Source organism: Mytilus californianus, unplaced genomic scaffold (genome assembly GCF_021869535.1).
Source record: "Mytilus californianus isolate M0D057914Y unplaced genomic scaffold, xbMytCali1.0.p SCAF_7, whole genome shotgun sequence".
NCBI classification, from domain to species: Eukaryota; Metazoa; Mollusca; class Bivalvia; order Mytilida; family Mytilidae; genus Mytilus; species Mytilus californianus.
The window spans coordinates 63,062,314-63,134,402 of NW_026262723.1; the positions used below are offsets into that span (position 1 = coordinate 63,062,314).

At 31.9% G+C, this 72,089-nt stretch overlaps 1 long non-coding RNA gene across 1 annotated transcript; it reads right to left on the reverse strand.

The window, feature by feature from the left end:
• Positions 1-21,131: 21,131 nt before the first annotated feature.
• On the reverse strand, positions 21,132-42,805 carry LOC127707804 (uncharacterized). Its single transcript, XR_007985018.1, has 3 exons — positions 42,722-42,805; positions 34,656-34,725; positions 21,132-24,912 (listed from the first exon to the last, which is right to left on the reverse strand). It is a non-coding gene; the product is annotated as an uncharacterized LOC127707804 (long non-coding RNA).
• Between the last annotated feature and the right edge of the window lie 29,284 nt (positions 42,806-72,089).

Sequence of the window (72,089 nt, forward strand, 5' to 3'; positions counted from 1 at the left end):
TTAAAAGCCAGGTATCTTTGGTGAGTTTATACGGTATGATTTTTTGCGCCTTGTCAAAGAACGTCTGGTGACCTGTAGTTGCTTAAATACACATCATTTGAACTCGAATGCATTGTATCTCTTAATTTTATATTAAGCCGTATTTCGAAAAATGTTCACACTAAGATTTGTAAAAGCACACATTTATATTAACAAAAACACTGAGATGAAAAAAAAAAAGAAATAAAAAAAAAATTAAAAAAAAAAATACACACTTGATATGTATGCTCTTCTGTATTTTTAAAGTTATGGTGTATTTATTCTTGAGATAACTTCTCTTATGTGTGCCACATCATTTTCTCAGTTTGTATACTAAAATTTAAATATGACGCACACCACCTATTCTTAGTCCTCATTCCTATCCACGTTAAATTTTTCACTTCAAAACATTTTACGGAAGCGGAATCAATATACCTGTATTTATACATCAGACCGTACTGCACTGGTAACCGGAATTTTGGATACACCAAACCAGGCACTTTATATCTGAGAAACAGGCTATATATGTCCTCGATTTTAAAATTCATTCATACATGTTTGTATTATTCAAAATTATCAGTAAATTGTGTGTTCTACAAGGATCACCAGTCCTTCACCTTTCATCTGATACCTTAATTACTAAAATATCTGCTACATAGTTTAAGATTTACCCTTATGCGTAGGAACTATTTTGTTCTAAATATGTACTACTTTCCAGTATGTTCTTTTTTTGGCTGGGACCGATTAGGTGGTTTTACATCTTACAAAGTCTATCAAAATTATTTTTGCAAAAAATTCCGCTCAAGCCGGTGTTAGGGGCCGTCTTAAACTTGCAGTGAGGTGAGAGTTTTTTTGCTCCGTGTTGAAGGCCTCACTGTGACTTTGAGATGAAGAACAGCAATAAAAGCGCTGTTCCTCTGCTTTTTGTGTGTTTTTTTGCTGTGCATGTACTGATTTTGTGTCATGGATGGGTACCCGATATCCTTTGTTTTTCTATAATATTAAAAAACTTATAAACACATAATATGATTGAAATACTTTAAACAAAAAGTGTTCATACGTTGAAGGATTAAGTACACTCATCATTGATACTTTTATATTTTCATGGAAGACTTTCTTTCACTCAAGACAGTAAACGACTTTGAACTATTTCTTTTTTCCTTTATATGTGTTTTATCACAGATAGTTTTTCATTCAGATCTATCGATGTCATAATTGCAGAATACGCGTACCCTATCGAACCGGTTGCGCTCCGTTTAAAGTGCAACTATGCTTTTGATTGGTCTACCATCATTCCAATTGGACAAAAGCCGAGATATAACAGAATGGAAAACGATTAAAAAGAGTACCTCGGTCTGATATATTAATACTACAAATATGAACGAAAAATATATATTGAAGACAGCAACCAACGATAGTTCAAAGCCAATTGTAAATCAATAGAAACATGATTTCTAAGATTAAAATGTCAATCGATACACATCCAACAGATTTCGCAAATGCAACTTTTTATTTAAATTCACAATTTTTTTTTGGCAGAACTTTCTAAATTGCGTAAGTTTTTATGAATAAATAAGACTTTCAAAAGTCCTGTGTTTGATAATATCCGCAAAACACAAATAAAAAAGGTAAAAATGGTCATTCAAGGACAACTCATCCAATAAGAGGTCTACTGTCAATTTCAATCATGTTGACTTATATGTAAAGTTCACTCAGCTTGTTAGTTTCACATGATTTCAAGACAATAACTAAAAACTGCAATAAATGGACTTCTCAGGTATTAAGTTAAAATAACCTATTTCAATTGTGAAAACAATATACATTCAAAGGCAATCAAAGTAAAAAAGACTTCCATCAATGTTATCTTTGGTTGCACGTGCTAGAATTGTTTTAAGGTAAAGAAACATTACATGTTGCAGTGTTGATTGTAAGCTATTTAAAGAGATCATGATCGATCGATCATTACCTACCTACCTACAATGGTAGACTGATGTTGCTGGTGTGCATTTTGAACTGACGTTTTGAATTGTTTCTTATTTCTTTCATATTGGGGCCTTTTACAGCTATTTATGCGGTATGGTTATGCTGATTGTTGGTGGCCGTGTTGTGGTATTTGTAGTTAATATCCTCATCCTTTGGTCTGTATTGGAAAGTTGTCTTATTAGCTCAAATCAACAACATCTCCATATTTTAATTTGTTTACTGAAATGGTGTATTTATAATCTTACCTTTTTCATACATAAAATATCCTAACCAGTAGTCCGAACTGTTATTCCGCTCATTCCTGAATATGCATAAGTTAATAGCATAACTCCATGTTCCGTATGCCCTATGACCTACAATTTGAATGATGTAGGAGTGATAATGTATTTCCCTCTAATATAGTGAATTCCGAATTATTGATAATCAATTACATTTTATGGAAATACTTGGTTAGTATTAAAGTCATATGATATTTCAAATCTAAAGAAAGAAAATTCAATATGTTTTGTACACTTGAACGGTTAAAAGTTCTACTATCAAACAAGTCTGCATGGACTTTCTTGTAAAAGAAAATCCTTTATTTATTTTTAGTTTAGTCATCCAAATCTTCAGAAATGTACTGCTATTGAATTATATTATCTTCCCGTACTCTAAAACGCCGATAGCTTTACCGTATGCAGTGACCTTAATCACGAGACCTCTCGTTAGAACTTCGGCAACCGCACAGCACAAGTGCGCGTGAAAATCCGTTAATTAAAGAATGAAGACAAACGTGGACTGGACGTTTATTTGTTAATTGATTCTTATCGAAAGAACAATTAAATACACCAAATCATCGAACAACTGTTATGGCAAAATGTTGACATTTTGAAAGCATGGAAAATATATATAAAAAAAAAAACGCGCTATCAACTCACTTATTTTTACGTGCTACTTGATTCAGTGTTGATTGTGAATCAAGATCACAGTCCGGTAAACTTCGGCAGTAAAATCGAAAATTAATTAGTTTGCTATCAACAATCACTGAATGAAATATGTTTTGTCAATTACGTCATGGGTTTAGTAAATATAGATATAGGAAGATGTGGTATGAGTGCCAATGAGACAACTCTCCATCCAAGTTACAATTTATAATAGTAAACCATTATGCATGCATTGGTTCAATAATTTTCTTAACGTTATAATTTCAGGAAGCTCGTTTCATATGTCTTTAATCAATTTGAATTAGAAGCAAATACAATTATATAAGGAGACAATTTTAATGATTTCAGGTGTTGTTTTCAAGTATTGAAAGGGTAAAGGCACTACATACGTTCGTTTAACTGTTTATTCAAAATGATAATTGGCAACGCACCTTAATGCATGTGGATAGCTGAGGATATTTGCAAATAGAAACTCGTCCACTGCTCCAGTACTAGTGAGTTTGTCGAGAAAATCAATGCATATTAATTATACTTTACATATATTAAATTTTTAAAACCTATTGTGTCATCACGGATCAACTTAAACTCGTTTTAAATACTTGCCATCTGCACAATATATTATGTTGTTAGAGCTGCAGTTATTGCTTATGAAAGTACCATCTTGTCTTTTTGTCAGGCAATTATACCTATTGCATTCTGTTCTACTCCTTTGAATACTTTTAGTCCAACATTCTAAGGTAAATGAAAGATATTAATATAGAATTACATGTATGTCATTATTCTGTATGAACTTAGAATCGGATGAATCTTTACGATAGTCAATAAGATATTGTGTTTGTATTGTTCCATTAACTATTTTTTTATAACAAGCAGAAAGTAAAACCAATTTACTTGCTATTGATTTCAGATTTCTTCATTTTTAACTGATGTTAAGGTTAGAAAAAAATATAAGTAATAAAATGTAAGTAGAGACAGACACTACTAAGAACAATCAATTATCATAATTCAAAGACGAAAAGACAATATCCTGACAAAAAGAAAAAACTTCGACAAGAAAAACAGCAGTCTCCAAACTTTAAACAAATAACATGAACATTTCATTGATACAAACCCATTTTTATACTGCCTTTCTCTAAAGTTGAAATACAGTAGAGTATATTTAGGGTATTGAATGCATCTTTTTGTAATTTTATTTCTTTGGTGTTAAAGCCACAGTAGTTTACCGATGTTCAAAGCTCGTTAATCAATTAAGAAGAACAAATCTATACAACAAACAAAAATGAGGTATTTGCCTAAACTCATAAAGGAGTGAGACCTGGTGCGTCGACAGGGTAAGTGTTTTCTGCTGTGCATTCATCACCAACTAAGCGAATTCACAATCAGTCAAAATGCTACAATTGGGAATGGGATACTATTGATGAAATTTCCGATCAGATACCTTTACTTATATTTAAAGATATAAAACCGCGAAAATATATCGCTATTAAGTTTAGTCACGCTGATCGACACAAAAGTTCGGTCAGCCAATTCGTTATGGTGACCGTAGAAGGTATGTAGTGTCTATTATAGTAGTTCTTCATCATAACTCTGGAGCAGCACAACCCTGTAAATGAAGTACCAAGTTATACCCAGTTTTTACAACCACTGCCACAGTTGGTGGAAGTTTCCTACCCGAGGGTATCACCAGCCCAGTAATCGTTATTTTTATGTTGACATGAAATAGCATTGATACGTTTATTTTCTGTAAATTAATAGAAACAAAATCCTTTTTCTACCAAGAGGCAAAATATACCGTAGCTGTATTTGGCAAAACTTTTCGAAATTTCGGTATTTTAATATGTTCTAAATTATGATATGGCCTTTTCTACATGTCTTAAATTAATCGCCGCAGATGAGTCTCATATAGTCGAAACGCGCGTCTGGCATACGAAATTAAACGACTGTTATCTTTGATGAGTTATGTATTGCTTCGGACATGTCACACTCTAGTTATAATGAAAAAATGGCGGTTCAAGATAACTTATCATATTTCGTTTGAAAATTAGAAGTGAAGAATGTGATTTCGAATAAACTGCATCAATTATTTGCGCGTTTTTTTACATCTGATGACATACACACTTGACGTTCAACTATAAATGACTTCAATTTGTTTTGAGGAATACACTTACAAACTCGTCTCTGAAGAAAAAACCAAACAGTTATATTAGTTAAACAGTTTTACAAAAAAAAAGACAAATACTTTATCTGATATTTTAAAAGAAATCATTCAAAAGATAAAAAAGGATGCCGCATATTCAGACCAAACATGTCAATAGATAGACAGAGTAGACTGGGAATCACTTTGTAATCGGGTTAATGTAAATTGACATGTAATATTAGTTACGAAATGATCGAAAATGCGTGTTCATAGTGTATTCGTATTATCAAAAATATGAAGTTTTTTGGACAAAGTGTTGTTCTTTATTGCTCATGTATATTTTATTTCGGAGGAGTAAGTTGTTGTTTGTTGATAGGATCGATCGTTTGGAAGTTCTTGTTATCCTTTTAAGTCCCCTTGGTATCTGTCGCTTCTTTTTCAACGTTAAGAAATATGAGGCATATGAAACCATGTGATCATTCGAATGTTATTTGTTTTTAACAAGTGGATTTGTGTGCTTATCATCATACTTTTTGCATAAACAAATTTTCAGGAAATTGTTATAAACGATTTACAAAACTTTGAAATGTGCGAAATGCTAAGAATGTTTTACCCACGGAATACACCTTATCTGTATTAGGATAAAATCTTACGGAATTTTGGATCCTCAATGATCTTCAATTCAGTACTTTTTTTGGTCTTTTAACATTTTTGATTCGAGTGTAACTGATGAGTCTTTTGTAGAAAAAAAAAGCCAGGTATCTTTGAAGATTTTTTTTTATACTGCTTAAATACAAATTTGCGGGAAGTCTTTGTTCTTCAGATAAAAATTTGAAAGGAATCATCCCTATAGTGTCTTATATAAGCGGGAGGTTTAGCTAGCCATGAAACCTGGTTCAACCCACCATTTTTTCTTAAAATGGTCTGTACCAAGTCAGGAATATGGCAGTTGTTATCTACAGTCCGTTTCTATGTATGTTGACGTTTGCTTTTGTTGTAGTTCAGTGTTTTTGTTGTTCCGTTATTTTCCGCTTATAGTTGATGTGTTTCCCTCGGTTTTAGTTTGTTTCCTTGATTTGTTTTTGCTTAATCGAATTGGCTATTGAACAGGGTATACTACTGTTGCCTTTATCTATGTCTCTTTGTTAGCATCTTCTGTCTCATTTTAAACGTATTTCGACAGACAACAGAAAGCCGGTGACCCGTTGTATTTGGATCACTTAACGAAAATTAACAAAACAATAAGATAACATTAAAAAAAAATGGAATATAGAACTCATGACAAGTTTAAGCAATCCTCTTTTGTGACACTTGTTTCGTACATTCTACGCTTTTACAGAAATAATTCATTATTGAATTTATCTCTGAAAAGGGCATTAGCTACGACTTATAGAAAAGATAAAATATGATTTTTTTTGTTCAATCATTAATGAAATGGAAATAGTGAAACAATAATTCGCTTTTAGCAGCCAGTTTAGTTCAGTTTTGTCGAAATAAGCAACGAAACATAGCCAATGAATTATTCACTATTCACTTGCAAGTGAAACATTCGACCTCATTAAATCCGTATGCATGTTAACCTCAATTGAAACCCTTAGTTGGGAATGGTTTACGCATGAACTAGGCGTGAATCAGCTACCAAAAGGAAGAGAATGTCAACATTGGAAGTGAAACAAGGGTAAACAATTTCGTTGACTGATTCGATATACAAAAACTCATTCTTATACAGGCAAAAACGATTATAAACATATTGTTTTGACCTATAAAATGAAATCAAACAGACCTGGAGAAATCTAATTGCACGAGTTCGGCAGTCTTCGGAGGTCACCTCGATTGTAAATTAGATGGCGTCTAGACTAAAATACACACGAAATGCTGATACATAATATCGAGTTCAAGCATCGAAAATTGTTTATTTTCGTTTTATAATTTGGATATACGTTTTAGTATGTTATAAGTCGAATATGAGAATTTAATTCAAATCGATGATTACGAATTTGACAACTAATTCCCCGTTAATGTATAAATGCTATATCTATCATTTCATCGATATTAAAGTGCAGTTCAATGAGTTCTAATTACTCAAAAATTGTATCAATTTCCGAAATAACGCCCAATTACGCATATGTATACTTTGTGTCAATTTAATTTTTTTTTAGGAAAAAATGTTGCATGTAATGTTTGATCAGGTCAAGTTTATTTTATATCAAATTGGTATACGTACAAAGAATGTAAAAAAATCGCCATTTGTTGTACACAAATAAGCACATTTGAATACGCTTTGGATTCAATGGCGTATGTACTGTTTGGAAAATATTGGTTCAACTTTCTTTTTATATAATTTCTTGTAACCCTATTAACTGACATATCCAAGCAACCTAAGAAATAGATTAAATAAACAAGTGTTAGCTAAAAATATAAAGAGCAGATAAATATCATTTTCATGTAGCAGTTAAACATCTTTAAGGTAGCACAATACAAAGATTTTTTCATCCCCAATCAGACAACTTTAAACTGATGTAATTTCTTTCATCCAGCTTTAAATTTTATAAATGAGGTACCAAAAGAAAGAAGAAAGATTAATCTTTCAAATGGTGATTATTTCATTATGACATGATTATTACATAATTAATTATTATGTAATTAGTTGCTATATTGTGCTGTCCACACTTGAATGAAATTAGCTTCTTTGTTATTCATATCATCCCGAAATATTTTATAGATTCTTGTGCAACACAGTTTGACCTCCAAAAGAGTGTCTCAGATTTTTCCTATTGTATTTCATTCTCTCATTAACCTTCAATGAAGTTTGAAACCTCAATTCATAAGAGATCACTAAATTAAATTGGGTATAAAATTTGTTCTATTGATGTTTTTGGAAATCTGAGACACACTTTTGAAGATAACTGGTCAAGGAACAACATGTGTGAAAATCATATAGAGGCACCCATCTAGGAGCTAATTTCATTTAAAACTACATTTTCATGACAAAAATGAATGTGTCACAACTGAATAAATAAGGATTTTCCTACTTGAACCCCTTTAACTTCAATATATTTCACACATGTATCATGGGAATACTTCAGGATTGGCCTTTAATCATAAATCAATTAGGTTTTGACCAGTAAGAAAGCATTCCAATTCAGCAATTCTAAATATATAAAGAAAATGCACACCCTATGCATCAACAATCAGATCTGGCGGGAGATGTTATATCATTATTGACCTTGCTGTAAGTCAGTTGCTACTGATATGGTCAAAACTCCGCCCACCATGATAAACCTTTACTATTAATGATCTCAGAAGTTTAATTACACATTGCATTTACTTTTTTATGTAGGATTTTATTCTTTTAGTACATAAAATGATATATTTTGTTTCCTGCATTGTTACAAAAAGTAAGTTATGCATGTGTACACAAAATGATCAGTTGGTCAGTCTAGAGGATCCTTATGGGGGATTTCTAGAATTATAATTGTATACAATGACAATATGGTGTTTTACACAAAGTAGATTTTTTTTCATTTTTTGCAGTTTGAAAATGAAGTATTTAATTTGTATTTTCTTTTAAAAAGAATTCATATTTAAACATTCTCCTCAAGAAATTCTAGTATAAACAGCAGCAACATTTATTGTTGTACAATTATATTTGTTTAATATCTGTACATTTATATTTTGATTCCCTCTTTAGCTCCAAATAGTTGTTTTGTTTTTTCTCCTGACATCTCCAATACAGAAATGTATTTTTATTTGGAATTCATTATCTTTCATTTTTCCATAAATCCCTAATCCACCTCTTTTTCATAACTGTTATTTTTATTGCTGGTCAGTGGTTGTAAAGCTATCAAATGATTCTATTGATTAACCACATAGTACTGCCCACATGTTCTTATCTTGTATCAGTCAGACACGTGAATTTGTTTATAAAACTAATTATCATCAAAACTCATTAACACTGCAAGATATGTAAATAATTTTTTCTTCTGTTGTTTTTGAATATTAAGAAGTAACAAAAACAGCCGAAAATGAAATTTTGATAAAATTTAGTTGCTTTTGTATTGTGTTACCTTAATAACAAGTTTTGCAAAGAAGTGATGAAAAAACAGGATTATTTTTTTGGCAAAATGTATACCAAAGGGACAATAACAAACATAAGTCGATGAAAAACACACACAGCAAACAAAATCCTTAGTAAAACACAGAAACAATATAAGGAATAGGCAACACAAACCCTATCTGAAGCCGGGTATGATTGCAAGTGCTTCGGAGGGATAAGCAGATCCTGCTCCACTACAAGCACTCATCGTTCAGCTCAAGGAAAGTTATAAATCGATGATGTCATAATCGAAGGAAAGGGACGTGATACAGGTAGTAAAAACCACGAAGTTGTTTATTCGAATTCTGAAATATTTAACGAATTATAACTCCTCAAATGTTAATATGATATTTAGAGATATCTTAACACATTCAGCTAGTCCTTAAGGCAAACCTCTGTGATTTGGAATAGAAACAAAATGATTCCAAGATGCAAGAGACAAACAAAAAAAAAAAGAAAAAAAAAAAAGAGAAAAAACCTAAAACCCCCAAAATCTAGATAAGATGTTCTCCTTCAATATAGATTATAAAGGCAATGAAACACTTCTGATATTTCCTATGCAAAAGTATATTAGATCATTCATTTTACATTCTATGAAAATGAACCAATGCGATATTTTCACATGGTAAAAAGGGAACTAACAATAAAAATGGATAAGTTGTTCCGTTTGTTATAAATGTCCATATGGGAAATCCTACGTGAGATTCTAACATTATGTCAAAGATAGAACATTGGTCACTATTGATGTGGAATGAAAATAACACTACTGAGCTGATGATACCCTCTGGGACTTACAGTCAATCAGTAGCGATATCGACAATTTGATAAAAAAAAAAATGAAAGTAACACTGTAGCGTCCGAACTTTTTTTCTGGATTTACCTTCATTAAAAATGCTCACACCCAAAATTCGTAAGCCAGGAATGTGTACGTACTTGAATACGCGAGAAACTCCATGATCAAAAAGGGACGTAAAAAGAACAGCAAATTTCAATTAGAATCAACACTGCCTGAGTAAACATATTTGGCCGATTTGGGATTCAATTTGCAACAATATAATATAGAATATAATATAAACCGATTTGGAAGACTTCCAACAAATTCCCTTAAATAGATCAGCTTCATATACTTTAAATTAAGATCCGTTTCTTTACCGGACATTTCTCTTTTCAAAGTAAAGTTGATCATTGTCCCTTTTTTAGACCTTGACTCAGGAATTTATCATGGCTATCTTGGTACCAAATCTAGTTAATCCTTTGATTCCAAAGTTTCCTACGACGTCTCCGATTTAGATTAATTGTCTTCACCGGTGCATAGATTGATTTTGATTTTCATAAATAAAAAATAGCTATTTATAGTTTTGGCTATACAGTTATGAACACTTTTTGTACTTCATCCGATCGATATTTATAAAACTTATATTTTGTCAGTGCACACTGCAATGCTTTTTCATACTGCTTAAATGCCAGGATTTGAACTGATTATTATTTTAGTCTGGAAAAATATTGTTAATTATTATACGTTGGACTACATTTTATTAACTGCGATCTGTTACTGCACCTTGTGTTCTATCTTATGGTTGTTGTGTGCTTAGTGCCGATCTGATGAGTAACACCATTTTCCAGTGTGGTTTTGTTTTATGATTTGATAGTTTAATGGAATGGTTTAGCGCTCACAAACATGCTAAACTCCGGCACTGTGTATGTTCGAAGTCAAAATTCTGTATTGGTTGTCGTTAGTTACTGTATGCCTTACTTGTTTTTCGTTTGTTGGTTTTCTGTTTCACATTTTGTCATTCCTGGGCCTTTTAAAAAGCTTACAATATGTGTGGGTATCACTCATTGTCTCATTGAGAATCATACCTCATTTCCGTATTTTCATTTTATATATTGACTAAATATTTCAGCTGATAAGGGTGTAGCTCGGCATAATATCAACATTTATTAAAAAAAGATATACCCAGGGCGATATAATATCTTGATATATTGTTATGGCAAAACTCGCCAATAGATTAACTTCTAGATATCTTTAGGTCTTTGGCGCTTTTGAATTGCTATCTCAAATATCATATAGGAAGTCAGTATGGATATATTGTCTTCCTGAACAACAAACACATGTTGCCTGCGGTATAGGTATATAGTCATCTCTTGATTTCTCCCGTTCCGGCAGTAAAACTTTTGCTAAAGTTGGTTGTCAGTTTTGCTTTGTGGGATTCCTTGTGTAGGACGGTTGTCACGCCTATTGCAACAAATGTCTGAGGGGTTGGTGAGTGGCCTGTTGCAAAGCATAATTTCTGCCCCTATTTAACATATCTTAACTTTCCAGTGGCAGTTTAAATTTCCTTACTTTCATCCCAGTCTCCCCACCATGCAGAACCTACCTATTGTATTACCCGTTAATTTATTCTCGTTTGGAATATATATTGAACAATTGCCACTGGACGCTAAGCAAGCAAATATCAATCCATCAGTCTTCCAGCACAATTTGCACTTCTGACGAAACGATTTGAATTAGATACTAGACAAGTGTACGAGTATCTCAGGCTGCCATATTTTCTCAGCTGTCCTACAAACTTGCAAAGGATTTGTAATGGCTGTTTTTATTGATGGATTTAAGTAAATCATATTTAAAAATGTAAATGCTCGTTTCTTCAACATTGTTACATTGACCAAACGCCTTTCATGCACACACGTATATGCTTTGCATAACATCTGGATATTTTCCAGATTTGATATGGCTCGAAACAGATGTATTACGAAATTAAAACACGACAGGACTAGTATCATGTTAATTATACCATTCAGTTTAAATCTGATGGCATTATACACATTTTTCCTTTCCTGGTATCAAAAACTATTACTATTGTTTTTTACATGTCCGTCGAACCCTATCGTATGAAATTGTGAATTAACAATGTCTTTAAGGTAAATTGTTTGTTTTGTTTTATGATAAAATGTCAAATTACCATAAACAGATGCCCAATCTGATGTACGACTTAATGAAGACGTCCATGCGGAGAACTTATTGGGTAGTTCGGTATAATCTTTCTCCGTGTACATGATGTCATTAAAATATGGAACATTGCAGATATGTTGTGCATCCGTCCATGGTACTGTGCAAAAGAATATATTAAATATCATTTATAACGTACTTTTTGTTAACACACATTTTCGAATGATAATAAAGAAAATGTAAGGTTCATGTCAATCAAAAGGAATCTAAATGCCATAAATATCTAAGGTTTTCAGATGGTAATTGCTAATTAAGTTTAATGAAATCCTATATTTGCGATCCTCTTTTACACGTATGGTTAATGACCACACATGCCATTGCAGATGGCAATCTTCATGGCTATTACAGTACATTTTGGTAAGATATATATACTGTTAAAGTTTATGAAATACGGAATACATAAATTACGCAATATTCTTGCTTGTAAAATGTATAATCTTCTTTACGATTTAGATTATTTAGAACCAAACTTCTAACCTCTTTTAAAAGTGTAGTTCTTAACCGACCTTTATGATCAATATCTAGGTGTTAGTCCAGTTTAGCATGCAGATTTTACTGCATCTGTGGTCTCCTATTTGTAGACTTCTTTGATATAGATTCAGTGAACATAGTAACAAAACTTTAAGTTCTTTAGTGAAAAGACATCACCTTTATATGGCAAAAACGTGAAGTTAAATGTTAATGTGAGCTTCTATACATGATTTTGTAAGAAGTTCTGTATGAAGTCTTCTTTATAAGATGTTAGGAACACGCAGGCCAGAAGAGGGTCAAAGTTGTTTCCCATAGGTATACCGATAGTTTGTTAAAAAAAGTTCTCCCAACGTTACAAATATGTTGACAGCATCTTGATGTCAGTTTTGGTGAAATTTTGTTTGAATCAGAGTGGGTTATTTTAATAACAACTATGATTTGTCCCTTACTAAAACAAGATATTTGTGTTTGTGTAATACAAACAACGTTGGACTCATTCTTTAGATGAATCTTTAAAATTATAATGAGGAATTTTTGTAGAGAGTTAAGTCAATTGTTTATACTGCTGCAAGAGGAGATACACGTAGATTGTGCATCCTCTAAAAAATGTTTAGACAATGATAGTATTCACCCCTGATTTACAACGCCCTAATAGTATGTAGTTCCACAGTATCTCAGCAGCCCAGTTTTGGTTTACGATACAATGAATAATAAAAATTTGGAAAATGGTTTCGTGAAGCATTTGGCAGACCAAGCAATATAAAATGGTTTGTTACGATCTATATATAATTTGGGTATAATTTAATGTAAAGGATGATGGTGATGATGGATTTCTGCACAGCATCATTTGGGTATTCAATGATTGATGTGATATGCGTGTTTATATATCCATTAGGTTTTCCCCCTTATTTGTATCAACGACTTCACAGCCTTAAACCATTCAGAATAAGTATCTTCGTCTATCCTTTCACGTTTTACCCATAGTATGGAATAGTCCTAGACTAAATTCAGTAATATGTTTAAGTTGTTTTTCCAGCTTATGGATTTTGGCTTAAGGTAGATCGGCACTTTAACTAACACATTTCGTAGATAAGTGTTGTTGACAATGTTGAGGTCCCAAGTTATAACGTGACAATACAAAAATAAGAATATGTGGTATGATCCTTAGCCAGGATTTTGGACTTTAACTTAAAGTCATCACCACATGTATTGAGGTTCTGTAACACTATTTTAGATTTCAGTAAATTATGATGAAGAATATTGCTTAAATTGCTGCTATCAAGACATTTGTTTGCAAAAGAAAGTTTCAGAAAGAATCGTTTCCCCGTTTCATCTTGTCTTTGCCAACCGGTCTGAAAAGTTTGTGATTAGCAATTTCCGAGATGATAGATGTTTGATTATGTTGGTTACAATGTACAGTTGTAATAGGGGTGTTGAATTAAATTATCATTTGCATGAAAGTGGTAGTGAACATAGGTTTGCTCGGATGAGATACATACCCAACGCCTTTTGTATAAACGATAGAAGGTCAGGTAGGCTCACATCACGAAGAATATGAGATGCATAATGACCATGATAATGGCTGCGTCAACGCCGCGTAAAAAGTTGAAAATATTCATCTCATTCACTAAACTACACGAGGAACTAGATAATAGACAACCTATACAATCAATTGTGTCATTACAGCCGTAAGGTGCCGAAGTTACCAGTTCCCGAATCCAATAGCTTTTTTTTGTCTACGGTGACGTGTTGCAAGGTGAGAATTGCTAGTCGTGTGGTATATGTTTGAGAATGCAATATGGCATTGAAAGGATTTAATAAACTGTATGATTAAATTTGTGATACATAATGGCATTTACCTAGTTGTTAGTGTGTGATCTATGACATCATATTCGTTTGTTAGCCCGCCTTTCAGCGAGCACCATATGCTAACCCACAAAGTTACAATCAATTCACTTGATTTACAATTCAGATGATCGCAACTGCTGGTGAGCTAATGTTATAACATTTATCAAAATCAGACAAAACTCTTAAGTGTTTATGACTGTTTTAATAGCCTGACAAGTGTTAGTATATACATGTTGTTCTGTAAGGAGTAGCTATAGATTGCCTATTTAATTGTTATTAATTTTGCTTTAGTGATCCATGATTTAAAAAAGATGAACAAAACAAGTACTAGTATGTGGTAAATTGCAAACAGTTACTTCACACTGGATTGCTACATTTAATCAATTTTTGAAGGTCATGTCTTCTAAATACTATATGCATATTTTTAATCAGAAATTTATGTGAGTACTGAATATTTGAGACAGTGTGGCTCTTTATAAATACGATTCCCTGAATCAAAGAAAATAGCACCAAACTGGTTTTCACGATTTCCGATTGATGGGTATGTGTATTTTCTTTGGTCATAGTGCACTAATTCTTTTGTTAATTCACTTTCAATTTTTCTATAAACGGTCGATTTATGTTTTATAATTCTTTCGTTTAGACCTTTAAGTCAAATCATTCTAATTAATCGATTATTTTTTAAAAGAAATAAACTTACTCGCACTAGTAGTAAGGACATAGTAGGCAGCCGCAATATCAGTATTTAGAAATAAAATAATGTATGATATTAAACGCCACATTTCTACAATCTTCACGGAAATAATTATACAATGGGTTATTTTCCTTGATAAAACGGATATAAATGCATGATTAAATATTTCATCTTATGAAATAGAATAATGCAATGATCACTTCATATTCGTCTTATATTGTTATTGATTTCAATTTTGTATTTACAAAATGCTATACCAGATCATAATTAGTAGTCGTCGTCAATTGTCATTATAATGATGATTTGGAAAGATTTTCCAACTACAGAGACATTACAGTTTTAGAATAGAATTTAATTTTTTTCTCAAAAGAATAATTTCGATAGTCTTCATTAAGTTTCTTAAAAGCTTGTCTATGCAATTGGGCATTTAGAGTTTATAATGTGAATATGATGTTTCACAATATCTTTTAATCATCATGTTTTATTAAAATTCAGTAACTGTAAGCACTGTCATGTTTATGTTGCTGAGGACATTTCTTAAGGAACACAAAATATAAATTATGTAATGTAAATTATTACTAATGATTATATTTGTATAAAAAGTTTATATAATGAAGCGTTATATTTTAGTGTAAAAAAGGATACAAAAATTAAAATGAAACAGGTGTAGTGGTCTCTGTCATTTGATGTGGTATTTCGTCGGTATTGTTTTCATCTTGACGTGTTATCAAAGATGTAAAGGCAGCATGTAAATAAATTCATGTATATATTTGTTTAGGGGCCAGCTGAAGGACGCCTCCGGGTGCGGGAATTTCTCGCTGCATTGAAGACCTGTTGGTGACCTTCTGCTGTTGTCTGTTCTATGGTCGGGTTGTTGTCTCTTTGACACATTCCCCATTTCCATTCTCAATTTTATATGGTATATACTAAATTGTGTACGGCAGACGCGCGTTTCGTCTACAAAAGACTGATCGGTGACGCTCAGATCAAAAAGGTTAAAACTCAAATAAAGTATGAATAGCATTGAGGACCCACAATTCTGCAAGGTTGTTTAATGGTTTTCTTTTTTGAATAGAGATACTGAAAAATCTTGTGAAAGGATACGCAACCTGATGTCTTATACATGAACACAGTAGCTGCATAGTCACATTACATAAACATTTCACATTGCTGATCTCTCTCGGGGGAGAGGGGGGACTTTTTTGGAAAGTCAAATATATCGATATGGGGTTATTTCCTGGAGGTGATATAACACTGGATAGAGATTTATATTTCAACGGGTCATAAAAAAGTATCAACACATCAATAAAAATGCCGAACTCAAAGATGAATTCAAAAAGTCCATAAATCTGAACAATCAACCGCCCTACTATCACTACAAACCAGTAAAAGTCTGAAATGGCCTATATCTGTACTCGACTGTACTGATTTTTACTCGACCAGTCTGAATTGGTCTGAATTTTACTTAATATTACTCGACCCAGTCTTAACCATACTCGACTGTACTGATTTGTACTTGACCCTTATCTTTGCTATTGAAAATAGTCTAAACTATTACTCGACCAGTCTGAAACAGTCTTAACCCAGTCTGGACCAGTACTCGACCAGCTCTCGACCTATTTTTTCAGTCTGAACCATACTCGACCAAAGGTCTGAACAATACTCGACCAGTCTGAACCATACTTTACCAAATAACCTCTGCTTTATAATTTTGATTGTTTAAATAACTTTCTCTTTAACTTACATGACAACAGCCACAATTAAAAAAAGATATATATAAAAACATTTTTTACATTCTTTAATAATACATGATTCTCTTAGATTTGGCAAATCGAGATAGTTAAATTATCTAATTTTAAAGTCTGAGTCTTGTTAAATAAAAGACTTGTTTTACCTGAAAACCACACCTATACTGAGGGTAATAAAACCTTATTAAAAATAAGGTGTTTTTTGTTTGGCATGTGTTTTTTTTTTAAACAAAACTTGATTTTCCTAAATTCCTAAATAAAAACGAATGTAGGACAGAAAGTCACAGGACAAAAAGTCACAATTCAGTTTTGAGGTTATTTTTCTTTGAACAATAGAACACTTATTTTTAAAAAAACATTTTTGTATTTTTCTTGAAACAATATCAATAATGATCAAATAATTGTTAAGAAAACAAAATGTTACAATGTCTTGGTACTTAAATGGCTTCATGGTGCCAAGAAATATATCCTTTGCATGATTGAAATTTTATAAATCTTTATTTATCAAATTAAGTCTTATGAACAATTTCCTAAACTGTAAAATAAATATGTGTCATAAAAAGTAAACATTTCAAGATCTTTCTCATAAATATTCAATCAATTGTATACAAATTATTTGTGACTTTTTGTCCTATCAAATTTGTGACTTTCTGTCCTGTGACTTTCTGTACTTAGGTTTCATGGTTATATACAATAGTTATATAACTATCTTTTTAATGAGGTAACAACAGCCAACAAAATCACTGACATTGTTTAACCTTATATCAGAAATATATCTATTCCTATTCATAATTTGGGATATATATATATTTTAAAAGGGATAAAAAATTCAAGAAATAAATAAAATTTTTCTTCTGATTAGGGGTAAACTATAAAGTAATACATCCTGCTTGACGCACACTGATTAAAAAGATCACACCTGGTCAGAGAGTAATAAAATTTAAATAACATCCATTGAAAATTACAACATCCTGTAAAACTTAAATAACAAGGCCTTTGAATTCACTAGATAAGTAATACACGAGTTTAAGAAAAATATGGTTTTCTTTTTACCTGTAAAACACCTGTACTGAGGTAATTAAACCATTAAACCTTATTAAACTGCTTCTTGTATGCCATGTCTTTAATTTTGACAAAACGTATTTAAATTTTATTAAAATAAATTTCTACTGCTACTTTGGAATACATTTCCTTTTTTAAAAGGTTATCAAGGATAAAAAGATGAAAGTTTTATTGTTATTATTAAATTAAATTTTTGATTTTACAAAACAAAGGTGTCAATTCTAACATTTATTAAGTTGCTTTATATACTATTTTATATATATTTTGATAAAAAAAAAATTGAATAACATTTAAGATATTTGAATAATGGTTGAAAGTTATAGTATTTTTGATGCATAAATCAATGTGAACATGATATCATGTATATGAAAATTCATTTAACGAACTTAATTTATTACATGATATTTTTTTAATCCAACCAGAAATTTGATCACCTTGTTTTATTTTAATTTTAAATGTGATATACATTTTATATATATATATATATATGAATAACAGTTCCTAAATTAATGAAAAAATAATATAGATAGATACAAAAAATAGGTCTAGGTTGGTTAAGACTTGGTCGAGTATGGTTCAGACTAGGTCGAGTATGGTTCAGACTAGGTCGAGCATGGTTCAGACTTGGTCGAGAATGGTTAAGACTATGTCGAGTATGGTTCAGACTCGTATAAAATGGTTAAGTACTGGTCGAGTAAAGGTCGAGTACAAGTTCAGACTGTTTAGTATGGTTCAGACTACAGTCAAGTAATATCAAGTAAATTTCAGACCAATTCAGACTGGTCGAGTAAAAATCAGTTCAGTCGAGTACAAATATAGGCCATTTCAGACTTTTACTGGTTTGTAGTGTATATCACGCAACGAAAGGACTTGGTACATACATTTCCCGATGAAATTTGTAGGTTAAACATGGTTTTATAGCTAGCTACACCTCCCTCTTGTATGACAGTTCTGTATAGTTTCGTTATATTATGAAAATTTAATGAGCAATCCAAACAGACAATATTGGTTACGCATGACTGTTTACTGCTCTTTTGATCTAATTAATATGTATGATCCCATATCATTCACAACTTATTAAGATGTCCCAAATTGTTTTGCTGATAGGTGTTCATGGGCAATATATAAATGGGCTATGATTTTCGTATGAAATATATTTATGGGTAGGGATTTTTCGCAAAAATCAATACATCAATGGGTGGTTATTTTTAAATCATTCTTGGATCTTTATATACCAGAAAGAATCTTCTGATTTGTACATTTATCAAATGTGTGTCCTATTACCGAATGTGTAATTTTGACTTATTGTAGGTTTGCATTGCATAGAAGAGCCTCCTACCCTGTTGATGTATCCGGTCTCGCTCCATTTTGTTCCAGGCGTTGATGCAATTACCTTAACAAGTTAATTCTAAATAGTTTGCGAAATATGAATCGATAATCTTTGAAGGAAAGGTGAAAGATAATAAAGGCATATTCAAACTCATAAGTTAAAAACATACTGACAACGCCATGGCCAAAGAAGAAAATCGACCAAAAGACAAAAAACAATACACAAAAAACAAAATGGAAAAATAAAGACTGAGCAACACGAACCCCATCAAAATCGGGAGGTGATACCATTTGCTCCGGAAGGGTAAGCAAAGCCTGATCCACATGTGGCACCCGTCGTAATGCTCATGTAAGTACAAAATCAGTGATAAGTCTGATTTAGTAGGTCTCATTCGAGGTATAGAGGACGGGATTGTGGTTTCGACAATTTGAACAAATTTTACGTCATCTCTGAAACAGACATTCTATAGCGGTCCACCAACTTCTGATATAGATCGTAAAATTGTCGAAGGGATAATTTGAAATTCACCACTTGGAAGTATTGGTTCAATTATATCCTTGTAAGCAACATCCCCCTTACAAGGAAATCATGATGGGAATGCAAGCTCTGGAATATCGTATCGACTGGGAGATATATATTCCGTATGCAGGCGCTGGTGGAATTTTACTACATATAAATGAAAAGTTCACAGTTGAGAAGATGAAATCTTCTCTTTTGTCGTAAAGTTTTGTTTTCAATTGACTCTCATTGTCAATTTCTATCTGTGAGTCAAGAAATGAGGCAGATTTAACTGTATCGGTTTTATACTTTATTTCAAGTTCAATGGCATAGAAACATTCAACATAATCACCAAAACTGAATTATTTAGTGAGAGGACATCTTTAACTGTTGCCTCAAATTTAACATATTGGTTAAACACTTGTCTATTGTGGAGACCATATGTTGACCTGTAGATGTCTATAAGGTTTCTTATTTTATAGGGTTACTGTATCATTGGGATATACCTCACATCTCTTTTGAATTGTTCAGTTGTATAATAGTTGCTTAAATCCTCGTCACTTGGACTTTGTTGGATAGTTGTATAATTTACAATCATACCACATCTCCTTATTGCACAGTACGCAGTCTATGTAAGACTAACTATACTGGTGCTTCGGAGTTTCAATTTACTTCAACTGATATTTTCTGTGTACCAATTTATGAACATCTATCGATACATTATAACAAAGTAATAAAATGACAAATAATGTACAGGAACAATTATCTATACAGAATGACAAATAAGGAACATTTGTCTATATAAAATGATAATTAATGAACAATTATCTGTACATAATAAAAAATAATGGACGTTTATTTATACAGCAACAATTATGTATACAGAATGACAAGCAATGAACAAATGTATATACAGATGGACTACCAATGAACAAGCACTTATACAGAATAACGTGTATATACAGAATTACAAATAATGAACAATTATCTATATAGAATGACTAGAAATAAGTATATATACTGATGAATCAACAATAAGATGTATTTATACAGAATGACAAATAATGAACATTGAAATTTATGCGACTATGATACAAGTTAGAGGTTTAGCTAGCTATAAAACCAGGTTTTACCCACCATTTTCTACAGAAGAAAATGCCTGTACCAAGTCAGGAATATGACAGTTGTTTTCCATTCTTTTGATGGGTTTGAGCTTTTGATTTTGCCATTTTATAAGGGACTTTCTAATTTGAATTTTCCTTGGAGTTCGGTAATTTTATTATTTTACTTTTTATTTGTACAGATTTATACAGATGGACCACCAGATGAACATGTATTTATATATAAAGACATATAATTATGAACAATTACCTATACAACATGTCAAGTAAGGAACATCAATCTATACAACATGAGAAGTAATGAACATCAATCTATACAACATGTCAAGTAAGGAACATCAATCTATACAACATGACAAGTAATGAACAGTTATGTAAACTACTACTAAAATACGTTCATGCATTTGTTTATCACTCATCTTTATTCATAAGGGCTACATAGACTGGTCAAAACAAGAAAAAAATAATTTGGTTGATTTGAAATATCTTCTGTCTCGTACTTGTCTGATTACCTTATGCAGGAAATTGTTTGTAATAATACACAAAATAGTTTTGGTACTTAACAAGTAATTTTCAAAATCATTGAAATAAAGTCTTAGTTGAACACGTGCAACGTTTTGAAAGGGAAGTTATGCACAGTCTTTTGATTTTAGTTCTATGACCATTTGTTCATATTATAAAATAAACTAATTGTATACTTTTATTAGATTATGAACTTAATTTAAAAAGAGTTATAATGCGGATATACATTGCATTTTGCTCGATAACTGCAACACGTGTACTTACATGTACTTAATCATGTCTGAAAAAAGGTTAAAACGATTAGAAACAAGGCTCGTGTACACGGCGTCAGTGATTTTTATGAATTATACGAAGAGTTATATATACTAATACAGACAACAAACGATACAAATACCATCGATGTAATAAATATTCTAACAGAGTATGCATTGCTGTTTATATATGTTCTTCCTTTAATATTTACTGATTTAATCACTTCACTCAAGAGAAAAACAGAAAATGGCATATTAAATTTACTTAAGTTTGATGGTTACAAACTGCCAACGGACTGAATTATATGTATATTACCCATCAACGCACAGTTAATTTGTATAATTGATCAAGATTTTAGCTATTTGTGTTCATTGTCTGGGATATATATTAAAAAGACAGCAATTTCGGTTCATAGCGCTCTTGTCATTTTGTTTATACAACTTTCTCTGTTAATTTTCGCTCCTTGCATTCTTATCTTGAATTTTCTTAAAGACAGTGAAGAAGATTTGAAAATTTCTCGTGGATCATTTCAGTTTTATCAAGAGATAACCCACATTTGACTCATGAGTTTATCATTGACCTATTTGTTATGCTGAATCATTTTTCTAGGAAGTCAAAATTATTTTCAAAAACGATAAAACTAGCTAAAGTTAATACAATCTACAAAATGTGTAACACATGTTTAGAAATTACTCTCAACGGACCAGTAAATAGAAACCAGGATTGAAATTTTGTATTTGCGCCAGACGCGCGTTTCGTCTACAAAAGACTCATCAGTGACACTCGAATCAAAAAAAGTTAAAAAGGCCAAATAAAGTACATTTACTCGACCAAAAGACTTTTCTCCTACGTCACTTCATTTAAACGTACCTCAAACCGAATTACGTCATTGTACACTGACACATTAAGTAGGAATTAACGTGCTAGCTAATTTAATAAGGCGAAATTCCACATAAAGACATGTCACAGTATTCTAACTCCGAGCCGACTTGTCTTTGATCTAACTCGTAAATACTGAGAAAGTAGCAACGCAGCAGCAACTTTCAACTTTTCTTAACGCATCCGAGTATTAAACAACTATCCACCACACTCTATGCGAGCACGCTATTAGGAAGATTATCCAGCGGCACAAGTTAATTAACTAAACCTGAAGTGTAGCATAACATATCAATTTATTATTTTGTCATTTTTACTAGATATATTATTATAAGCTACTGAAACAGTTTAATATAGTGATATGAGGGTATGCCCTAATAAAAAAAACTCACAACAACATAATAACACTACAAGAATACATTTGGAGGTAAAAATACATACAGAATGAAAGAAAGTGTACATGTACCTACAATATAGCAATAGAATATATATTTTGGAAATAAGTATCATGTACTTTATTTTATTATTGGAAAGTTTGCACCACTTTCAAAATTAAGTAATTCGTATATGATATGTCATGTAATTCTTTGAAACAATGTGTAATCGGCAAAATTAATTCAGCATGATGGCATGTTAAGAAAATCAAATTTCAGAAATAAAAGAAATTAGAACTAAGATTTAAAAAGTTCTACTAAACGAGACAGGAAAGTCCGATGAAACCCTTCTACTCTTCACAGTAGTAATTACATAAGTGCAAAATAAAATAACATACTTCAACACACTGCTTTAATATTAAACCCAAAAAATGAAAAGATTATGTGTCCCTGTGACACCCTGTCCCTCTAGCAATTACACATTTCAATGTTCAATTAACCGTGAAATCTGAGTAAAAACCATAATTTGCAATATATTCGTCGAAATGCACATCATAATTCACATGTGTTTTAAGTTTCAAATTGATGTGATCACAACTTCATGATAAACTACCCTAACCCAAAACCGTAACATGTAAAACTGAAATTGGACAGACGTATGGACGAACGGACGCAAAGACCGAAAATCAAATATAACGTAGACATGGCAAACAACTTTCTTGACACGGCTTTGCAAGACCATGAACATGTTTTCTTGATCTATCACATTTTGCTGCTTGAATAACTTACATTTTTAAAAATAAACATGAATGGTAAGGTACCGTAAAGTTCATGTTAATGACGAATTCAAAATGAAGCTGTTGACGTTACCAAAACTATTGCCAATGCCGTTCGTGACGTCAATCAGAATAGTTCTCTTTTATTAAAAAGTAAAATAACAAAAAAACCGAACTCCAAGGAAAATTCAAATCGGAAAGTCCCTTATCAAATGGCAAAATAAAAAGCTCAAACACATCAAACGAATGGAAACAACCGTCATATTCCTGACTGGGTAAAGACATTTCCTTGTGTAGAAAATGGTGGATTAAACCTGGTTTTATAGCTAGCTAAACCTCTCACTTGTATGACAGTCGCAAAAAATTCCATTATATTGACAACAATGTGTGAAGAAAAGAAACAGACATAATAGGTAAAAATGTCAAAAATAGAGGTACAGCAGTCAACATTGTGTTATAATCTTAATCACTATATGAACAAACAAATATGTCAACAAAGAAAAACAAAATGGCAAATTGACAAAGTACATAAGCAAAAATGAAAGACAAGAATACAAAAAATGACCACAGCACAACAACACATTGGCGGGATGCATAAGTAATGAGCCACGCCAAAAGGATATTAAAAAAAATTGACCAAACAAAAAGGTTAATAATTTACAAAGAAAAATAAAAGAACACTAAAACACATAATTAAGATGATAAACAACGTCAGTACATGGAATCTATACTTCAAGACCATCATGTATTATTTGTGAAGTTGATACGGAATATTTATCAACAAGGTCTGAAGATTTTTTTGTAGTAAAAGGACGAGACGTTCTTTGACAAAACCCTTGTTCATCAACTTTTTGCTGAAACACTGATGACGTTTTATAAAGTCTGGGTAGCAGCTGCAATTTACTAATTATGTAAGTCCAAAAGGTTCAAGTTTCCGTTTCCTCTGTTTGAACATCTATGATATCCTGCTGGTAAAGTTCATCCATATGAACAATATTATGACGTAGTTCCCAAGGCTCAGTATAGCTGGCACGCACTAAATTGTTTTCATTTTGAGGCACTGTATTGTTCCCTGTGTTATTTCCGTCTGTTAGTTCAAATGGATTTCTCGTTATTGTATTCCGTCGAGATTTCTGGTTTGCTCTTGGACATAATTGTAGATTAAATCGCTTTCTGAAAGTGAAGTAGAAATTTCACATAATCAAAATAGGTGAAAAACGGCAATGATATCATGATTTGTATATTTATGATGCATACATATGGAACGCCAAAACTGTCTTTTATGTCCATTTTCATTATATGTTGTGCATTTACCTTTATATATATGATGTGCACTTGTCATTATATGATGTGCAAACACCTATATAATAAGCACATATCCTTATATGATGTGCAAATATTCTTATATGATGTGCAAACATCCTTATATGATGTGCAAATATACTTATATGATATGCAAATATACTTATATGATATGCAAATATATTTATATGTTCTGCATAAATCCTTATATGATGTACAAATATACTTATATGATCATCGATGTTATGGTCAATGAACATTGACCACGATTACGATTAAAACGATTACTGTCTTCGTCAGAACTGATTCCGATCTGCTTCTCCAGAATTACTATAAACCCGGCTCAAATCTGTAGCTATTGTTTGGAAAATGGTTGAGATTTTAAAAGAGATAAACCTTGGATCGTTGGTATCTTGTTTTAAAGATGAAAAAATCACATCTTATATAATTGTTGGAAAATTAACAAAATATGAATTGCAAAGTTCAGGTTTGATCGATTGTTCTATATACAATAATGAACATACGATTAAAGTTATCAATTTATGGATCCTCGACTGTTTATTGAGTACCTAGAGTTCAATTGATCTAGTAGAGGATATTTTGCATTTGTTTTTAATGCCAGTTTACTGGTTCTGATCTATTAGCTCTAGCCTCGAAAGTGCAATTTAAAGAAAAATTGAGACAATGCAACTTCACAAAAAAATAAACGTTTCAAACATTTCGGAGGAAGATTTAGATCAATTAAAACAAGATCTATTTGAAAAATTTCCTTCTTGCGGCGATTATATGATAAAACAACTTTTATTGCAAAAGACAGCTTTACGGGTATATGTATTCCCCTTTTGTTAATTGCCGCTTTATCTTAATTCATTTCCTATACCAATTAAATCACAGTCATTTTTAAAAGTATTTTATAACAATAGCTGTAAAATTTTCTACTCATGTATAAGTATACCGGCATTGATGATTGATTGATTAATTGGTGTTTAATGCCACTTTCAGCATTATCGTGCTATTTCGAGGCGGTCAGTTTATATTGGTGGAGGAAGCCTTATTGCCCGGAGAGAACAACCGACCTTCGTTAGGAAAACTGACAATTCTAGTCAATTAAGATTGGAAACTGCCTTCTTGTGCCGGATTCGAACTCACAACCTGAGTGTTGACAGGCTAGTGATACATTAGTTCGACTACTTAGACTACTCGGCCCCGGTGTGGATGAAAGGAGATATGGGATGAACTTCAACTCGGTGCATTACATTTGCGCACAGCTTTTTATTACATTTTCGTGCATTTATTCTACGGCTTTAACTAGACAGTGTCCCGCAAAATAAAAGGTTTAGTTTGAAGCCGCTCATATATACACCTCCAGACTCAAGAACTGTAAGCAGGGTTAAGGTACCGACCATTCATCTTTTTTTGGGGAGGCATGTTTTTTAAATGTTTGATTCCAAATTTCTTGAAAAAGACATAATTTGTTTCAGAAGGGAAGCAAACAAAATAGTTTGTCTCCATTGAAAATGTCTTTCCTATTTAGAGGCATTTGCTTCTTTAAGAAGTTGATACATAAAGTTCAAGTATGTTCATTTTTTGTAAAGTTTGCCTGATCATTTTAACTGTTCAAGATTCTCTTTATATATTACTTTTCTCAAGATATTAGTAAAAAAAAAGACACAAAAATGGGCAAAAATCGGACACTTAAAGGGTACTGACTCCTGTAAGGGACCGGTCATTTGTAACCCAAAAAAGAGGGGATACATTGTAGGAGGAAATTAAGGGGGCCTTGAAATTTTTCTGGGATAGAAAGGTGGTATTCTATTTTTTATATTTATAAATTTGCGGCGTATAATGGTATGGCGATGTCGTCGTCGTCCGAAGACACTTTGTTTCCAGAAAATAGCATATTAAGTGTATGGATCACTATCAAGGTACCATACTACAAAAGGAAGTTCGGGATTGATTTTGGGTTATCGTCTTAACTCTTTAGGAATAAGGGACCAAAAACAAGCATTTTACTTGTTTCAGGACAATCACTTGTGTATAAGTGTATGGATCTCTAGGAAATTGTACCACAAGATTCCATACCAAAAAAGGAAGTTTGGGATTAATTTTGGGTTATGGCCTTAACCGTTAAGGAACTAGGGGGCAAAAACAATACTTTTCTGATACAGTATAAATTGCTTTTTTCTTGACAAATTTCAATGGTGTTTAATTCAAAGTCTTGAATTCTTGGAGTTCTTAAATTTGTTAAATCTAACCGTGTAATTTTATTTTTGATTTTGGGCCCTGTTTTTAATTAGTCCGAAATTGAGGTCCAAAGGGTCCAAAATTATTCTTTGTTTTATTTCATCATAAATTCAATTATTTGGGTTCTTCGATATGCCGAATCTAATCGTGTATTAAGATTTTTTATTTTGAGACCCGTTTTTAAATTGGTCCACATTAAGGTCCAAAGGGTCTAAATTAAACTTTGTTTGATTTCAACAAAAATGGAATTATTGTTGTTTTCTTTAATATGCTGAATCTAACCACATATTTAGATTTTGGATATTGGACCATATAATAGGTAAATGTCCAATTTCAACTGTTTAAGATCTTGGACCACATTCATTCTGTGTCAGAAACCTATGCTGAGTCAAATATTTAATCATAATCAAAATTCAGAGCTGTATCAAGCTTGAACGATGTGTCCATACTTGCCCCAACTGTCCAGGGTTCGACCCACACCCTACACTTCCCCCTACAGTAAAAAAAATAGTTTTGACTCGAAAAGCATCATTTTTTACGCCTCGCTCCGCTAGCCTCAATTGTTAAGACCTATATCATAAGTTTCAACATGTTCTTCCAGCAGAGTATTTTTTATCTGTAGCTAAAATTGAATGAGTCAAAAAAAAAAAAAAAACCTTGTGAACTGTAATGAAGGCTGTAAGTAAGACATTTTTTTTTTTTTTTTTTTTTTTTTTTTTTTTTTTGCTGTTGCCAAAATTCCAAATTCCTGTGATTTTTATTTATTTATTTTTATCTCTTATTTTTCAAATATACGGATCATTTTATATTGATATATACGTATTATTTGGACATGTTGGATATATTAAATTATTATCATTAAGAAATAAAATTGAGAATGGAAATGGGGAATGTGTCAAAGAGACAACAACCCGACCATAGAACAGACAACAGCAGAAGATCACTAACAGGTCTTCAATGCAGCGAGAAATTCCCGCACCCGGAGGCGTCCTTAAATGTATATATTTTAGAAATAAGTTAACTAATAAGTACTACCCAAATTGTTATTTACTTCTTATGGTAAACGAAGGCCGGGATAAGGTACCGGTATTTTTTGTATCCAACTAACAAATGTCAAAATTTTCAATAAAGTAAAAAAAAATAAATAATGAAGGTGTGGTAAATATCAATGAGACCATAACCGGCATATCCAAATTAAGTTCCCTGAAGTCGCAAACAACTTCCATACTCTTCCATACGTGAAGTTCTAGATCAACTTCTGACGCAATATTTCATACTTATAATAGCAATAGAATTTTAATGCATTTTTTTTTTTGTTATTACGAACAAAAGTATTGAGAAATGTGTGTATGTGTGGGGGGGGGGGGGGGGGATATTTATGTCTTTGGTAGGGGATCTTGAATTTATTTTCCTTCTTCAAGTTGCGGACTTGAAAAAAATAAGAGTTATTCCCTTGTTTCCTCCCACGTCCCCCTCCCAATGAAAGAAAATGACCCTTAGTAGTTGATCTATAATTTCAGTCATGTTTAATTATTTATTTGTAAATCTGTTCTTGTCTATAGCATTTTGCAAGGAAAGGTTTCTTTATAAATAAGTTATCAAGATAATAAGCAATAAAACCACAAAACCCATGAGAGCCCAAATTGCCCAAATGGGACCTTTACTTTAGAGCATATTCAGACTTTTTTCATTGCACCATTCTTTTTTTTTTGTAAATCTATTGTAGTTTTCAAGATGAACGCAAAATATTAAAAGCCGCCACCTTAAGCTGAATCTCCCCGAACTGAACCTTTATCGAAAAAAAAATATTCAAGGGTTCTCAATTTTTAGAATGGTTGGAGGGACAAATATTTACAAAACATTATTTTTTACTTGAAAAAATGTGTTAAAATTTAGAATAAGATACTCGAGTCTTTATACAAAATCAATATGAAAGGTAGGGCTAACTATTTGGACATTTAAGGAATGACTGTAATATTTTTTCTGTCTATGAAGAAATAACATCAAAAATGTGGTGCACACTGAATAACCCGCGTAGCGGGTTATTTTAAAGTGTGCACCACATTTTTTATGTTATTTCGAATAGACAGAAAAAATATTACAGTCATTTCTTATAATTTAATTCTAAATTCCATTTTAAACCGTAGTAAACCATGAAAAAACGTTGATGACGTCACGGTCACATGACAAGATTATGTATATGAGCTGATAAACAAAACAACGTCAGCCAATCAGAAGACGCGTTACATCCAAAATTAAATTATTGCTCTAGATCGTGTATTGCTCGCCATTTCAGTTGTTTACAGTTTCTACCCAAAAATTATTTTTAAAGCCAATAACTCCTACAAGTATTCATCGCCGGAATAAATTTGGTGAAAATAGAAAGTACATGTAGGTATAGATCTTGACATTCTCCGCAATTTTTTATACTATTTCCCGTTGTTTTTCAATGGAAACTATGTGCCAACTGTGACCAGTATCGGCAAACTATCAATAGTTCATTTAGACACCAATCTGATTACAATACAGATCTTGTGTGTCCAAGCTTTGTTTACAGGGATCCACTGAAAACGCTCCATTCTATTTTCTGTTTTAATAAGTACCATTTGGGTTTTTTTGGTTTTGTCAGATTGATACACACCTTTAAAAATTTGAAGACTGAAATTTCATTGGCTTATGTAATAATTACCAGTACAGAAAATAAAATGGAGTGGTGTCAGATCCTTGTAACCAAAGCTTAGACAGGTTTTGTATCTTAATCAGATTGGTTAGGCACCGACTATTCATCTTTTGTGGGGCGGGAGCATGTGTATTTTCTTGTGCTCAGGAAAAACATGTTTTTCGACTTCAATAGAAAATAATTTTTTTTTCAATAACAAGGTAAATTTTTTTAATTTTATTATTGTCATATTTTTCCCTCATTTTCAATGGAAACAAACTATTTTTGCGCTTCCCTTCTGAAATAAATCAAGTCTTTTTTAAGAAATTTGGAATCAAACATTTAAAAAAAAAAAGATGAATGGTCGGTACCTTAGCCCTGTTTACAGTTCGATTCCTTGTGTCTGGAGGTGTATATATGAGCGGCTTCCCACGCGGGTAACTGTCTAGTTGAGGCCCCGTCTCGGTGAATTCGTGGTAGCGTGTTTGCTTCGAGTGCGGGGGAGGGGGTCGTGGGTTCGAACCCAAGCCGGGTCAAACCAAAGACTTTAAAATTGGCATTTGATGCTTCCCAACTAAGCACGCGGCATTTAGGAATAGTAGCAAAGACTGGTCGCCTGGGAATCAAATAATGTGTCCGGGTAAGGTGACATGTCTTCCTGTGGAATTTTCCGCTGGACGTTAAGCATCCACCCATCATTATCTAGTTGAAGCTGTAAAATAAATGCACGAAAAAATTATAAAAAGCTGGGTGGCCGAGTGGTCTAAGTAGTCGAACTACTGTATCACTAGCCTGTCAACACTTGGGTTGTGAATTCGAATCCTGCACGTGGCATGTAAGCTCGACTCAAATCTTAATTGACTAGAACTGTCAGTTTTTATACCGAAGGTCGGTGGTTGTCTCCCGGCACTACAGCTTCCTCCACCAATATAAACTGACGCCTCGAAATAACACGATAGTGTTGAAAGTGGCGTTAAACACCATTTAATCAACCAATTAACCAATCAATCAATCAATCAATCAATCATCCATACCAGTATAAATATGCATGAGTAGATAATTTTATAGCTATTGTTATGAAATACATTTAAAAATGGCTGTGCTTGTATTGGTGTCCTTTGCTTAAAAAGTTGTTTTATCATATTTTCGCCGCAGCCGTGAAATTCTTCAACTAGCTCCTGTATAAGTTGATCTAAATCTTGCTTCAAAATTTTTGAAACGTTGATTTTTGTTAAATTGCACGGTCTTACTTTTTTCCATAAAATGCACTTTCGGAAGCTGATACGAGGCTGGAGCTACTAGGTCAGAAACAGTAAACTGGCATTCAAAAACAAAATGGAGAATATCCTCACGTTGATCAAATATTTGAAATCCAGGTGCTCAATTTAAAAATTTTCAACGTATGTTCATTATTGAAAACCCTTCGATTAAACCTAAACTTTGCAATTCATATTTTGTCAATTTTCCAACAATTATATAAGATGTGATTTTTTTCATCTTTAAAACGAGGTACCAACCTGCCACTGTTTATCTCTTTTGAAATCTCTACCATTTTCCAAACAATAGCTACAGATTTGAGCCGGGTTTATAGTAATTCCGGAGAAGCAGATCGGAATCAGTTCTGACGTAGACAGTAATCGTAAACCGAACCACATCATATAATGTTACAAGCCCATAATATAATGACACAACTACATCATATAAAGATGTTTGCAAACAATATAAGGGAAACTGCACATAATATAAGAATATTTACACATCATATAAGTATATTTATAATAAGGGAAACTGCACATAATACAAGAATATTTGCACATCATATAAGGATGTTTGCACATCATATAAGGATGTTTGCACATCATATAAGAATATTTGCACATTATATAAGGATATTTTGCATATCATACAAAGGTGTTTGCACATCATATAATGACAAGTGCACATCATATAAGAATGTTTGCTTATCATATAATGATGTTTGCACATTATATAAGGATATTTACATATCATATAACGGTGTTTTCACATCATATAATGACAAGTGCACATCATACAAGTATATTTGCACATCATATAATGAAAATGGGCATAACAAGACAGTTTTGGCGTTCCATACATGACCAGATGAATTGCGTGTTTTATTCTCGTGATTGGTGTACTGTAATGCAATATATATTCATCAAATGCTAAGAAAGACGGTACCGTTCTGTACAGAATAAAAAATAAAAGGTGATGTGGTGAAGACGTCAATGAGGCAGGAATTTTCAAAGCAACTACAAAAATAATTTTTAGGAGCAATTAATATTAGCACTTGTTGCTGGTTTCTTTAACCTATTTGCCACAATATGAATTTAGATTGTATTAGATTTATTAAATTTATAATAAAAAGTAAAAAAGCAAAAATACCGAACTTCAAAAAATTTCAAAACGGAAAGTCCTTTATCAAATGGCAAAAATCAAAAGCTCAAACACATCAAACGTCATATTCCTGCATTTCCTTATGTAGAAAATTATTGTTTACACTCAACCTGACATGGAAAATATGTTGCGGGGTCAACAAATTAAGATTTCTCAGTCCTCCTGTTTTTATTTAGATTAGTGCGCTAATATAATCATTAACCGTCTGGTTACAGCTTAACCGAGACAAAAAAAACGCCTATAAGACATTGAAGAGCAACAAAACAAAATTAGCCTACAATGAAAGCCAAAATATTAAAGGTCATCTATTTATCTAAGGTGAGCTGTAAACGCAGTTTTACTACAATAACAGTTTATAATCTGAAAATTGCAATATGAATATTTCGTTCACCTCATCGTAGTATCAAAGTACGGCAAATGGGCAACAAGATATCTAAACATTGACAAACTTGCTACAGAATACGAAGTTCTAGGTTTTGTTATTTAGGTTCTTTTTTTTAGACTATTTAAATATATTATGGAGCAATAAGTAAACCGATTGGTACTAGCTAACTAATCTCTTATTGCATATTCATCCATAATATGTTGACAACCTTTTATCTTATCTAATTTGTAAAGATTTACAGGATATGTCTTTCATCATCTGAAGTTGATATAATTATTATAAAGATAAGGAGATGTGGTAAGATTTTCAATTTGACAACTATTCACCAGAGTTCAACTGAAGTGGATGTGAGCAATTATAGAGAACCATACGGCCTTCAACAATTATGCATAGATATGTTTTACATTGCAATTGGAACACAATTACTGTTATACTGGTGCACATAGGAATTTCTTTAATTTTCTATGAATGTATGACCCGTGTGCTTCAATGTTGGGATCGTATTAGACGATTTATAAAAGGGTCCAAAGTATATAGATTCTTCCTTTTAAGAATATACCATTGAAAGTAAATAATACTTTTTTCCTTTTCGTGTATAAACATGCACATATACGCTCTATAAAAAGTTCATATTCATATTTATCTTAGGCGGATGTAATTTTCCCTGCAACTAAATTTGTATAACTCCCAACAATAGAGAACGCTTTTGTCTATCTTTCATTACAATATGTTCGGTTTGTATAACTTTCACGATCTCTACATACTGAAAATTGGTGTTAATGCAAGACATGTTTGTCTTTAAGCTTGATGAAAGTTTGAATAGCATGCAATTGTCCATTTTGGAAAGCAGCGTTTGGATATGAAAATGAAATTAAAATGTTGTTGCGATATGATTTTCTCAATGCTGTTGATCCTACATCTCCTTCTAGAATTATGATATCTATTGATCACAGATATCCACACTTGCAGATAAAAATCACAAGGACTCGGTTAGCAGATTAAACTTTTGTTAATCTTTTTTTTTTCATTTTTTTTGTCGTATTTCCTGTCTATTTGTATTACATTATTAACGAATTTAACGTTAGTATCAATATTTCTTTGTTTTCTAGCAATGTGCACTTTACTATCCATATCCGTATATTGAAAAATCCTAAATCCAAAAGGAATCGAAGTCGACATTTTGAATAGCCTACCCTTTTTTTAATAAAAATAACTAAAAATATTTCTATGTGACTATATACCTTACAAAGGCACTCATGTCCTTTCTAAATGATTTTTATATTAAAAGCATGTATTGATTTTCCGATCAACGACACTCTAACTCAGATATCGCTTCGAATTCATTCAGGTAAAAACAATCAAATTTCCAGGCGAAAGCAACGTTACTGGCAAACGTCGTTTTTCACCAACACAGACGAAATTAGAGATAAATCTGTCAAATTCCCTGGAAAATTGACTTTGTTGACCCGAACGAAAGAATAGCTGAGTAAGGGTGTCGTTGGTTAGAAAATCAGTACATAAGTTTCATTAGAATAATTGTTTTTATTTTTTTACAAAATTAGTGATCACTCCAAGTAGCTCATCATACCTTCTCCTTGACAAAAAGGTCTATAATGAAGATTTGTAAAAGGACTAGATCAAATGGACTGAGTCTTTGATTAATCGAATGACACCATTGTTCTTTTTTACTGTATCATAGTTGCCATATAAACATGCAGACGTTATAATTGTTTGATTTGATTGTATTTTTTCAGTTATAAATCGACACTTTATCTACAACTGAATTTTTAGAACTAGTATATTATGCATTTGTTTTTTTTTAGAAAACCCTGTTTATTTCATTTTTCATGTATAGATCTGCTTAATTTACTTCGTTTTGATGTTACCTATATGTTTATATTATATTACCTGAAGATGATCATAAGTATAAATAAAATGCACACTCCAAAAAGAACAATATTCACCACGACTATTTCTTCTACAAAACAAATGTGTTAAACAGATTTTTAATACAGTTTGATCTTAAAGTTAATTTCTTATCTAAACTAATATGTTGATTTCAAACATTTTAGAACAGTTGTACTCATTTTGAAAATGTTGTTATATTAATGCAGTACTGAAACTTTTCATTTCTCCGAGTTATAAGCCACTTGTCAATTATCAAAAGGAACAATAAAACAGCAGCTATATAAGGGGGCTGATGGTTTTTTTTCCTCCTTCGTGATCGTGGAATTTTGCTTTCCGTGATTCGTTTTTTCATGGATTCATTGTCCATGACTAGTGATTAGTGCATTTTTCGTGACTCGTTTTCAGTTCAATTTTATATACGTTCTCCGTGATGAAGGTATGAAATCGTCGTTTTTCGTGAACAGTTTTGTGGTAATAAAATAAAAAAACCCTATTGTATCTTAAGAGTTGTCGTTCTTAAAGGACTGGTACTATCGGAAGCAATGTACGGAAACCAGTCGCTAAAATTTTTAAGTAGCGCGAAACTGGCTCCTGGCATTTTAATCAGACAGGTTTCAGAGTATGATTCTGACTCCGATGTTGCAGATGAACATGGACCTGTTTTTGACACCCTAGCATGTTTCGATTTTATGCAAGGGGCCGTATAAGCAGAAATTGGACTCACTGCCGCATTCGCGTCGCTTATGTTGCGGCAACCGAGGCAAAAAAATAATAAAAAACTCTTCATTATATTCTTTTATACAATTTTCACAAAATACAACAGACTCGCTACTTAACGCTTATATACCGACTTACATCGTATTGTTGCCGATATTGATTCATACCCTGTTGCGAGTTCAAAACTAACTAATGGAAACATTTCCCTCCCCTTATTGAAAATCCCCGGCGACCCCTTTGCGGTAGCTTTTAGTAATCTAAATATGTCGGAGTCAAAGAAATCGACACAATTAAAGCTGAAAAATTTATCTTATCCCACCCAAGCAAAATCAAAAGAATAGATGATGATCCAACTCACGGGCCTTCTCCGATCGAAACACTTGACCATTCAGGGAAGTTATTAATTTTGTGTGAGAAACATTTCTAGTATATGAAGGTCTGGGTGAGCTTTACAGCATACAGAAAAAATACCCTGAAATCAATTTAAATTTAAAAGAATAGAGATTTAAAATGGTGCTTCAATATAAAAGAAATGAAAATCAAGTTATGGACAAAAAGAATTAATAATAAATATTTGAAGACCCCATTCAAACCCTCATATATAACCGGTAACTTCTAAAATTGAAACATCGATGTGTTGACATTTTCCCCTACGTGAAGTCGGCTATTGGTACTTTACGGAAAGGAATGGAACAGAACGGAACGGAACGGAATTTCATTTAAGGTATCCATAGGGGGCATCTATCAAAATTTCAAAAAATCTTCAAAAACAAAACAAACTTTAAATTTCGCTGTTTACGGTTTTCAATATATAGATAACACAATTGTATACTAAATCTCATCTTCACATGTAAAATGTGTAATAATGTATAACATCGGAAAATATCCTGTAGATGTACATTCATGTCCTGATAAATTATCATGAATTTGACGCACTGGCAGGTCAGAGAAAAAACTCTTACTCCTTTCATTCATTACAATATATAAGAAGACAGACCTCCCGTCGTCCTTTCCGGCGATGATTAGAAACATTGATTTTGATTTTAACTTATAAAATTTAATATTCCGTTCCGTTCCGTTCGTTCTGTTCCGTTTCGCAAAGTACCAATTGCTCTGAGGAATTGGTATTTAACGGAATCAACGGAAACAGACATCTATGTAAAAGAAGGTATGCTTCATTTTTTTTTGTCTTACCCATCTTTTTTTAAATGAGTGGAAAGTGTTTCAGATATGAATTCAATAACCGGATCAATAATTTATATGAAATAGGCAAGTCAGACAAAAAGTGTTACTCCTTTCAATCGTAATTATATCTAAGTAGACAAGACCTTCCGTTGTCCTTTCCGACGATGATTAGAAACATTGATTCTGATTTTAACTTTTTAAATTTGTTATTCCGTTCCGTTCCGTTCCGCAAAGTACCAATTGCTCAGAGGAATTGGTATTTAACGGAATCAACGGAAACAGACATCTATGTTAAAGACGGTATGATTCCTTTTTTTTTTTACTTACACCTCTTCTTTTAAATGAGTTGTAAGTGTTTTAGATGTGCATTCAATAACTGGATATTATAATTTATATGAAATAGGCAAGTCAGACAAAAAGTATTACTCTTTTCATTCGTAATTACATCTAAGAAGACGATTAGAAACATTGATTCTGATTTTAACTTTTAAATTTGTTATTCTGTTCCGTTCCGTTCCGCAAAGTACCAATTGTTCTGAGGAATTGGTATTTAACGGAATCAACGGAAACAGACATCTATGTAAAAGACGGTATGCCCTTTATAGTTTGCTGTTCGGTGTGAGCCAATGCTCCGTGTTGAAGGCCGTACCTTGACCTATAATGGTTTACTTTTATAAATTGTAACTTGGATGGAGAGTTGTCTCATTGACACTCATACCAAATCATCCTATACCTATGATTCCATTTTTTTTGTCGTACACCTCTTTTTTTAAATGAGTGGTAAGTGTTTTAGATATGGATTCAATAACCTAATCAATAATTTATATGAAATAGGCAAGTCAAACAAAAAGTATTACTCCTTTCATTCGTAATTATATATAAGAAGACAAGACCTCCCGTCGTCCTTTCCGACGATGATTAGACACATTGATTCTGATTTTAACTTTTTGAATTTGTTATTTCGTTCCGTTCCGTTCCGCAAAGTACCAATTGCTCTGAGGAATTGGTATTTAACGGAATCAACGGAAACAGACATCTATGTTAAAGACGGTATGATTCCTTTTTTTTTTTTACTTACACCTCTTCTTTTAAATGAGTGGTAAGTGTTTTAGATATGTATTCAATAACTGAATAAATAATTTATATGAAATAGGCAAGTCAGACAAAAAGTATTATTCTTTTCATTTGTAATTATATATAAGAAGACGATTAGAAACATTGATTCTGATTTTAACTTTTTAAATTTGTTATTCCGTTCCGTTCCGTTCCGCAAAGTACCAATTGCTCTGAGGAATTGGTATTTAACGGAATCGAACGGAAACAGACATCTGTTATGTAAAAGAAAGTAATATTATTTGTTTTTGTCTTACACCTTTTTTAAATGAAAAGGAAAAAAGAAAAGGGGGCAAGATCTTTTCTCTTAATGTGTTTTAAACTGTTGTTAACTGTTATATTGTACTTAAAACATATATATGCTGTTAACTGTTATTTGCTAGTTATAGCTGTTATCTGTTTCTTAAAATTTTCATTATTGTTAACTGTTAACTGAAAAAAAATACCCATGTTAGCTGTTTTAATGGTCAGTTCACTGTTAACTGTTTGCTTACCCATTTTAATATAGCAAAAAATAAATTTGCTTTGCTTCGATCGGCTATGACAAAATTAATAACACTTTCATATAGAATAGGTAATGAGACTAAAAATTGTGCTCAATTGGAGTAAGTTGATACATGTAAATGAGATCACATGCATTAGCTAAGCATATCAGAAAAAATTTCATTAAATCACAACCTCCACTCCACCTTCATTATCTTCTACTGATACAATGCATGTTTTATTGAAAATGATAATATTATTTAACATTAAACAATGTATTAAGAAATGTAAAGGAGTTGAAATTGTTATGTCTTTCAAATTTTTATTTTTGCCTCTCATCTTCTCTTATAGAAAAAAAAATGACCGGTCCCTATAAAATGGACTATATCAAACTGTATTAAAACCTCCTATTGCACGGAAGACTAGGGAGGGTGTTTAAACTTCTTAAAAGCTGCTAGAGGCCTCGGTGGCTCGGTGGCCGAGTGATCTAAGTAGTTCTACTACTGTAATCACTAGTCAGTCAACACTGAGGTTGTGAGTTCGAACCCTGCTCGTGTGGGTACACTCGACTCCAATCTCGAAGGTCGGTGGTTTTCTCCAGGCACTCCGGCTTCCTCCACCAAAAAAAAAAAACTGCCCGCCACGAAATAGCCCACAAGTGGTGCTTAAAAGTGGCGTTAAAATATCAAACAATTAAAAATCAAATTAAACATTGCTATATATGAGGATGTGCAAAACATTTTGGTATATTTTTCGGGAAAAATTAAAAGATAATAAACAAGAAGGTATTCAGTAAATTTTGCAATTAAAATCATTAGATCATATTTATATTGGAGTAAACAATTATGTGTTTCTTATTGGTCTGTCTTGTTTGATCTTTTAGTTTTTGTAAGTTATTGTGCCATTTTGCCGTGCCTTTAGATTTGATTGCTTTTATTGTGTTGGGGCCATCCAGAGCTGACTGCCTGTTCGTTGGTAGTTCCCGCTCTGTTGAAGGTTATGTGTTAAGCGCTGGATGTCTTATTTAATACATTGGGTGATTCGGTGATGTCTTCGTGCCATTGCCCCATATCGATCATTTTTCATATATCCAGTAAACATGTTTATATCCTCATTAATATGACTTTATATATAGACGATCATAGACAGCTAGATTGTCAACTGATATATCAAAGACAACAGACAAATGATGGCCAAAGCTCTCCTGGCCTTTAGAATATTCAGATATGAACTGACTTGGCTTAGTACAAAATGTATATACAAGTACATGAATCAAATAAAGTTAACAAATAGAAATTTTAATACGTCATGGAACTTCCTTTACAATGTCACAAACTGCAGTATTGTGTAAAAAAATGTTTTTAATATTTGCTGAAAAAAATAATTTGTTTGTGATTTCCTATCAAATATAATGATCAGTGTTTCTAATCATCGTCGGAACGGGTGGCGGAAGGCCTCTCTTTTTAGAAATATTTACGAATGGAAGGCTCTTTTTAGAAATATTTACGAATGGAAGGAGTAGGACTTTTTGTCTAACCTGCATTTGTGTTAAATTCATAATTATTGATCCGGTCGAAAATGCTATCTAAAACACTTACCACTCATGCAAAAAAAAGAGGTGTCAGGCAATTGTTTTTATCATACTGCTTTTGTTACGTAACAGATGTCTGTTTCCGTTCGATTCCGTTAAATACCAATTCCTCAGAACAAACGGTACTTTGCGGAACGGAACGGAACAGAATAACAAATTTAAAAAGTTAAAATCAGAATCAATGTTTCTAATCGTCTTCTTATATATAATTACAAATGAAAAGAATAATACTTTTTGTCTGACTTGCCTATTTCATATAAATTATTTATTCAGTTATTGAATACATATCTAAAACACTTACCACTCATTTAAAAGAAGAGGTGTAAGTAAAAAAAAAAAAGGAATCATACCGTCTTTAACATAGATGTCTGTTTCCGTTGATTCCGTTAAATACCAATTCCTCAGAACAATTGGTACTTTGCGGAACGGAACGGAACGAAATAACAAATTCAAAAAGTTAAAATCAGAATCAATGTGTCTAATCATCGTCGGAAAGGACGACGGGAGGTCTTGTCTTCTTATATATAATTACGAATGAAAGGAGTAATACTTTATGTTTGACTTGTCTATTTCATATAAATTATTGATCCGGTCATTGAATGCATATCTAAAACACTTATCACTCATTTAAAAAAGAGGTGTAAGACAACAACAAAAAATGAATCATACCTTCTTTTACATAGATGTCTGTTTCCGTTGATTCCGTTAAATACCAATTCCTCAGAGCAATTGGTACTTTGCGGAACGGAACGGAACGGAACGGAACAGAATAACTAATTTAAAAGTTAAAATCAGAATCAATGTTTCTAATCATCGCCGGAAAGGACGACGGGAGGTCTGTCCTCTTAGATATCATAATGAATGAAAGGAGTAAGACTTTTTTTCTCTGACCTGCCAATGCGTCAAATTTATGTTATTTTGTCAGGACATGAATGTACATCTACAGGATATTTTCCGATGTTATACATTATTACACATTTTACATGTGAAGATGAGATTTAGTATACAATTGTGTTATCTGTATATAGAAAACCGCAAACAGAAAAATTTAAAGTTTGTTTTGTTTTAATGATTTTTCGAAATTTTGATAGATGCCCCTTATGGATACCTTAAATGAAATTCCGTTCCGCTCCGTTCCGTAAAGTACCAATAGCCCGTGTAGTCCTTCAATTAATACACAGAGTTTCATTGGCTTTTATACCAAATAAAATAAAATATACATTAATTAATTTGCACAGAAAAAATTCAAATGCTGTTTTCATTTATTATGAAGAGTTCATAAAAACGTAAATGTTTCCGTTAGTACTTCGCCAGTTGTCACTTTCACAATAGGAAAAAGTTTAAAATCATGTAAGAATTTGAAGACCTTTTAAGAAATATCAGGGCGAAAACAGCCAATAAAAGTGCCGTGACACTTTCAATAAAGGTTCGTCACAGTCAAATTAACTTTAGTATAGTGATATCCAAACTGATTTAACCGCCTCAGTGGTCTCGTGTTCAGCGCGAGTGTGGGGGTTTGAACCTGACCGGGTCAATTCAAAGACTTTAAAATTGGTATTTGCTGCTTCTCCTTTAAGCACTCAGCTTTAAGGAGTAAGAGCAAAGACTGGTCGGCTCGGAGTCAGAATAATGTGTCCGGGTGAGGTAACATGTCTTTCTGCAGACTGTTACCTTGTGAACTAGCACGTTAAAATTCCGACTCTAGAACAAAGCAAGGCTTATACTCATATAACATTGACATGTTCTCGTCCTGAATATGCATACTAATTTGCCGCTGGACGTTTAGCAGCCATCCATCATCATCATCCAAACTGATTATATATATAGTATACTTGCTAAAACTTTCCAGGAAATGCCAGTGAAAAATGTACTTAATGATTATCAAGTTAGTTATGAAATGTGAAACCCCCCCCCCCCCCCCCAACCACCACCACCACCACCTCTTATATATACTAGTCAACAAAAGTAACGAGATACACAAGTTTGAACTCCAATTTATCATAAAATATAATAAATAGGAAAAACTGTTGAATTATTCAATCAAAAACATTCATTTGTAAAGCAAATGAATATGATTAGTAGAATCTGACCAAATTGGAAAGTGAGAAAATACCGTGTTATTGAACACAGGGGTCAAATTTATTTTTGCGAAAAATGGTGACAAAAGTCGGCACTTAATTTCGAAGATGAGAATTAAGTATTCAAAAATCTGCAAAGGCATTCAAAATCTTAAGCAGACCATGTTTAAGTTTTAAGTTCTAATATCGATTTTTGAATTTTTGGGTGAAAATACGATTTTTGAAACAACAAAAACTGCAAAAAAAGATCGCGTATTTGCCTTAAGTCAATGGTTTTGATAAGAAAATAACACTCTGTAAATATTAGACCAATTGAGCAATTATTTACCTTTTTACAGTGCATCCAATTTATTTATATATGGAAAATACATTGCCTTGTATCGTTTCTTTTGTTGACTAGTATATATTCAAAGGTTCTCAATTTACAAATTTGCATTATATTTATACTTGGTTTTCCCGTTTGAATGGTTTTACACTAGTAATTTTTGGGGCCCTTTATAGCTTGCTGTTCGGTGCGAGCCAAGGATCCGTGTTGAAGACCGTACTTTGACCTATAATGATTTACTTTTATAAATTTTGACCTTGATGGAGAGTTGTCTCATTGGCACTCATACCACATCTTCTTATATCTAGACAACTATGTTATAAATGATCGTTTAAGACTAAATCATTTTCTTGTGAGTGTGTTGTGACCTCGTTTGTCTTTTTGTAGTCATTCATTTTTTGCAATGTCGTTGTCATTTTCTCTAGACTTTTGAGTTTTGAATGTCACCTTGGTATCATCTATCTCTTTTTTATAAAAATAATCAAATGTAGATTTTTTAAAAACGAATGTTTGTGGAAGTTATTTTGAAGTTTGATGTGGTGTACACTGTTTTTCTAAGTTTTACATATCATACCGAATGTTTTATTGTTCATCAACATCTCACCAGACCTTTGTACATCAGAAACGTTTGCAGAAGTAGGCTTAAAGGAACTTTCAAATGTTGATTCTGTCGAGTCTGCAAGAAATACGGTACTATATTTCACATGTACTTGCGTGTTTAAATAACCTGCAAAATGAACACAAAGACAACTAACTACATTATTATAACGGTATTTAACGTTTTGTACAAGGTAAATGTGCGACAATGGTGCCTTTGAAAAAAACATTTATTAGAAAACAATTCAACATTAAAAAGAAGGACTCCTGATATATAAAACTTAATAAAGTTTATTTCAAATAAAAAAAATAAATGTTAGTTAGATGTTTCTTTTTGCATCTTCAACATATTTACAATTGTACATAGTCTTATGGCGAACAAGTATGTTTATTATTTTTTTTTGTCCTTCAAATACATATTTTGTGGGTAAATCAGTAAACAAGAAATGAATACCATCTTGACTTTTCAATTTAAATTTTGACTAGAACGAAACAAAAAGCTTCACTCAATGTCACTTACACGTACAATTGAAGAATATTGATTGCATCTTTCCCATTGATCTTGGTAATAAATGATACTACAGATACAGTTAAATATGCTCCATATCCTGATTTACATCTAGAAATGTACAATGAGGGCAGGGTAAGAACTTTACGACAAAAGAGATAATTTCGATTTTCCCATTGTGAACTTTCAATTTATTTGTAGCAACATGCCGGATGCCACAATTTGATCATTATCTCGTCCGGAGTACTTGTATAAGAGATAAGTTAAACCCCTGGTTTTGGTTAAGCTACATTTTAAATATCCAAACCAATTCAGTCCTTGATACGTATACAGAAGGGGAAGCAGAAGTTTCAAAAGGTATGGACGAACTTATGGATGTATGAATGGACGGACATACAAGGGCACTGCAGTATTATTATCCAATCCATGGGAATATAAGATAGAACAAGAACAAATGTGATATAATCATGATCAGTTTAGATATCGTAATACCATGCAGTGGATTCGTATATTGTATTACTTTCTGTGTATTGTGGGTAACTAGTGTTGGATTGCTGTTTCATGAATATTTTCTTTCAATCATACATACACACGTATATCCATAGTATTTATGACATGTGTAACAGAACAATCATAAATGCATTGGTTAAATTAAAAAAGGATAATAACAATTCGCAAAATTTGGCTTTATTTCAAACAAACTAATTTTGTATAGATACTTCTTTTGTCAAAATTATTTTATTAAAAGATATATAAAATAAAAATCTCCCTCCAAAATAAATTCTTTTCAAAGAAACATCCAGTAGACATGAAATAAAAATTAAACTGAAACTTCGGTGGTGAAATATGGCAAACTAGCATTATATATCAAATCAGTCATCATATTCGTATTAAGAAAAAAATTCACACAACTAATTAAATGGGCATTTAAACAGTCAGAATGCGAATATATATGTTCAAACTCTTTTAGGTCATTTTTTAGTAACAACAAACAAAAGAACTATGTCAATTGAACCTGCTTTGATACTATAACTGCCCTTGAAGTTTTACTTAATAACATATTTGATCGCTTTGGAGATTCCGTATATCGTCAAGTTATCTGAATTCCAATGGGGACTAACTGTGCACCACTTATTGCGGACCTGTTTCTGTATTGTTATGAGTTACAATTTATGACTAAAATCAGCAAAGACCCATCAAAACAACATCTGATACAAACATTTAATACTTTTATATATTTGGATGATATATTGGCTCTCAATAATGATGACTTCAGTATGTACACTAAAGAGATTTATCCTGCTGAATTGACTTTAAATAAAGCTAATATTAACAATGAACACTGTCCTTTCCTGGATCTTGATATCTATATCTTTAACGGGTAGCTTTATACCAAAATTTATGATAAAATAGATGATTTTTCATTTCCTATTGTTAATTATCCATTTTTAGATGGTGATGTTCCCTTGTCATCATATTATGGTGTTTATATATCTCAACTTGTTCGATTCGCTCGTGTATGTAACAACATATTTGATTTTAACGAAATAAATCTATGTATTACCGAAAAATTATTACACCAGGGTTTTCGATATCACAAACTAGTCAAAACATTTACTAAATTTTATCATCGGTACAAGGACATCATTCGTAAATATAAATCAACATGCAGACATCTTATACGTTCAGGTATTTCACATCCAATCTTTTATGGTAATATTCTTTACAAAGCACAAAAATGTCGGCATTCACCTCAAAAGCTTACCAAAACTTTAAACAGACTTATTAAGAAGGGATATAGTTACGATACTGTTGTCAGGTCATTAAAGATGGCATATTTTGGTTTTAATATTGATTCACTCATAGGGTCTTTGCATCGGAAATAAACACATTTATTCTAAAACCAGTTGTTGGCCTGATACGGGTTATGTTCTTCTCATATATTTCATGATGGTATGATACTAAACCCCTAACGGGAGGGATTGTGCTTGATTTTCATATGATGAAGACATAATCTTTCAATCAGTTTAATTGAAGTCTGGAGCTGGCATGTCAGAAATTGCTAGTAGTCCTTTGTTAATTAGTGTATCATTGTCATTTTGCTTAGTTTCTTTTGTTACCTGTTTTGACATCGGACTCGGACTTGTTTTAAACTGAGTTTTACTCTGCGTATTGCTGTGTGTTTGTTTTTTTCTACATTGGCTAGAGGTATAGGGGAGGGTTGAGATCTCACACAACATGTTTAACCACGCCACATTTTTGAGCCTGTCCCAAGTTAGGAGCCTCTGGACTTTGTTAGTCTTGTATGATTTTTAATTTTAGTTCATTTATATGTTTTGGAGTTTGGTATGACGTCCATTATCACTGAACTAGTACACATTTTTGTCTAGGGGTCAGCTGAAGCACGCCTCCGGGTGCGGGATTTTCTCGCTGTGTTGAAGACCCATTGGTGGCCTTCGGCTGTATTCTGCTCCTTGGTCGGGTTGTTGTCTCTTTGACACATTCCCCATTTCAATTCTCAGTTCTATCAGTAACCATTATTTGCACAAACTAAACAAAAATAAATATCAAAACAACCGAATACAATTATAATATTATCGTAGCCAACAACAAATTTGTTATATTATAATTATTTTTTTTAAGATTTGATAATAATCAACAATTAAGACTTACTTGAATTGTTTTCTTCCTTGCATAAAATAGACAAATGATCTGAACAGTTTCTGTACTGGTACGTCAGTGATTGATTGACATCCTTCCTGGAGACCGCAATACATCGTTGATTTGATTCGACTAAACGTAATAATAGTACATGTTTTCTAAGCAAACAGTGCCTTAGCAAGTAAGCTACAATATCAGTTTTTAATTTACACCCCACATGCCCCAAGTACCTTAGTTTTATTGATTTAGAGCATATAGCGTATTCTGTAATTTCGACCTTTTTTCTTACGTATTAAACCATAGGAAATCTAGAGACAAAAATATCTCTCTCGCTTGCAAATACTACCAAATGAATTTTGCAAGGACGCTGTTGTTTATAAGTTTGCAGGAAAACGTTCTAATAAATAGGGATGATTGTTTGACCTTCGCCAGGAAAGCTCAAAACGAAACATTTAAAGCCGGTGATTCCTAGTTTCTTAATGATTTAAAAATTTATCAAGGGAACAATTATGAAATCATGACAGTGGCGAAACGCTGACTACTGGACTGATGATAGTATTACCATCGTTAATTAACAATCCACTACACGCGGTTTCAACCCAGTACTAAAAATGAAATAACACTTTGTAAATTTAATGCTTCCGAAAAAAAAACTCATCATAGATCACCGAAGTGCTTTCTAAAATTCAGCTTCACAAGGAACGTTCTAAACTAACTGAAAGTTGTGTGCAAACTTGATATAAAATATTGCAACAGCTGCGAATACAAGTAAATTCCTCACGTACAAATATGATTTTTACTGACTGTATATGTCTAAGAAATACAACCATTTTCCGCATATTTATGACGCTATTGATTGAGTACAAAAAAAAACTGATTAAAAATACATAATTGAAAGTAACGAGCCAAATACAAACGGACATATCCCGATACATTATTTTATGCAAATTCATCAAAACAACAGCATATATATGTTCATGAATTAAGACGACCTAATCTAAAAATTGTTAAAATACTAATAACAATGTGGCAATTAATAATAATTTTTAAACTAGCTCACTTACCTTACTTAACTGAATACTTTAATACCAGATGAGCTACACGATTAAAAGGGACATTTAAATTACAAAGTACTTAAACAGGACAATGTGTACGGATCTTGTTGTTGTTAGGACGCTCGGAAACTTGTCATAATCGGAAATAAAAGTAACTTTCGATGAAATATTGAGTTGGTGGGAAAAAGTGTCTTTTTCCTTGGTTGTATAGCCATACAAATATTCATTTTGTTTGCCTAAAAGACCCCTTAACAATCGTTCTAATAACGTCAATATCACAGTCTAATTGTATCATTACACCAAAGTTGATTTTGACATTACTATAAAGCCTATACTCTGGGGGCGTAACAAATTATCATGAAAGAGGACGAGGTCCGTAAAGGTAGCACTTTGGATTGAATTTTCAGAATGAATACATATAGCTTATTGGCGCTTTGACTGCACAGAAACATATTAAATAATTGTTAAGCATTTGTTATTCGCATAAAGATTCGCACTTGAATAGATTTATTTAATATTTACGACGTATTACATTTCATAATCCTACCTTCTTCGTACATGAAATATTTAAGCCAATTTTCTAGAGAGATACTTCGATTGTTTGAAAGTGTTTCATTTCTGAGTAAGCATCTGTTGATAGCGTTACTCCAGCTCCTTTTTTCGTTTTCGTTTAATCCTACAATATGTTGTTCAAAGAAAATATATGTCATTAGCCACAAGATAGTGAACTATATAGTGAACGAGATAACATGAAATTTATATATATCTAAAATATTGTTGAAATTATTGACCTTAAAAGCTTTGACAATTAGCACAGCAGTGGGATGTTCCGAATATGTGATAACTTATATTGATTGTAATTGATATATAACCTAAATACCTATTCTGGAACGTCATGTTCGTATGAAATATAGAAGAGAAGATGAACGATTATTATTTGTAGAAAAAAAAGGTTCCACAATCTTACCGTTTGTGAATTAGTTTTAATTTCAATTATATTTTCTGAAACATTGTAAAAGGATATATTTATTTTGACATTCGAACAAATACAATTCTAAAAGGAAATACTAAATAATGTATTCAAGATCATATGATTTAGAATAGATTTCAAATTTTGGAATGGTTATCACTACATGTACACACGTGAATCTTATGACATTAGCATGTAACAACGTTATGAACTAGAAATCAGACGACAAAGAGGGACGACAGCCATCACGTAGTATTATATTAATTTATTAGTTATACTGTATGAATGAATTAAATGCACGAAAAACAAAAAGTTCATTTAAGGATGAATTCTTCTGATGTTTTATTCTCGTTGAAATCTCGTTCGGAAATTATTTCCAGAACATGTGACACAGGTGGATAATATCAATGAATTTAAAAAATATTATAATCAAACTAAATTCTGTGAAAAAATTGTGTACTTACAATAAGTAGTTTTTAAGTAATGAAATTTTCAAATTTTATAAAAAAAATCCGGTCAGTGTCATCAGCCAAAATGTTGCGGAAATAGGTGAGGGGTACAAAAAATGATTTTACCAAAAATATGTACATCCCATTTCAATTTTTTGTTTTCAAAATTCTTAGATATGTATTTATTCAATCATTTATAACAAAGTAGTTGAAATAATACGCTTTTTGTACTAAAAAAAAGAGAAAAATCCCAAATTTACAAAATAGACAGCATGGTCAATTTGACACCAAAAAGCCTCAAAATTTTATAAAAATTTCTAATATTAAGACCAACCTATAGTTTTTTAAAGTTAAATTTATTCATATTAAGCATTTTTAGTAAAAGTATGAAAAAAAGTTGAATTGTGAAACTGTGATTTTTTTCATGATAATAGCCCAAAAATTGGTAAAAATTGTTGAAAAATGTGAAAATAATAAGAAAGTGGGTACTTTCAAATGGCCGTAGCAAAAAAAGAAGTGCACCACCGTATGAGTCTTTCTTCATCAATTACTTTCTTAAAGTCATATAAACCATAAAATTAGGTTAAGTTTAGTTGTAGAAAAGTTTGGCCCTCAGAGGTGTACATCCTTAATTCTATATTGCAATACTTGCCATTTCCTGCACAGAAATATTTCAAATTAGCGTTACAGTCATAGGTTGTGAAATTACCATATCTTGACGCTAGGCAACAATATCTATAATCTTTCCCATTATACCTTTGTATCATCTTGTCTCGAAAGTCTGCAGTACATACAATGTGTATCATGTAATATTTCTGTACAAACTAAGCATTGCGATAGGAAAATTAGTATATATAATTAGATACAATGGTGATTTGTATTCTTAGTATTAGAATACCAATAAAATATGACAAAAGTAGAAATCACACAGACAGACACACACACGTAAGTTTAATAATAATTTCTGATTTTTTGGTTTGACAGCTATTATAATTTTAAGATGTATGCACATAGAGTAAACATAACTATTAGGAGACGCAGAAGAATACAAATATATAAAAGTGAGCAATTGCACACAAAACCTTGCTTAAAAATTAAAATTGAGCAAATGAAAATTGATAAAACAAGAGGGAAAGGTCAGCAAGTCCTGTTCCATTGAGGACATTGTCTGTGCTACAATTGACTTAAAAATCCTGCGAGGATCGATTCGTCATTGTTGACCGAAACATGTACATAAATTTCATGTCACCTGAGAGATGATATTTTCGTTTCCGTTGAAAGACTTGTATCTGAGTTTGAGTCTGTCAAAGATTTCTTGGGATTTCTGAAGTAAGAAACTGGTATACCTTTTTTAAATTTGAAAATTGGAAGAGCAGAATGCGACATCGAATATACATCAATAATATTTGGTGTTAAATCTTGGAACAAACATACTGGATTCTCCTCTAAACCTGACTTTATTTCATTTCCATAAAAACACTTGCAAATATATTTCTAAAATAAGATAAAAGAATACGTTATTCAAAACATCTACAAGATAAGATATCAGATGAAGATCAGATCTGCGTTTCAACTGATCTAATTCGTTTAAGGTCTATAGATATGATGCAAATGAAATAATAGTAGTTTCTAAATTTCATATGTGTCAGCTTATTTCATATCCGAGTTCTTCCTTATGACACATAGTAATTTCAAAACATTAACTATGAAGAGGAAGTTTTATATTTATGTTCACAGCAGTAAGTATATTGTCATTAAGATTTAACCAAACAAATGTGTGTTCTGTGTTTTCCCTGTCAGAAAAATAGAAGATAGCTATTTTGTCTTCATTTTGCTAATATTTTTAACCTATAGTATGTAGGGACACTCTGAAATTTTGTCACGATACACTACCAAAAGTGACAATGGCAATAAAACATAAGTTCATATACTAGTCCTTTTGGTCACTTTCGGATTGTTGTATCACTGGCAATCATACCACATTCTTTTAGTAGGTGTGTTAGGCATAGCAATAGGATAGGAAGGGAAATCCTTAACGCATATGTTTGGATATCAATGTCATTCATATAAAAAAAGAATGATAAACTTTTGACTAAGATAAACTCTATTGAAATTTAAAATACATATGTTGGTATTGTTAACAGAATCTCAACATTTTATTGTCGCAGTCAGCCCATTTCTTCTTTACCTTTTATTTTGTCACAAATATTTATTATGAGACCTAATGATCCACTTTTTAAAAACAGAATTTTTGTAATTTATTGTCTTATATCGTTAACCATATTTGCAATGAAATAACAGAGATAAGTATTAAAAAAATGGTTTATAAATATTTTATTAAAATTCTTAACAGACTATAGTTTAAGGTGAAAGTAAATTAATCCAATTTAAAGTATTGAGATTGTAGACGTTTACAGTTAGTCATATAGTAACTATATCAAATGAGTTAACTAGTATTGCATTGTCCTTTTTATCATCGTTTTATTTCAACATTATAATTTTAAATTTAATTGTTAAAACTTGGATTAAAACCAAAGATTCACCGAATAAATAAATGAATTATTCTTAATTTCATTTGTGGCAGCGTTTTTTATTCGTATTTTTCTTATTGTTAAACAAACTCTGACATCTGTTTCAAGATTTTATCTTGTCAGCAATTCAAACAAATTGCCAATTAGGTTGCTATGCAGAATGAGTTATATATATATTGTGCTCGCAAGAGTGTCAATATTCTCTAAGACTTAACCAAATAATGTGTTCAGGGTTTCCCTTTTTAGGAAAAAAGGAAAGATAAGTAATGTCCTCAATTTTGCTAATCGTTTTTACCTCGAGTATATGGGGATAATCTGCAATTTTGACACTAAACAATACCAAAAGTGTTCTAAAACTTATGTTTTTATTCTCGTCATTTTGTCTCTTGTGGATATTTGTCTCTTTTGCAAATTTACCACATTGCCATATTTTTTTATTTAAAGTAGGCATTTAGAGGCACATACATAGGATAGGAAGGAATACCCTCAATACAATTATTTGCCCAACAGTGCCATTCATAAAAAAAAAAAAAAAACAAAAAGAAACAAATGCAAAGCTCTTGAATAAGGCAAACTCCTTTGATCTTTAAAATACAATGTTTAATATTGTGAATAGAAATATTTGACCTTTTATTGTCAGTCAGTTCATTTCTCCATTACATCTTATATATTTTTGTTACAAATATTTAGTTTAAGACTTAATGATCCAATTTTAATGACATGTGCAAACATTCTGTTATCTATTGTTATGTTTTGTAAACCATATCGACTGTGAAATAAGTATTTAAGTATTAAAAAAATTGGTTTTATAAAATGTATTTTAATTTTACTTACGTACTATAATTTAAGGTCAATATTGCTTTAAATCAAATTTTAAGATTGTAGACGTATACACTTAGTCCTTTGTGTAACTATAGCAAATTACCATTTATATTCAACTTTAATATATTAAATTTAATTTTTAGAACTTAACCTGATTCATACAAACACATCACTGGGTGTATTTCTTATAATTAAATCTAGGCCTTTTCAAGTTTTAAATGAAACAAAAAGGCCATAAGGTATATGCAGTCTGCATAACTTCCTAAGAAAACAATTAAAAATGACAACATCGTATCATACATTGTTAATATGTAGTTCATATCTGGCTTTTCTAAAACATATAATAAAAACATAGATCAAGGAGCTAGTTTTCAAGTCACAAGTTGAGGAAAAGTGACACATTTTGGAAGGGGGTGCAGAGGAAAAGCATTATCATGTAAATAAAAAGAAAACTAAATGACAGAACTATATATAAATATCATATGGCTTTTTCAATATTACATCCGTATCAACTCGAGACACCAATATAATCCCAAGAGCTCTGCTCGAGGGATTATGTTGGTTGAGGATTGATACGGTGTGTGATATTGAAAAAGCCATATCATATACACTTTATTATATACGTCAAGTAGATGTTTCTCATGTGACATGACGTTACACAGATTAGGAGTTTGATAAAGCCTTTGAAAAAGTGACTGATATCGATGACGTGACGTCATACAGATTAGGGGTGTGATAAAGGCTTTGCAACCGTGACTGATGTCGATATTATCACGGATAGCTGATAGAAGTATGTAATAAACTAAAATATGAGAAAATGCCTTGTATACAAAGCTGCCAGAACATAATAAAATAAGGGATCACCGGTTCACCATACTGTATTGCTTGCTATATAACAAAAAAATAAATAAAATACAATGGAGGTATTGCTAGCAATGCTCACTAAATATTATCCCCGCCCACCCTTTGGTAATGAAAACCCCAAAAATAATTTAGATCAATTAAAGGCAACAGTAGTATACCGCTGTTCGAAATTCATAAATCGATTGAGAAAAAAACAAATCAGATAGAAAGTGCAAAATAGCATTATATGGTTACGTTTGCGAAAATGTTTCAATAAATTGTAATAAACAGTTTAGGAATAGTTGATAATATAAAATGGTTGTACCCAAATAAAGCAATGTCAAATTCAATGTTATGGTACGAGTAACCCCAAAATGATTTGAATCAAAAACAAAAAACAAAAATAGAAGGTGCACAATAGCATTTTACGGTTGCGATTGCTAGAATGTATTTAGAGATTTTGAAGGAGTTAAAAGAATGTAATGGCAAAGTCCATGTTTTGGGAAGGGAAAACTCAAAAATGATTCGGATAAATTAACAAAATAGGAGGTGCAAAATTACATAATATTATAATGATCGTTAGAATGTTCAAATAAATTGTAATAAGGGGTTTTACAGGAGTTGCGGATACAAAATGGATACCCCAAATAAACCGATGGCAAAGTCCATGCTTTTGTAAGGGAAATCGAAAAATGATTCTAATCAAAAAGTAATATAACAATTGCATAATGTCATGAAAATCCGTCATAATTATGTAATAATCATATATAAACTGGCCGCCACGAAATAGCCCAAAAGCGGTGCTTAAAGGTGGCGTTAAAAAACAAAAAATAAAAAAATCAAATATATAAACTGAAAAGGCAAAGACAGTGTTTGTATGGACAAACCACAGAACTCATTTTGATCAAAATGTAAAATTGGGCGTGCACATTTACATTTTGTCATGAAGAATCTGTGAAAGTTTGATTTAGATCCATGTACTGGTTTTGGAGAGTGCGGGAAAGGGATGTTCACCTTCTAATAGCACGAAATAGCAAAGTCAATGTTTCGGTTTGGGCAACTGAAATTATTATGATCAAAAAGTAAAATAGGAAGTAAACAATGGCATTATGTCATAAAAATCCGTGAAAGTTTGGTTTAAATCCATTACTAGTGGCTGGTTTAGGAGGAGCTGCGGGTTGACGATTTAACTTGTCGACAACGGTCTTTTCGTAGGAGGTGCTTTTTCTACAGTACATATTTGTAAACGCCTTTTTAGAATTTAATGAAACCTATTCAGAATCTTCCCAGTGCAATGCCACTGTGCACCTCCTGTTTTTATATTTCCGAATTTTATTTAGGGTTATCTAACATGTCTAAGCAAATCATTGAATTTGGCATTGTTTTATCTTGTTCCTATTTGGTATTAGCAGCAACTCAAAAACAGTTTATAAGAACTTCTTTCTTTAAATCTTAATCATTTACTGCCATTGTGCTCTTCTAGTTTTTTAAAGAATTATTTTCGGGGTTTACATGAATAAATTATAGACTTTACCATTGCTTTATGAAAGGGCGAGGGTATCAATTTGTGAGCATTACAAGCAGTGCCTCTTTTTCCTTATTGTGTAGGAATTTCAGGATCCACATCAAGGAAAAGTATAACAAGGTTATGAATGCTAACAATGGTTAAATTATTTAAAGAAATTGTATTTTTACCTTCATCTAAGTCGAAATATTCAAGCTCATTTAACAAAAACCGCTCTCATCATTGATATGTGTTTATTTGCCATACAAAACTCGTCAAAATTACCAGCCGAGGGTTTTTATTCAGTACGCCAGATGTGCGTTTTATCGAAGTAGGATTCACCAGTGCCGATCAAATCAAAGCAGTGGGATTGCCAAATCAATTACGAAGTTGAAAAGCTTGGTAAACTCCCTAAAAAATGTGCTAATTCTGGCTAAGGTCATTTATGCGTAGAACAACCTTATTGCTTAGAAAGATATTTACATCTTAAGAACAGGAAATTAACCAAAAGACCGTATGAAGGATATTCCATGGTCAGCACATATATATTCACTACTGGGTTTGTGATACCCTGGGACTTGAAAAGTTCACCGGCAGTTGCATCCACCCCAAAGCTCCTAATAAAAACTCGTCTGATAAAAAAATCACCAGTTTCACTTTATTCAAAGCAGTTGGAAAGCCAAATCAAGTTGAAGAGAAATGAAAACCACAAAAAAATAATAAAACATAGCCCCAGATCCGGATAAGACCACAAGACTGGTGTAGAACAATTTTCCAAATAAATTGTTTACATTTGATGAACAGTAAGTTGTGAAAATTAACCGTATATGATATTTAATGTCAGCAGAGAAATTTCAATCCCTGATATCTGTAACCTAACAATTGCTGACAGTTTGATTGTTCCATGCCATTCCATTTTTCAATGTTCCATAACTTAGATATGTATCCAAGAAAACATATTTCGTTGAAATCATAAAGTATAGGCAAGACTAATGGGCAAATATAGCTTCTTGTGTAAACCTGAACGTAAATTATATAAATTAATTGATTATTACCTCAAAAGATGGATTGTTATTTCATTGATATACTTTTGGACAGATATGGTTATTCTTGTACGCCCCTTTTAATCATATATCTTTCCAAGGGTTTTTGGCACTTATACACCCCTGGCGCTTCTGACTTTCATGCTAAAAGTGTTTAACTTATTTTTTTTTTAACAATTTCCAATATCTGTTAGGTTTGGTCTCTTTATAACGTAATTACTTTTATAGTTTCTTGACATGCACCCAATGACATTTTTCAGGTGAAATTCTATTATGAACTAATGTATCGTTTTACTACTCAATATTGGTATTTACAATAACTTTTTTTCAGATGGAACATTTTTAAAGTGACCACAATATATGATTGTTATATTTTACATTTTATTTAACAGTTCTATCATAATTATTCAATGTCGGTACTATATACTTACAACAAATGTAAAATAATCTGCTCTTTTTGTACATAAATATGCACATTCGAATACACTGTTGACCTTAATTGCTTCAATACTGTTTCGAAAATATTGGTTAAGAGTGATTTTAGTGTTAATTTTCTTTTGGTTAACATCCAGACAACCTGAAACAAAATACATATAAACTTTAAATTAAACATACTGATAAACAAATATGAGATAGGAAAAGGCAATTAAAACCAAGAATTGTCAAATTGAATATACTTCTATTTATAGTTATATGATAAGCCGACATTTTAACTAAGACTTCAGAATTGCTAGCTTTACATATCTTACTCTAAGATTTTTATTGTTTATATTTAATTTCCATGGTACTAAACGTCACTGAAACTTTAATCACCATGAAAATATGTCCAATCTGATTCATGATTCACTGAAGCTGAAGATGTCCATGCAGAGAAAGTTGTTGATAGTCCACTGTACTTTTTCTCTGTGTTCACGATATCGTCAACAGATGGAACACTGCATATTATCTGTGCTTCCTTCCATGTTACTATTTCAACAAAAATGATATTGAACATGACATATATGGTAGTTTCGTTAAGACTAATTAGGCAAACATGACATGTTAACAGAATGGAGTTTTGATAAGTACCATCATTTGATATTTGAACTACAAAAACGTTTTTAACTTATTTGTTACCAAGGCTCTTGCATGTTATATTCCCTGAACTTATACATATAAAAAGTATAAGATTCTTCGATTCAAAGAAAATTTGCACAATATCAATGTCCATTTAGAATTGTTTGGCAAATGTTTAAGGAAAAGGTTTATATTGAACTCCCTGGTTTAAATATACAGATACTGCATTGAATTGAGTTTTGTTTTGTACTTACTGTCTTTTTGTGTATATACTGTATTTATGTAGTTTAAATGAAATTCAATATCGAAATAATTAAAGACAATGAATCAGACACAAGTGATTAACTAAATGTCATGCACAAATGTTTTGTTTGTGTTCAAGAAGTTTGATACTCGAGCCTTAAAGTGATGAAATGATATAAACGGTACCGATTTTACTGCTCCAGAAGCGCATTTAGAAATCAATGTCGCTTCAGTGATGCGCGAAAAAGCTCATATACATACACACAGACTTATACTGTACTCGGGTGAACGTCTGCTAGTTAGGAGCATTAATCTGTTAGGAATATAAGTGACCGGGTTTTGTAAGGTACATGTTATCTAGCGGAACGCTAACCACGTTCTCCTTTACGTCGCAAAGAATCGAATAGTTTCGGGTTGCCGTAAGATATTAGAACGAACTGATGTGACGAGCTGCTCTATGGTACGCTAACACAATGTTATAGTATGTTACTTGTTGATATGAGTACGCAAACCAACAGGAGCGCGTTGTTCTAGCAAACGTAACAAAATTGCAATATGACATACACCCCAAATGATAATCTTTATTATCAATTCCTCAATATTTGGACGATTTTGGAATAAAGCTGTATACAGTAACTATACTATAAATTTTGCGTCTGTGTATTGGAGGTAGAATAACACATTATTCGTTCTCTCTTTTTTTAAATATTCCATTGATGAAGCAAGCTTCTTTTACAACAACAACAAACATTCAACAATAAAATTTGCACAATTAGTTTATCAGTATTGCAAATCAGTTTTGATAAGTACATGTACTGTTCATTGAAATGTATAAAAACACAAACGATCAGAAGTTGAATATTCGAGTCCGTCTTTGTGGGTATGGTTTTATACGATTCGATTTTCCGTTAGATCTTTTTTCATTGTGATATAATTTCATTGTTGTATTCATTAAAGAAATTCACTAAAATCACATGCTCGGGGATAGTTGGACTAGAGTATTTGTATGTCATTAAAACGTATAATGGCTTGGTAACTTTCCTTTTTAATACACAAAAGGACAGAGCCGAAATGTCAAAATAACTTATATTATTTTGCTTTTGTAATGTTCAGTGCGACTCCTTATCCAGAGGTGCTAAGAATTCCATTTATAGAAAGCATAATCAGTGTAAATATAAAACAGACATGTTATTTCAGTCATTTCCTGTAATAACTGCCATTGTAAGGAATATGACAAGACGGAAACAATTGTGAACCTGTCTTTGAAAGAGTAAGTTGATACTTACAGACTTAGACAAATGAAACAGTAATCATAACTACTGGTAAATGGACAATATACTCTCATCTTAATATTAATAAGGTGCTGTTTATCTATAGGACAATTGTAAAACGTGATCATCACATGCATGTGTTTATTCCAAACCGCCATCTTGGAATCAATTTCAGATCAAAGAATTATAAACTTATGTATCCATTATATGAAAGGTATATGCAAATAGAAATAAAAAAATGTTAGGCCCTTTTAGAAAGAACTATAAGGCATTCATACTGGCAAATAATCGAAACGAAAAAAAATTCCAAAAAAACGTTTTGATTTTGCTTCCTGAGTGTATCGAGGATTGTATTCTTAGACACACTGTCCTGGTATATGCCACATATTTATGATGAGTTTATATATCATACGAAAAAATATTGACTTTGGACATTAGTACAATGACACAAACATTACGATGGTTGTTTATTACACGTATATATAAATATAAGAAGATATGATATTGCCAATGAGACAACTCTCCACCAGAGACCAAATGACATAGAAGTTGCATACATGTTTGCCATTGGTAGTTAAGCAATAAATAATCAAGCAATCGTCCTATAAAATCGTTTGTTTAGAAGAAAAAAAATACTAACCTTCAGTTCGATTTAAAAAGTATTTGGCCATCACAATATCAGAATTTAAAATTAAAATAATTTTTGATATTAAACGCCACATTTCCATGATAGTCAGGGAAGTGAATATAAATCGAATACTTCCTGGGGGGAAAACGGATATAGATGCATTGTACTTTCATATTTCATCATTGAGGATTTATTATTTCAATGATACATGTAATTTTTCACATTGAAATTTCGTTATCAATTGTTATTGGTATTAATATTGTTTTTGCGAAATGCCTATCCCTGATGCAGGACATGACAGTGCCAATAAATAGTTGTTTCACTAATGCTTATTCGAAGAGATTTCCCCATCTCAATATCAAATATACACAAACAATAATTTCAGAAATAAACTCTCGATTGAGACTGTATGCTAGATCATCTGTAGATTTCATAAGTCACTTTTAGATCGAAAACTGAAAATCGATTAATAGTACAGCCACCAATTGAAGAGAGTGATTTCTATTTGACCTGTGAAAGTACCTTAGGTTTGCTATTAGGAATTGCGAACATGTGCGAAAGTATTTCCATCCATAATTACTCTCTGTGAAGAGATACCCTTGCTGGAAATTATAGATTCATTGTCAAATAAGTAATTTTCCATAAAAAGACATGAATAAAACAAGAATGTGTCCATAGTACACGGATGCCCTACTCGCACTATCATTTTCTATGTTCAGTGGACCGTGAAATTGGGGTCAAAACTCTTATATGGCATTACCATTAGAAAGATCTTATCATAGGAAACATTTGTACTAAGTCAAGTTGATTGGACTTCAACTTCATTAAAAACTATCTTGACCAAAACCTTTAACCAAAAACTTTAACTTGAGGGGACAGACGGACGGACGAACGGACGGACGCAAAGACAAAAAAACATAATGCCCCTAGGTGGGGCATAAAAAACCCTTATTGTTAGAATTAAATACAATTTAAAATCCCGATACTAGTTGCATTTTATTGAGAGTTTTACCTGCAAGATCATGAGAGAGAGAGAGAGAGAGAGAGAGAGAGAGAGAGAGAGAGAGAGAGAAGATCAAGCGATCGCTTCATATTATGGAAATGAATTTTTCTTTCAGCCGCTCCAACTTCCTAAAACTGATACATGTTAATAATTCGCTCCTTAAACACAATAACATGCAGCATTTTCAAAAGAAATCAAACCAAAAAAGGCAGAAAACGAAAGGGAATATTTAAAACTTGATTAAATCATATACTAGTATACATTATATATATAAGTGTATATAAACATACAGATTCTGAAGAAACGTGTTCACTGAAGACACATGACTTTTTTTTGGTGCATTTTCTTGATGATAATCCATGTGTTTGTATTTAATTGATGTTTGATCTAAATAGCTATCTATAGATATGTATTTATGCACCCCAAAAAATAAATTCTGATATTCCTTTTTTAGCAGAGAAAAAACTTTGCATTTACTTTTGAATAAGCGTTCCGTAAAAGTGTATCATAGATGTATGTACTTTATGCATTTGATACTGGAAAAACATTTAAAAAGAATACTTATAAATTTACTTTCTAAATTCATAAGTGTTCATCACCTACAATTTTCCATCATTCTATTATATTTCATATAAAATCACATTTGTTCGAAATATTATTCCGAAGGCATTTGTGTTTTTACAAACCAGGTGTCCAGGGATGCAGAAATGTCTGAATTGTATTTGTTTATTTGATGAATGATATTGCAGACTTGCATAATTTGACTAAATGACTTATTCTCCACTTAGAAATGTGAGTGATCTCACTGAAGGACACAATCAGCTAGTATTATATTTAGAACTGTTTCCCCATTAACGGAATATATAGGGATGATAAAAACTTTTATTGCAACTGGTATCTTTCCATTTAAGTAACGTTATGGACCCTACCTATTCCCTATTCCCATACGAACGATATATATAATTTATTCTAGGACTCCACAACTCCCATATACCTCAGCAAGTCATTACACAACTAAAAAATTATATGTTGGTATCTGCAAGTCAAAATGAGGCATTGTTCAGAGTTTAATGATTAAGTGTAAAAATTCAATCCATAATACGTACCTTATGAAAATTTTATCTATAAAATTGGAACCAAAATACTTAATAATATGAACCGAATTATTTATTGTCTAAGCTTTGAAAGGTATGGTTACGGGTTTGTGTATCGGCAGTAGACTTTTTGTAATAATATAGACCAACATGAAAATAGCAGTATTACTTTTAGAATGGCTTTACCCCCATCTACGAGCTGTAATATGTATTCAAGATACATTGTTATTTATTGAAGTTTACCATGACCCAGGAAAACTTCCAAGAAATTTAAAACAACCATTGATGATAATTCATAATTTTATTAAATGTACTTATAACAACTTAGATTAACAATACACAATAATTAGTTAAGATTATTCGACTCTATCAGCCTATTTTGAGATATGATATAACAAAATGCATCGCCATGTATAATTCTCCATGTGCTTAACAGAGTTCGTGGACCCACGTGTTGTTTCATTTGAGCTTGCCGGTCCTGCATTTAATCCATTGTACCGCCTTTAAAAGGAATTTCCTTTATTGACTTGTTTAAAAAAACTGTCTGGTTTTTGTTTGACGACAAAACCAAACCCAAATTGAAAACGGATGTTTGAAGTTATTGTAACATTGCATTGTGTTTGTTTTTTCAATGATTCAATACCAAACCATACCTAATATAGCTAGTATCTATATCCGTCTATTCACAGACAATAACTCGTTTTACAATTATTTCCTTTACCATTATAGAATGTAGCAATGTGGCGTTCAGCATTTAAAATTATTTTACTTCTAAACACTGATATTGTGTCTGCTAACTATTTTATCAATAATTCATCCTCAGGTCAGTCTATTTCATCTTGAAATGTCTATGTACGGTATCAATAATCTATAATTGTTGGTTCAACTTCTAAAAGCAATAGTTCACGAAGATTATAGTACAATGTATGTGTAAATGTAAACGAACACAAGTCGTTGGCATTGTGTATACCATTGACGTATACCCCACATCTACTTGTATTTAACTGAAACAATTTGACATGTATTCAAATTATTATAAACAATAACAGTTCCTAGATAAGAATAAGATTCAATAAATTCAACTTTTTTTTTACTGCTTTTCAACTTTCATTGACCAAACTTCTTTTAAAAAACTCTACATTTCTCAATTGTCAATCTATAGTTTCAAAAAGAAAAGCTGTATCATAAACATAAAGTATAATTAACCATTTTGCTGTACATTAATAAAGACTTTTGACATAATTAATACATTCAACATAAATTACTACGAAAATTAACAAGCTATTGATAACATTTACATCATGTTTAACTCATTTTTCAGAAACATGGACGGATGCACAAAAAATCTGCAACGTTCCATCTGTAGGCGATATCTTGTTCACGGAGAGAGCTTATACTGAACTGCCTAAAACCTTTACCACATGGACGTCATCACTGAGTAGTACATCAGATTGGACATTTTTTCATGGTAATTTGATTTTACGTAACATTTAAGAATAATGAAATATCAATTGACTGTAAATACTGCTAACTTGTTAAAGTACACTAATTATAAAAGTGAGAAACATTGTAAATCCAGAATTTCAAATTTTGCATTTACTGTTGTTGTCGGTAGTGAAACATATGCGTCTCTCAAATGCATATATACCATTTTTCCAAAACTGCAAATACCTGTAGTACTTGAATGGAACCTTAGCTATTCGCACCAACAGCTTCCTGTATTTTCACACAAAGGTTCCTGCATTTTAATATAAATACAACAAGGTGTGGGAGATACGTCTGTGACAGGGTAATCAAAGGCAAAACCGACAAAAGATCTAGAGGTCTACATATATGAAACATATATACTATAACGGTCAACGAACTCGTGATGGTGTCAAAAAAAATTCAAAAGAGTGACTTCAACTTCACCATTTTGAACCCTTGCTTAAGTAACTTGCATGTAAGCAGCAACCATCTATCAAGGAAATTATGGTAGGAAATGCAAGCTCTGTGATATCGTACAATCTTCGAGATACATATTGAATATGCATGTGCTGTTGAAATGTTGCATAAAGAGAGGCGAAAGAAACCAAAAGGACATTCAAACGCATTAGTCGAAAAAATAAAACTGGCAACGCTATGGCAAAAAAATAAGAAAATACCAAAAGAAAAACAACAGTTTACAAACACATGATAAAAAAACTAAAGACTGAGCAACACGAACTCCATCAAAAACCTACGCTACAAAGAAATGGAAAGTCTCCAATTGGGTAGCTGAAATCATTTCTTTTGTTTTAAGGTTTTGTTATCAACCGAACTTTTGGGAGAATATAGTGACACATTCTTTGTTGTCTCTGCATAACAGATCATCTTCCAGTTTCTATTCAATATTCAATATTTAAGTTCGGGCATCTCAGTTTGAAACTTTCTGTAATTCGTGTTAAATTTTGACAAGTAGGACCCGACTGGAATTCTCATTTGAATATCATAGAATAAAATTTATCATTGAAAGAATTGTTCAATTTTAATTTTTCAATATACATGTATTCAAAATTAAAATGTCAGTCGATGTTTTGTTATGTTTGTAATTAATTTATGTCCATACAAATTTAATTTAAATCATACCACAATCATTAAATATATTTGTGCACACGAAATCCACTAGAATTGCACTACATGTAATTTTAACAACATTCTGTTTAATGAAGATGACACTTTGTTCTTAATGGTTACTAAACTATGCCAAAACAAAAATGTTTCTTTTTATTTTACAATAGTTATTGTTGTTTCCTTAGAAAATATTCCGAGTTTGCGATATACCATAAAACTTTGTGTACTGAGTTTTGTTTTTTACAAATTGAAGATAGATATAAAAATAAGAAGATGTAATGTGATTGCCAATGAGACAACTCTCCACAAGAGACCAAATTACACAGAAATTAACAACTATTATAGGTCACTGTACGGCCTTCACCAAAGAGAAAAAACATACCGCATAGTCAGCTATAAAAAGATAGAGTTTTCTTTTCAATTCTCATTTTCAAAACCCCAGACTTATGATGCACACAAAAAAAAAACAACAGATGCAATAAGACTATTAAATAATTGCAGTAACTGTTGCAGATCAATTGAAACGTTTTTATCTTTTTTTCTGTAGAAGGCATACATAGATTCATGAGCATCTTTTAGTTACATTTTTCTCAAATTGCAAAACCTTCCATCATAATAAAAAAAAAAAGAAATAGTTCCTAGATAAGAATAAGATTCAATAAATTCAACTTTTTTTTACTGCTTTTCAACTTTCATTGACCAAACTTTTTAAAAACTCTACTTTTCTCAATAGTCAATCCATAGTTTCAAAAAGAAAAGCTGTATCATAAACATAAAGTATAATTAACCATTTTCTGTACATTAATAAAGACTTTTGACATAATTTTACGACCTTTGTGTGCTGTCTGTTATTTTATTAGGAAACAAAACTCTTCTTAACACCCTCCTTTCTTTGACAAATGATGTAGATAATTTGTTTTTCTACCCCCTAGAAAAAGATGCCAAAGCCGTATTTGGCACAACTTCTTGGAATTTTCGGTTTTAACTGCTCTTCAACTTTGTATTTGATTTGGCCTTCAAACTATTTTGTTTCGAGCGTCACTGTTGAGTCTTATGTAGAAACGCGGTTGGCGTACAAAATTATAAACTTGGAATATTTGAGTAGTGTTAACAAACACTGGGTCGGTGCCACTGCCGGTGGACATTTCATCTCTTAGGGTTTCACCAGCCCAGTAAACTGCACTTTTATGTTAGCATGAAATAGCAATGATATATTAGTATTTGATAAATATGATGTTCATAAAATATTGAATAATTCAAAACACTAAAGCTTTTTTTTTACCCTCAGGAATTGATTGCCTCAGCCTTATTTTGCACAACGTTTTGGAATTTTCTGTTTTGAATGTTCTTCCTATTCGTTTTTGATATGGCCTTCTAACTGATGAGCCTTAATATGTGGACGAAACGCGCGTCTGGCGATCCAAATTATAAGCCTGTTAGCTTGAGTGAGTTGCAACAACTTGTAAATTAAATATACCCGCCTTTTACTTTTGTAAGTCACAACTTTTATATTTTTGCGCAAACGCATTTATTTTTAGGTTGCCTGGACGTATCAGTGAACATGGTTACAATTGATGATACAAAAAGAACTCTAAACCAGTATTTCCCACTCAGTACAATCGCCATTGAATCCGAAAGCGTATTCAAATGTGCATATTTCTGTACCACAAAAGGCGATGTTTTTACATTTTTTGTAAGTACAAGGAAGTGATTTCTAATATAATAAAGAAATTAATTTATTTATTTATTTATTTACAAGTTTGATCGTTTATATAAATATACATTGTTAATTTCCATTGTGTAATGCAATATAGGCGGACATATAATAATACTTTTGCAGCTGATATAATAGTTTTAGGTAAATAAATTGAAGAAAAACTACGGTTTCTTATTGGTGCATTCTGAATAAAATTCGGATCTATCATAACTTTCATTCGTATACACCTCTATGTCTTGCATTGTTCTGGACATAATATTCAATTTCATGTATGATAATGTGGTATCAACATATGCTAATCTTACTTCAAGCATACGGATTCATTTCATCTCTATGGGTAGCAGATTCTGCTGAACAAATTTTATTGGTTTTAAAAAATATGGGATGCCTATAAAATTCTTCCATTACCTTTTGTAGTTGAGAGGTTGTTTTATACAATTAACAACTATTATTTTTGTATGCAGGATATTTTAAAAATGTGTTGGCGGATTATACAAAATAAATGGAGAATGTGTCCCCATGGACACAGATGATGCCCCTGCTTGCATACAACATTATAAAGGGACATAACTCGAGAACAATAAAAGTGACGCTACCCAAATTTGTACTTGATCTTAGTTTTGTGGTAATAAGTATTGTGTATAGGTTTCATGTTTGGTTGGGGCAAACTTAAGTTACAGATCGGAAACTAAAAATTTTGCAATTTTTTCGATTTATAAAGGGGCATCACTCAATAATGGTTAAAGTGACACTACCCAAATTCAACTTGATCTGTGTTTTATCAGTGGAAGGCAAAATTAAACATTGCATTGTATAAAGCATTGATTGTAGTTGATTCAACTATAATCATGGACAAACATGACAAAGGAAGATAACTCCAATTTTAAAAATTACTTGAGCAATGGCATCATTGATATTTTTTGAAAAAAATTAAAAATTGCTGTTGTAAAGGGGCATAACTCTAGAACAATAAAAGTGACGCCACCATAATTCAAACTTGATCTGTGTATTGTGGTGATAAGCATTGTGTATAAGTTTCATAACATTTGGTTGAGGCAAACTTAAGTCAGAGAACGGAAATGAAAAATTTAGCAATTTTTCCATTTATAAAGGGGCATAACTCTAGAAAGGTTAAAGTGACGCCACCAAAATACAAACTTGATCTGTGTTTTGTGGTAATAAGCATTGTATATAAGTTTGGTTGAGGCAAACTTAAGTTAGAGAACGGAAACCAATTTGGGACGTACGGACGTACGTACGTACAGACGGACAAGGGTAAAACTAAATGCCACCTCCGCTTTGGCGGGGGCATAAAAATATGGAAATAGCATCTTCATCTTTGTAGGATGCTGATATGGCTTTATAAAGTTCCATATTGAACACACCATCATTTGGATGCTGGCATCTAATATATATATATATATATATAGACTTTGATATACCTTTTGTTTGGATGCTGGCATCCCAATTACATGTATATGCATGCAGATTCAACTTTCTCTTTGGATGCTGCCATCCCATGAAAAATATTGGATGTTTATCCTTAATCTCAGGGATGCTGGAATCCCAGTTGTAAGTAAAAGTTGTCTCAACACATTATAAATTGAATGCTGACAGTCATTTCCTTTGGATGCTGGCATCTGTTTCTGTGAAAGCCGGTGGCCGTTTTGTTTAAAGGCTGACATCTTAGCATTATATGTTTCTTTATATATTTGACCAGGTGACTTAAGTTTAATCGCTCAATTGAAAAGTCTTTTATCTTTTAAAAAAAAATTCACATATTTGGTGTTTGTTTATTATTTACGGTATATAATAAATATATAGGAAAAGCGCATAAATCTAAAACTGGTGACTTTTATTGTGATGAATTACAAAAATACAAATAAATCGAAACAGTAATATACAATATTATATTGTATTAAAGAGTGTTTGGGGTTACTGAAAGTGAGCTTTACCTCATAGCCTGCTGAAATGATATCATAGACATACACTCTACTATTCAGATTGGTGACTGCACTTTATTAAGGTGCTTCATATGAAGTCTGTAAGCTTGCGTTATAATTTTGTGTCTATGACAAACCCCCATTTTATTATTAAAGTATATATTGGCATTAAATATATAAGATATCATAAGGAGATCTGTCTTCCCTAGTTGCTTGAATACAATCATACAGTACTGGTTTAATAACAATGCAAAATCTTTTAAATTTTTTTTTTAATTATCAGTACTGGTCTCTTTCATCTGTACATGTACGTACTGGATATTGTCAATATCACTGGACTTGCTATATGCACATCATGTCATGATCTGTTTTCATTTCACAAGGAGATCTGTTTTCCCCAGTTGCCTACATACAATAATACATGTCATGCATGTACCACTTTGATAACAATGCAAAATCTTTTAAATATTTATTTTAATTATACGTACTTGATATTGCCAATATCACTGGACTTGCTGTATGCAACTTCCCATGCGTAGGCACACCATGTCATGATCTACTTTTATTTCAATCACAAAACTTACATTTTCTGTATTACGATCATTGTTAAGCTTTTTTCTGTATTCAATATTTATCAATCATCTAATAAAATCGGTTACATGAACTAGAACTTTCTAACTTTCTTTTATCATTTATTACTTATCTGAAATCAATTTTGACTCTGAGACTAACTCTTGCAACAAAAGACGATTCTGGTTAGCGCGATGTATAATTTAATAAGTTCAGCATGGAATACAATTTTACAGAGTTGGAACTGCTCAGTGTAATACTAAATCCAATCTGCCACATCGAAATAATAAAACAGTTTATATAACAAACCAAAAATTACTTGAATAGACTTGACAAATATTTATCTAAATCAGTGACAAATTCAATTAACGAATTAAAGACAAAAAAATAGCACATAGCTAATAATTAATAATAGAACATACAGACTTATTTATGGAATTAAACATATACGAATAATAGATCAATTGAAGTAAAATGTCGCTAATTGAAAAACAATATATATATTGACATATTTGTCTGTCATTTCTGGACATCACAAAGGTTCCCGTAAAATTTTGACGTCACAATAAAAAATGACTGACGTCACAATAAAAAATGACTGACGCCACAAAGGAAAAGTGATTGTTGTATGAAGTCAATAGTTCAAGTGTAGCAGATTATCAGGTCAAGTGTTCTGATATCCAATTAGCGATATGGTCTATTGTCTCCTGGTACGAGGAAAATTCTCCCTTACAAACCTGAAAATCAGTAATTCATGGAATTTCTTTTGGTTTATATGGCTTTTGAGGCATTTTTTTCAGGACAATTTCAGTCTTCGAAAAGCTTCTTGACTTTCTAGACCGAAAATCTATCTTAAATCAAATTTCTTATACTTTACATTGCTTGTATTAAAATTGTAAGGCATCTTACCAGTGATGAAATTTAGGTGTCATGTGCATCAGATTTTTTTTCAAATCTATTTATTTCTCTGCGGAACAGCTTAATCAGGATACATATTTTCAAAATATATGAAAAGAGTACTAGATGTCTCAGATGCACACTGCTACTACAAAAGGATCGAAGTCCTATATGCACATATCGTTGGTCAAATGAACGACATGTCCTAATCAGTGTTTTTAAAACGTCTGGAAAATATTGATTGAATTGAGGGATGAGTAGTGAAAAATAAATGAAAACGGGACGACTCTGATTCTAAGAACGGATTTTAGATATACTGTATATTTGGGTTGATATAGATATATACGAAGTTATATTTGTGACCAGTTTCCCATGTTAAATAATCAAAATGAGAAGGTATTTACCTTACAGCTTCATTTTCCGGCGATGCTGGAATGTATAAATGATATAAAACAAGGTGAGCGTCTTTGACCTACTTTATCTCTTCATTCGGATATTTTCTCACAGTTCAACGGAAAAAAAGCCCGGATAGAACCAAGAAGTTTTCAATATAATACTTCCATGCTATAACCAAACAACCCAGATGTTGAACCAGTTACCATGGTTTCGAACCAAAGAACCCGGATAGAACCAAGGTTCAGAACCAAAATACCCGGATGGAACCAAGGTTTTGAACCAGAGTGCCCGGATAGAACCTAATTGCATTCGGAAATCTCATGACTTTTTATACCTTTGACGTATTTTCAAAATCATTTATTTATTTAGTATATTTATATATAATATATAATTATATATAATATAATTTTTGTATTTATTCATTTATTTGTTTGTTTATTATTTTTTAGACAAAAGTGGTGGTGTTTAACTAATGCTGTCATAATTGATTTAGAATATTTTGTCCAAATAGTTTGTATAATGAGGTTTATGAATCTGAATTAGCATTTTCTAACTGTAAATTACACAATTTTAATTACACTATTGTCTATTCTTAATCATCATCATTTAATGTTATTATTGTATGTTATTATTATAATTTTTTCGCAGATATCTATAACTTTTGCAAAAAAATACCTTGACAAAAAAACGCCTATACAGACTGTTAATTAAGTCTACCTGTAACTTTTTGTGACTTTATTTCGTCTTCAATTGCTCATCAAACAACAACTATTTGTAAAAACGTCTCGAACATAAAATATTTCTCTTTTCATTATTAAAACGCCCCGCAGTCAACGGAAGGTGCATACTATTTCCATTATTCGATATTAATTTGTTTGACAAGTGCTACTACAGCATCAATAGAAAGATTTATAAATTAAAATTTAAAATCGAAGATTATATGATATTATGGATTTTGAAAATAGCTTTGCACAGTCAAAATAATGAAAAAATATTGATAACAGTATTCTGAAATAATAATAAAAAAACAATTTAAAAGGGTGATAGTTTAAGCTAAATGCAATATTTTTGTTTGACAAAACTATGTTAAGTATTTTCAGTTTTAAACAAAATTTACTTTAAATGATTTTTTTCAAACATCTGCATAATTGTAATGAATTAACTTAATATTAATGTTTCATTAGTTTTTACGAAAATTAAATTAAATTTAATTAGTTTACGTTATATATGTTATCAATCCATATTCTGAACATTCTTTCTTATAATGCATTTAAGAAGAACGCTAGAGTGAACACAGTGTCGTGCTAGTATACCCTATCGTTATTCGACATTGCCTTAATCCATACCGAGTGGGTACTGGTCTAAAATTGAGGGAATGATGTGGCATACATAAGTTATCTCGAGAATTATCTGTTTTTTTCCAACGTTTACTTTTGGTTATCCTTTTGGCTTGGTTTCATCTTTGTTATACTCTTTTTATCTGCTGATATATTAATCTTGCATAAACTGCTTGTACTGCATCCTTAAAGACTTTAGATAAGGTTGCTGACTTTAAAAAAAATGTTTTCTTTAAAATTTGACTTGTTTTTCGATGTTTTAATAAACGTTCGGCTTTTTCATTTTAGAGACACGTTTGCAAGTGTTTTCGTGAAAACGAATTGAAGTCAAAATTAGTGGAGATTCCAGTATGTATTTATTGGGATTCAACAAAAATGGAAAATGTTGATGGAGTTTTTTCGATATCGCGTCGTTCACTTCCAATCTTCAAATTTGAAACAGGTATTCCAGTTTGTCTTTATTCATAAATGTCTCGATAAAGAATCCAAATTTAGCTCGGACAGGTATCGTCGTAAAAGATGGGTCTTACCCTCAATTACTAGTTCAAAACATAACTTATCGCGTGCAATACTAAACTGTTTGACCTTGTGCACCCGCTTTAAGCCCTTCTCAGAGCCGTTTATTTTATTTTGTTAACATTAAGTATTTCATGGACAATTATTTGTCGTTTTGTAACTTTCTAATGTTCGGGAAGGATTATACATTTAAATAAACATCACATTTTCATCATAATTATATCTTAATGAATTTATGAAACGATGATGTTATATTAATTCTGGATATTGTATTGAAACATATATACTTTTGCACTGCATAAGATCATGCTTTCTCGTGTCACTAACGACATCTTTAAAGGAAATCCGTTTGATATGGAATGATTAATAATTTAGTCTTGAAAAACAAAGCTTGTTCTTTTGTGAAAATTTCAGTAAGTAAAAGTTCTCTGAGATTGATGTTTTGTGTCATTTTGCTTATTGGTTTTGTGCTTAGTACCAATCTGATGAGTTTATTTCCACTAACTGATTTTTCTGTTTGTTTTAATGGTGCATGCTGCTACACCCGTCCAAGTTAAGGTGGTTGTTGATAGCAAATGCCCTGTTAAAGTTGTTCATTCATTTATCAGTACATTGTATAAAAAAAATCCTATTTCAGCTATGGGAGACACGAATTGATTACGCGCAGAATTCATTTGTTTGAATAAAGAGGAAAAGAATACATCACGAAATTATCCTTTTTACGAGAGAAACGAGATGAAGGATACGTATTCCTCATCTGATTTATTGCCTAAAGTTGTTTAGAGCAAGACCTTTTGTTTTATTATATCTTACTGTACACATAAAAAGATGACATCGCGTTCCTATGAATTGTCATTATTTGTTTTTGTACGCGTACCATTTTAATAGATAAAATAGCTTATCACAGGTTGAACTTCCAGCAATAGGCAATTTGATTTAGAGGATGCCTTTTATTTTGTGTGAGCTGGATACTTCTTTTTTTTATGACAGCAGGGCAAATATTGGCCACTTTTAACTGAAAAATAAAGAGCACAGAACCAGGACATAAGAGCACAGAACAATTACATTTTTGTCGTCACCAGCACATTATCAGGACAATTCAGTTTGGGAATTAACACGACCTTTGAAATAAAAAATCGTTGTAATATACCTCGTGAGGTACGCATAACGTATTAGTGAAATATTAAGCAACACAATGGTTATATTATTGCCGTTCTGATATAAATTAAACAAACACCAGCACAGAATCAGGACCCATCAGCGGCGATCAGGATCAAATCTCCAGCACAGGAGAACCTCACCCACCGTGGTAATTGGACGTTAACAAATAATGTATACAGTGTTTTCCACTTCCCAAAATTTGTTTCCAAAATTGCTCATCGTAAGACCCGCGGTCTTCCGCTGAAACATCTTCCCTTGCTCCTCGTTGAATTTTTCTGGAACGTAAAATTTGTTTACCGATGACATATTTGTTCTCCCTTGCTGTTCGTAAGACCCGCGGACGCCCGCTCAAACATCTTGCGATGGTGCTCGTTAAAAAATTCTCGAACGTAAAACTTTTTTTCCCGATGACAATTTTTTTCTCCCCTGCTAGTCGAAAGACCCGTGGACGCCCGCTAAAACATCTTGCGATGGTCCTCGTTGAAAAATTCTCCGACGTAAACACATTTTTCTCTATGACATATTTTTTCTCCCC